This window comes from Amborella trichopoda, chromosome 7 (genome assembly GCF_054954075.1).
Source record: "Amborella trichopoda isolate Santa Cruz 75 chromosome 7, AtrichopodaSantaCruz75HAP2 v2.0, whole genome shotgun sequence".
Classification (NCBI taxonomy): domain Eukaryota; kingdom Viridiplantae; phylum Streptophyta; class Magnoliopsida; order Amborellales; family Amborellaceae; genus Amborella; species Amborella trichopoda.
This window is the reverse complement of record NC_142342.1, coordinates 27,533,510-27,605,598: the sequence shown is the minus strand read 5'-3', so window position 1 is coordinate 27,605,598 and position 72,089 is coordinate 27,533,510. Positions and strand designations below refer to the sequence as shown.

The 72,089-nt window shown below is 39.3% G+C and overlaps 1 protein-coding gene across 8 annotated transcripts; it reads right to left on the bottom strand.

Moving 5' to 3' along the window:
- Window positions 1–44,052: 44,052 nt before the first annotated feature.
- LOC18432827 (uncharacterized) lies at window positions 44,053–54,606 on the bottom strand. 8 transcript variants are annotated; one of them, XM_020666379.2, is made up of 8 exons: window positions 54,126–54,606; window positions 52,813–53,504; window positions 51,849–51,963; window positions 48,481–49,046; window positions 48,109–48,301; window positions 47,142–47,206; window positions 46,764–46,974; window positions 44,053–44,677 (listed from the first exon to the last, which is right to left on the bottom strand). In XM_020666379.2, the coding sequence occupies exons 2-8, from the start codon at window positions 52,836–52,838 to the stop codon at window positions 44,321–44,323; spliced, it is 1,533 nt and encodes a 510-aa protein (XP_020522038.1). In that variant the 5' UTR covers window positions 52,839–53,504; window positions 54,126–54,606; the 3' UTR covers window positions 44,053–44,320. The 8 variants fall into 8 exon arrangements, with proteins under 8 accessions (XP_020522038.1, XP_088727844.1, XP_020522037.1 ...); XM_088871718.1 differs by having other exon boundaries at window positions 48,414–49,046; window positions 52,813–53,501; XM_020666378.2 differs by having other exon boundaries at window positions 52,813–53,501.
- Window positions 54,607–72,089: the final 17,483 nt, after the last annotated feature.

The following is a 72,089-nucleotide window of genomic DNA, read 5'->3' as shown; positions in this document are numbered from 1 at the left end:
GAGAGGGCTCAATGTTACTGAAAGGGAGGGCATTTTGCAAAGAGAGAGAGCTCAATGCTTGGTTTAATTGACTGGAATTTCATGGGCTTTTAACCGAGAGAGAGAGAGAGATCAGTATTTACCAGAGAGAGAGCATGAGAGAACGTCTTGCAGGGAGAGAGAGTCCCAGCCCCTTTTAAAACCCACATCGTACTCTTTTACACTTTAAAAAAATATTATTGTAAAAGGATTTTACGTGAGGTGTAAGGAGGGTGTTTAATTGCTAACTTCAAACGTCCACATACTACATGATGTGTAAGATGGTGTTAAAATGTTAACTCGGAAAGTCCACGCAACTAGAAGATCGTGGCACATGTAAAGAGAAAATGAAAATGAGGTACAAAAAGGAAGCAAAAGTGGTGATGGTCCCTAAGGACCAAATTACTCATATAGACCATCACACTATAAAGAGTTATTTAAACCTTTTTTTTTTTTTATTTCAAAAGTTTAGGATTGTTACAATCACAATCCTAGAAGGATGAATATACAGATAAAACAAAAATACATCAATACTATAGGCATATGGGCCCATGTACCTGAACTACTCACAGGGGCTACTACCAGTGGTCTGCTCCTCCTTCGAATTGGGCTTCAAGTGAATATAAATCAATAGTTTTCTCTGTCTCTCCATCAAATTACTGCACCATGGATCGGAGAATGGCAATATTGAAAACCTATCTCTTAGCCAACAATGGATAAATACAGTCAACTCTCTCGTCTCTCTTTATCACATGCAAATTGAAGAAATGACTCATATCCAACCGATTTCCACTCTATCTGTCTATTTGTGTCCTCCTTTCTCACTGAGGAGTGGGAATAGGCTTCATGAAGTGATAAGGATGAATATCTATAAGCTTCATCCATTCGTTGACCATTTGTCTTTATCTCTCATGATTTGGCTGAAGATGATTAGTGTGTATCTTCGTTTAAATTTAAATGCACTTGTAGGTGGCCTTGATAATGAACATGTTATTGGTTGGTCTCTATCTTGCATGATATTTGAATTTGAACATGCAACTAGTAGGATTTACCACATCATTACATGAGAAAATTACGGGATTCGGTTATTCCTAATCAGTCGTTGGTTAATCTGCTGCGACACGTCATCGTCATGTCTATGTATTCCTTCTGTCACTTCTTGATGACGATTCCATTTTTCATGAAATTTGAAGAGATTATAGAGGACGTAGAGACGAACACAATTGTCCAAACCTGACTTCAAATGGATCACGGATGAGAGAGATATGCTCCATCAAAGTTAACCCGTCTCTATTAGAAATTACAGCAGGAAATCAGAGGGTTGCGGGTACAACCGCTTCTATCTCAAGGGATTATAAACCTTGAGGATATAATAATCTTGTGGAAGGGACTATGGCATACCTATCTACAAAATTTGGGCTCAAGATTCTCCATATATTAGGAGATATCATTTATCGTTAGTCAAGCTTTTGCATAGTTTATATGACTACTGTTATAGAGTTTGTTGCTTTCTTATAATAGAATGGTATGACGCCGCACTTTTAAGGGTGATAAGGCATTGAGTCAGGAATTTAATGGTCCAGGTCCCATGAAAAAATTCCTGATAAATTTAGAGAAATCTCAAATTTGGTGACCGAGGGTCATCCTAACTATTATTTGGTAGACGATGCATAAGAACCTGGCTGCCGATAAAAACAGATGATGGGTTAAGCCAATTCCGAATGACGTGCAACTTTGGGATGAGGGATATAATGCCTCAAATATGATCTCCCGAGAGTTTCAGACCACTCCGCAAAATATAAAGTTTTGGGATTGTCGATCAAGGCATATCTTGACCGCTAATGAATACGAATGTTGGGTTAAACCACCTCCGAATAATGCCCAATTTATATGATTCTTGGACTAAAGGCATATGAAGCCTCATGGAATATATATGCAAGGATACACCTCATTGTGATATCATATGGTGATGTCTTCTTATCCTCCATCTGTAAAACACTTTATCCTTGGTAGACGACGGATTCAAAAAGTGTATCATACCACATTAAACTCTTTTGATATCATGTGGAGAGGTGTATATTGGCCTTAGGAGTATATGTATCCCGAAACTTGTCTCAAACTGAGATGGTTTGATGGTCTCTTATGATCGGTAGTTAGCCAATATGCATATACTAAACTGACGACAGGTTGGAAAGTATGTCGTACCGCATCAAATTTCTCCAATATCATATGGAGTAGAATCTATTAGCCTTAGGACTATATGTATCATAAAATTTGTCTCACATTGAAATGGTTTGATACCTGCTGCTATCATTAGTCATTAACCAAGACATACATGGGTTAACTGACGACCAGGACTCTCAAGGCATATTAGGGCCTTCATATAATGAGTCCGAAACATATCATATCTTCATATCACATTAGGAGTATATCTTTGCATGTATTTTCAAGAATCGATACCCATTGGGTGTGCTTGATTTATCCATCGTATGCCCGGTTATCAATTTGGTGCTCATTCAATATCTATCTCATGATCACATCTTCAAATTCATTAGCATATCTCTCGAAGTGTACGTAGTCTCATATAATGACTAAAAATACTCCCAATATAAATTAAAGCTCCTATTCTCAAATTAGCATGATCTTGCACAACTTTTGCTGGTACAGTGGGATCCATAAATCACAGAGCCAAATAAGGGCCAGATGGATCGGGATGAGAGGGAAGCTACCACTAATTCCTTACGCTCTGCAATGTTTAATACCTCTATTGTTTTCGATAACATTGTGGAGCACTACATGCCAGAGCGAGTGATTCGACAATTTAAGTGCAAGCAAGAAATTCCTCTCAATCTAGAGATGTGGGAGTGAGGAGAGAGGTGGGGTAGGGCACGTGGCTTTGTAGGTGCATGAGCTACCCCACAGATTCAAAGCTAAGAGGACTGATACAATCACTAGATTGGGGTTGAGGATGACACTCAAGGTGGGGTGCCCTCAACAGAGTACCTGTAATGAGCATTTCTTTGGGACTGATAATTTGGGACTCTACATGTATGATGAAGGACATCTTCACCTAGAGGATATGCCAACCAAAAGGTCAAGCATGGTAAGCAATTTTTATTTTATATTTATATCTTTATGGAATGCGTCAACAATAGGTGATTTGGGACTCTTCGCTTGGAAGCATGTAAAGGCTGCCCATTGGGAGCTGACCATGCAGGTAGATGAGTAAGAGGCACATGTAGCTGAGGATGTAGCTAGGGAAGAGGTCCCTTTGTTTGAGCCTATGGAGGAAAACGAGGAGGTCCTCATGCTTGGGTCTATAGGGGAAGTGGGAGAGGAGCCTTGGTCTAATCTACGATCACGACGGGGTCCAGGCATTATGCTAGGGTGATGGGGCGAGGGGTCTAGCCGGCCTGATGATGGGTCCAATCATGAGATTCAGAACGGCTGAGCTAGGAAAAAAGGTTGAGGTGTTTAGCAAAATAGGGGTATTATCTTTTGTGTTAATGTTTTTGGAATGTATGATTGGACGATTCAATTAAACATAAGAAAGCCAAATCTTGCTAAGAATAAGCATTCTTTAATCCTTTTTATTGGCAGGCATTGTCGCTTAGAATGGAACTTAAACATATTCAAATAGGACACATTGTTGCATCCAAGTTTTGATATTGTATTTGTTTACTAGTGGGTTCGTTTACTGCACATTTCTTTTTGTAAGAATTAATACTTATTTGAGAATCTTCATTGTGCTTGAAAATAATTTAGTTGTTTGGTCTCTTTGTTTTAGACAAACCTTATCACATGAATTTGATATTTGAGTCATGATATGTACCACATGTCCATTGTTGTTCAAAAACAAGGTTCATTTGTTGTATATCATTTTTGACATATTTACATCTCCTACACCAACAAGGAGAGAGTCGGTAACAACTTGGTCCTGCCGGCACTCAAAACACTGATAGACTAAAGTTTTTTCGCGAAATAAGTCTCGGACCAGGCAACCTGGGAGGAATGCTATCGTACCAAAGAGAGACCCTACAACTGTAGCCCTATGCTAGCGGGCTTCAGAACGAGACCAGACCACTACCATCGCAGTCAGAATGTCAAAAAACCCTCGAGGACCAAATTAGGCTCAATCAGACCACCCAAAAGGGGTCTATGCCCGTACGGCCTCCAAACAGTTAGGTCTTGCACTGTCGCGGTGCGGCTTCACTGACCCAGTCCCCAAGCATGTAGACTGCAACGCCGCATCTCAAGATGGACTTCCAAGAACCCACGGTACCTTCACCAAGTACCAGAAAAAGTTCAGACTTTGACATATTCTAGATCACATCAGCCCCGTCATTTTGACCTAGGGCATGCACTGTGGCGTGACCCAAAGTCAAACTTCTTCTAGAAAGAAGGTGACCACAAAACAAAAAAATCAGGGTTTTTAAGAAGTAGATATCTCGAACCTCGTGAAGCACAGCTCGCAATCCATGCATGGGATCATCGCGAGGACGATTTCAATGCAACCACCTTGCGAAGAGTTGCAAATTGGTATAACTATTGTACCTCATCTAAGGTTCTATAAGTACAGATCCCCATCTTGCTGAAAAAGCAAACTCGCTTGGTCGCCGGAATCCCTTTTTCTGGTGACCTCCCAAATTAGGAAATGCTGCAAATGAAGACCAAAACAGAGCGAACTTGGGGCAAAACGACTGTGGCATACTCCTCTTTCACATGCAAGTAGGACAAAGACTCAAAGCATCATAGGTTGGAGGGAATTAGAGACTGAAGTTCATGCATCTAATCGGACTTCCACCATGTGGGAAAAAGGGCTGCCTCAGCACGACTAAAGGGCATCAAAATGCTCAGAATCGAACAAGCACTGAGGATATAACAACAAATCGGTTGGACCATCGCTACAAGTCCACAGAAAAGCTTCTTAGATCTGGCAATGACAGAAGGACCCTCAAGCATGGATGGTTTCGTCATTATCATTAAAGGTTTTAGGGGCATTTTGGTCATTGCACCTAATTTAGGGATTTTATTGTAATTTTTTAAATTGAAATTAAGCATTGTTTTTTAACGTTCACCCCTGTTTGGTGAATCCTTTATATAAGCAAGCTTAAGTCACTTGTAAAAGGGCGGAATATTGAGCATCATTCATAGCTAAAATAGACACATAACGCTTGTTTTCACTCATCTCTTTATCACATGAATTTGATATTTGAGTCAGGATTTGTACCATATGATCCATTCTTTCCAGGTTTTCTTTTGGACAACGGACATTTAGAATACTTTGTAGTTTTCGTTGCAAGCATTTTTGTTTTGAGTTTGATTGATTTATGTCTATGTCATAATAGATTTGATTAAGTTATTCATTTGCTTTATTTGTGTAGTAGTATGTTTTTCTGAGTTAGTGGTTTTATTAGGTGATAGACTGTTGTCAAATGTTGATCTTAGCTTTCAAATGATTGTCGATTTAGTTTCTTATGAATTCATTTATTTATTTGTTCGCATTGAAGGTGGTTCGATTTTCAAAACATCAGACCACATCCTTATAAGTTAGTGTTCCGTTAGTTGTTCTAAAAATATGTCCACCTTTTATGCACTAATACGGAGTGCAATTTGATGTTTTAAATATTGGACTGCCTTCTATCACTAAGTGCATTACAAGCGAAGGCGGTCTAGTATTTTAAACATCGGATTGCCTTGTGCTTTGGAGTAATTAAGTTACCATACTCGTCCGATGTTCAGAATCAAGTGATAAAGGGGTCGGACCGCTCACTGTTATGAGACTTACTAATAACATAAAGTGGTTTGATGTTTCAAACATTAGATCAGGTCCTCTAAGTTTGATAAATCTTTGACAATTTTTTGTTGCTAGTATGTTCTAAATTTTTCAGAGTATTATTTTTCTAAGAACTAGGGTCTATAGTAACGAGACAGTAGAAGTTTTTAATAGCTTGCATTACATTATTTTATGGTAGTTGGATTTAGGTTCTTTTTGTTTTTGTTTTGCTTTTTTAATTATGTGATCATTTTTCATGTTATTTTGGAATTTCATCTGCTAATGATTTTGTTTTCATGACCATAGTAGAAATAGATTTTGTTAAAAAATTGATTTAAGGCCTCATGCATTCCACTAATCATTGGGCTCTATCTATATTTATTTGTTGATTGCTGTATTTAAAATCTAGAAACAATAGAGGATGCAACTAGTAGTTGAAGGTTGTCCGGTGTAGATGTTGTGATGATTGTGACTATTGAAGCGCGCAACAGTTGCTTAATATGGACATCTTATGTTAGAGTACTTTGGATTTATATCATTTGGGGGCATTCCATTAATCATTGGGCATATATATATATATTTGTTGATAGTTGTATTTAAAATCTAGACACAGTAGAGGATGCAACTAGTAGCTAAAGGTTGTTCTATTGTAGATGTTGTGATGGTCGTGACAATTGAAAGGGGAAACATTTGCTTAATATTAGCATCTTATATTAGACTACTATGGATTTATATTCGACCACGTTTGAAGACTTCAACCTCATTATATTCATCAATGGAGCAATGAAAATTCGACTTCAAGAGCTTTACTACATTTTAGAAGTAAAACTCTATGAGTACTACAATATGAAGAACAATAATGATGCATATTAATACATAACCAACTTTGAAACTGAAGTCTTATTCTCAGTCTGAAGTACTATGGAATGATTCCTTAAACTCACTTGCTTCGTCAAAAGTATCAAGAAAGTTTTTCTCTTGTTCAAATGTATCAGTCCTAATATCATCAATTAGTTCTCTAAATGTCCTCCTACTATGGCTCTTGGCACCACAAGGCTTGTAAAAGTAAGCCTTGGTGTATTCCTCATATGTCAGTTTTTGCTGCTTCTTTGGTATACCAAGGAGTCACACCATCCATGGGGGAGCACCACCCTATTGAGAACTGTAATTTAAGGAACATCATCCAGTACATGGTTGAAGTCAACTGAATAAGCCGTCTTATAAAATGGTATAGTAATATAGGACAGGCAACAGTCAGTCACTAAAAGGTTCATAGAGGCAATTGCATGATTGCAGTACAAGCCACTATTCTTTAATACTAGACAAGTGCAAGACCACATATTTAGATCTACGACATACCTCCTATATTCAAGGATCTTGTACTTCCATCCTGCCGCCCAAATAACGCCATGTATAAATCGTGACTGCTTCTCTACTTATCTATCTTTTTTTGTGTGGACGATACTAGAATGCCACACTATGTTTCTGCCTTATGCATTATCTTTGCAAACATCTTCACTAGCCTCAGCTTGATGCTTTAATAATATGCGGTAATCAGCTCGTTACAATCAACTACTATCCATTTCTTGAGAAACTTTGCACTATTTGATGTGAGGTGATGGTATCTCGGCCCATGGAAAAAGGAGTTTGCTTAGCATTCACTTGGTTATCTTTTTATCTATTTGTACGCCTCAACATCAACTTCATGGATTCTTGACATCTCTTCCTAGAGATCTATTATCCTCAATGCACAAGCAACTTTCTAGAACATTGCCACTAATGCAAGGTTCCTTTGTCGCCTCTTGAATTTCTCTGTCAAATGGTAAAGGTGGAAATATTGAATGCCATGAAGATTGAGTACACGGGCTCCATTGTCATGGTGGAAGAGGCTATCGGGATTGGGGAGTTGAACTGGAACCCGACACCGATGAGTAAAAGAGCTAGACAAAATGAAGCCCAGAGACTTGTTGCAGACCTACTATTCAATCAACTTGCTACCGGCCTCTTAGGGGTCACCAGGGGTAGAAAAATCTTCCACTCCTAATGAAGATCTTCTTGTGGAACATCATAGGACTTGGAGAGGCAAGGAAAAAAAGAGCTCTAAGACGGTTAGTGTGGACCCACAAGCTACACAATTTGCTGTTGTAAGTGGCTAAGTTGTCTTCATCTGGTGTGTCGGACGTGTGGCGCTTTTGGGGCTTGGGAGCCATGGCCTTATGTTTTGCGCCATCTCCAGGTGCTTCTGGTGGTCTTCTTATTGTTTGGGATCCTTTGGTTCTTGCGGGAACCATTTTGTTTGCTTCTTTTAGAATCCTTTATGCTAGGTCTTCGTGATTGTTGTGTGTTAAATATATATGGCTCTAACTTGGTTGGGGAAAAAACTGCTTTTTTTGTTCTTTTTTTTTTTTCGAATCTTTCTTTGCACTTTTCGGTCTCTAATGGGTTGTGTCGTATAGCCGACGACTTTAATCAAACATGGGCTCCATGTGAATCCAACTATGTTATTGGCTAAAATTCTTATATGTTGATGTTTGATAACTTTATTTCGTCACTTGGCTTGGTTGATTTAAATATTGCGGGTACCATGTTTACCTGGTCAAATAATTATGCAACGATTTATTATCTAAATTGGATAGATTCCTGGTTTTTGGTGATTTGGAAGCTAGTTTTCCTAAGATTTTTGTTAAAGCATTACCACAATGGACTTCTGACCATGTTCCCCTTTTGCTTGACATGGGAGGCGCTCAGTTTGGCCCTCCACCCTTTCGGTTTGAACTATTTTGGATGAGTGAGACCTCATTACGAAATGAAGTCTAGTTTGTATGGACGAACTCGATTATTTCTGGTTGGTCGGGTTCTGGAATTGCAAGAAAAATTAAGATCATGAAACACAGGGCTGTCTAAATTTGGGAACTTGCAGAGCAACATCGACAACATTTTAGTTCAATTAGAAGGTCTTAATCAATTAGAACAATCTCATGGAGGCTTGGATGCTAGTCAATTGGCTATGAGGGATAGTCTTCAGACCCGACTATGTGATCTTTTAAAAGAGGAGAATATTTATTAGTTTCAAAGATCCAGGTTGAAATGAATTAAAGAAGGAGACAATGATTCTAAATATTTCAATGTGATTGTTAATTTGAGGAGGCGATCCAATAACATTTCATCTATTAGTATCCCTGGAGTTGATTATGATGATTCTATTGCCTTGAAAAATGCGATTGTCTCATTTTTTCAATATACGTTCACTTCAAAGCCACATATTCATTGATCGGTTACCTTTTAAGAGATTCTCTTTTGCTCTTGCTTTGGATCTTGTACAACCTTTTTCAGCCGATGAAATTGAGGTAGCTATTTTTGGCCCCCTAAAGACAAGGCTCCAGAACTTGACGGATTCCCCTTGGGCTTCTTCCAAGAATATTGGAGCATCCTTAACGAAGATTTCCTCTTGTTCTTTTAGGAATTTTATGGTGATGGAGTGGTCCCTAAAGCTTTAAACTCAACCTTTATTGCACTAATTCAAAAGAAACAGAATATGGGGTCACTTTAAGGCATCAAACCCATCAGCCTTCTCTCCTCAACCTATAAATTCCTTTCCAAGGTTTTTGCCAATAGACTCAAGAAGGTTACGAGTGAAGTAATCCAAGGGCCCCAGTTCGCTTTTGTTAAGGGTAGACAAATTATGGATGACATCTTAATTACACAAGAGGTCATTCATTCATGTCGTAGTCAAGGTAGAAAGGTAGTATTGCTTAAAATTGACTTTGAGAAAGCTTGCAATAGGGTGGAATGAGACTATTTGGACAAGGTTATAGACCTTTTGGGGTTTCCCCCTAAATAGAGAATATGGATTAAAGGATGTCTATCCTCTACACATTTTAAGTCTTAATAAATGGTGAGGCTTGTGGTTATTTTAAAGCTAGTAGAGGCCTAAGGCAAGGGGATCCACTATGGCCTTTCTGTTACACACTTGTAGCTGACTCTTTTAGCCTCATGTTAGCTAGAGTGGTGAAAAGTCATTTGATTTCTAGACTTCCTGTGGTTGAGGGTGGGCCTTGCATCACCTCCTTTAGTATGTTGATGATACTGGGTTGCTGAAGGACCCTTTGCTCAGATCAGATCACTATGGCTCTTTCTTAAATGTTATGAAAAGGTGTCTGGAGCTAAAGTCAATTTGCATAAGACTTCATTGATGGGTATTAATTGCCCGGAGGAGGAGATTGAGGATTGGGCCAATTGGTTGAATTGTAGAGTTGATGCCTTTCCAGTCAACTACCTTGGATTCCAATAGCAAATGGTCGTCTGACTTTGGCTCAAATGGAATCCGGTCATTCAAAGATTCCGGAGTAAACTTGATGGTTGGAAATGCAGAATCTTATCTTTTGGAGGGCATGTTACCCTCATCAATGCCACTATGTTGAATCTACCGATTTACTACTCATTATTTCGTACTCCACAGTCTGTGATTAAAATCCTTGAGAGAATGATGACGAATATTATGTGAAGTGGGACCCAAGACAGAAAGAAGTTCCATCTTATCAGATGGAAGGTGTTTAAAAAACAAGGTTGGTTGGGGATCAGAAGACTCAGGACAGTTAATGACGATTTACTCACGAAATGGTGGTGGAGGGCCTCTTCCTCACAGGGACAATTATAGTTGTAGGTCATTATCTCTAAATATGGTGAGATCCTTGTCATCTCATCCCAATAAAAATGTTTATCGCGACTCCTATATCTGCTGTTTGGAGGGATATTCATTTTGTAAGGCTTTTATTGTTGGCTTATAGTATAATTCTATTTGGTAATGGTTTAGACACACAGTTTTGGTACTCCAAGTGGTCTGGGGTATCATTTTAAAGCTTCAGTTTCCTGAGCTTTTCCTCAAATGCACCATTAAAAATATGAAAATTTGTGTTATAACACAAATACAAGGGAACACGGTAATTTGGAATCTAACTTTGAAAACCAGGAGAGTGAATTTTGTTGTCCAAACTCTATAATTCATGCCTTGCTCTCTCTAGGGGAGATAAGGTGATCAGGGAATTGGAGTCCTCTGGGGTCTTTTCGGTTAAGTCAATCTATAATACCTTGTTAGTGGATAGATATATCCCAACCAGTTCACTCTCTTGTAAAGTCTAGAAGTGCAAGGCCTCTCTCATAGTGAGAGCCTTCCTGTGGCTTTTGAGTTGGGGATATATCTTAACCATCCACCAGCTTCGCCTAAGAAGAGTTCATATTGTTGATGTTTGCATTCTTTGTAAGTAGGATGCTAAGATTGCTGAGCATATTTTCCTTACTTGCCCCTTACTCAGCATATTTGGGAGTAGGTTTTGTATAAATGCATATGGCATTGGGTGATGTCGTGTCGTATTACAGGTATCCTGCGACATGGTTGGCCCCCCCTTTCTTTTCGTCGAGTCTAGAATTATGGCGTTAGTGTGGACTTATGGTGTTTATATGTGGCGGCTGTCATTTGGATTATCCGGAAGGAGAAGAAGGCTAAATGTTTTGAAGGAAAAAGGAGAAATATGGAGACCTTTTTATCGTTCATCTTAAAGACGATTATTGATTAGGCCCATGCTTAGCCTGCCTTCAATCACATTAAAAAAGAGTTCTTTCATAATAAGACCTTGAAAAAGAGAGAGTTCATAAAGGATGATCATTGGTTCCCACTACCCTTTGCTTGGGTTAAGCTTAACTTTGATGGCAGTGTGATGAAAGATGGTCAGGTGGCCAGCTTTGGGGGCCTGCTTAGCGATAATTTGGGTGGTACGATTTGGTCTTACCATGGTGATTTACAGTCATGTACTACCAACGAAGAGGAGCTTTGGGCTCTCTTTCATGGGTCAGTAGGTTGGACGACTCTAACCCTCGGGTGGTCATTGAAAGAAATTCTCATAATGTTATCTAGTGGTGTAGACAACCTTCTTCTACCCCTTGGCAGTGGGTTCATATCATGGAACGAATAGAAGTTTGCCTTCGTGGTATGGAGGTACATAGCATAGGGAGAGGAATGCAAGTGTTGATGCTTTGGCCAGGCGTATTGCGGTGTGACCTTCCTCGGACTTCTCCTTCTGCTCCTCTCTCTTTCTTGTTGTTGATTTTTTTTGTTTTTTCCTTTTTGTAATTTTTCATTTCATTAATGAAAAGCTACAGTTAATTGTTCCAAAAAAAAAAAAAAGGCAGGGGTGGCAATGGCACGTTCAGACCAAGGACCCGAAGGGTAGACTGACCCCAAGTTCGGGTATGGGTCCAAATTTTGGACCCAAAAATTCGGGTCGGGATCCAAATCCTACCCAAAAAATATGATATTTAAGTAATAGTTAATAATAGAGATTGTATATAATGAAACCATTGACCTTTCGTACAAGGGGACTGCAATTATCCATAATCTTCTGATGTAAAATCTGATAGCTTAGGTGTGTCACAAAGTTCGAGAAAATTCCTTTTGAATATTGAGCTTGGTTAATATATTAAATGTAGTCACTCAATTTCACATATGATGGTTAAGATTAATTGTGACCACTCTATACCAAAGATAAATTGTCTTATTGTATATTTTTTCTTAATAATATTATTTAAAGTTTCGCCCAAATAAGGTTTTTTTTTTTAATTAATAATTATTTATTTAATTACATACCACTTGCTCTGTTACCACCGTAACTAGGCCCATTGTTGTTTGACGTGGTACCTCCCACCCTTTTGTGTGCAACTTTCTCTCTCTTCTAACTTTTTCTCTCTTCTTTCCTTCCATCTTTCTTCTTAATGGTGGAGTTAATTGTTTAAACTAATAGCCAATGATACCCAATGATGGTTAAAAAGGGCCACAAAAAGAAAGAAAAAAAAGTAGCTCATAGTAGTCACAGCCCATGTGTCTCACATAAACTAAAAAGACATACAATAATTTAAAGGAATTCAAAGCCTCTACTCACCCAATAAAAAAATTCATTTATTTAGCACACATTTATTTCCCCTTTCAAGGGTCGCATGCCCAAAATGCACTTGTAACATATGTGTTCTCTCTCTCACTTGGTTTGGGTACTTTGATTCTGGATCCGGTCGGATCGGATCCGGATCCGGGTCCCATAATGTATATTTGACCCGTTGCCGCCCCTATCAATAGATGTATACAGTGTTTAAAAAAACGCCGAGTCGCCATGGACGGATCGAATCGGCGAAAAAAACGGGAATCGTCCGGTTCTAGAGAGAACCGGACGATTCTGTACAGTGACTCGCCGATTCACTGTACGGAATTGGTGAGTCCCGTACAGTGAATCGGCGAGTCCCGTACGGAATTTTTTTATTTTTTATTTTTTTTTTGTAATCCATGATAGATTTTTTTGTAATACTTGATCGATTTTTTTGTAATCCATGATCGAATTGTTTTTTTTGTTTTTTTGTAATCCATGATCGAATTTTTTGTTTTTTTGTTTTTTTTGTAACCCATGATAGAATTTTTGTTATCCATTATCGAATTTTTTGTAATCCATGTTCGAAATGTTTGTTTTTTTTTCTTGTAATCCATGATCGAATTTTTTTGTTTTTTTTTTTTTTTTTTTGTAACCCATGATAGAATTTTTTGTAATCCATGATTGAATGTTTTGTAATCGATGATCGAAATGTTTGTTTTTTTTTTGTAATCCATGATCGAAATGTTTGTTTTTTTTTTTGTAATCCATGATCGAATTTTTTTTTTAGAGTTTTTTGTAATCCATGATTGAATTTTTTGTAATCCATGATCGAATCGTTTTTTTCTTTTTTTGTAATCCACGATCGATTTTTTTTTTTTTTGTTTGTTTGTTTTGTTTTTGTAATCCATGACCGAATTTTATGTAATCCATGATCGAATTTTATGTAATCCATGATCAAATTTTTTGTAATCCATGATAGAATTTTTTGTAATCCATGATCGAATTTTTTGTAATCCATGATCGAAATGTTTGTTTTTTTTCTTGTAATCCATGATCGAATTTTTTGTTTTTTTTGTAACCCATGATAGAATTTTTTGTAATCCATGATTGAATTTTTTGTAATCCATGATCGAATTGTTTTTTTCTTTTTTTTGTAATCCACGATGGAATTTTATGTTTTTTTATGTTTTTTTTTTTTTTTGTTATCCATGATCGAATTTTATGTAATCCATGATCGAATTTTATGTAATCCATGATCGAATTTTTTGTAATCTATGATCGAATTTTTTGTAATCCATGATTGAATTTTTTGAAAATTTGTGATGTTTTTTTTTAATCCATGATCGATTTTTTTTTTGTAATCCATGATAGAATTTTTTGAAAATTTGTGATTTTTTTATTTTAATCCATGATCGAATTTTTTTTGTAATTCATGATAGAATTTTTTGAAAATTTGTGATTTTTTTTTTTTAATCCATGATCGATTTTTTTGAAAATTTGTTAATTTCTTTTTTGATCCATATTATTCAAAGAGAAAATGAGAGAGATGATGATTCTGAGGCCACCCTATCCCAGCCATATTATTCACATATCGAGTCCCAACAACAACAGTGTAGGGATGAGTACGACAGTGCAGGTGAGCATGAAGGATGGACAAGCTTCGGGGATTTTAGATTGGGAACACAGCAAAACACTAACACTCAGGGATTTGGGAATAGTCAGATGCTTGCTAATATCGATGATTCGTTTTTCGATCGAATCAATGAATTGTTAAACGAATTCAATCAATGGCACCAGCGTGACCAAGAAGAACAATAATGTCGTCTATCATTTTATTTTTAGATCATATGTTACTAATTTTATGCTTTATTGTAGTCCATGTATGTTGATATACTTATTCCATGATAATTCTATGTTTATCTTTTTGTGTGATGTAAATTAAATGCTGAATGACGGTTCATGCAGGGAAAGAACATATCAATATTCGCATATTCATTCAAAAACATGAAAATTCTTAATGGAGTACCCTCATTTCTTATTGAATTCCTAAAAAACAATATTTATAATAAATTTTAATAATTTTTTCGGATTTTTTTTAAGCTTTATTATGACCGATTCACCCTATTCCCGATCCGGATTGCCGATTCGCTGATCCGAATCGGTTTTTTGGGTGCCCGATCCGGGTCACCGATCCGTTTTTTAAACCATTGGGTGCATATAATACCCAGATAACAATTTCGGACTATGCACAACCCTTCTTGACTATTTGAAATAATTGTCCGGTGACGTAGGTCTTGCCATTCATCAAACAACACCTACAAGCAACCTACGTATTTATATGTGCCCTCTTTCTTCACCACAATGATCGCAATTGAAAATATGGCACCATTAGAATTTACCATGTATGTATTAAGATTGGCTTGAATCCCATGGATTTATAGGATTATTTTCTCATTCTTACGAGATCTTCTATTTTTTTGGATTTTTCCATTATTTTGATTCTTATTTAGTTATTATTATTAAGAGCTTATATTGAGTTCACATGAATAAAGCATAAATTTACTTTTTCATATGGTTAGGAAAAGAATTGGCCATTACATGAGTCTTCTTAGGGACTTTCTTTTCTCTACATATTTGGTGTTTTGTAGAGAGAAAGTGCTAGAAAATTAAAACAAACCTTTGGTTTTTAGAGAGAGAAAATTGTAGAGAGAAGAAGGCTTGATGGGAAATTGAGTTTTGTTTATCTAATCCTCTCAAACAAATGTCTTGTAATATTTTTTTCTTTGATTTAGTGGAAAATATCGATCGTCTTTGCTTGTGGATATAGTCAGATCAGTGATGATCTACATAAATTACGGTGTTCTCTTTTTATGTTATTTCTTTCTTTTTTTATTTTTTTCTTGCTTGTTGCCTGTTCTATTTTTCTCGTATTTTATTTGTCACAAATTAACTCATTGGGTTTAGAGCTTTCGCACATAACAATATGCACCCTTAAAAAATGTCTCCTCTTGACAAAAATAAGGCATACAACCATACCTAAATCCCAATGGAGGAAGGATGAAAGCGTAGAAATGAACACTTGAATCCAGACTTGGAGTTTGTCTATGTATACTCTACTGTCCGGTTAGTGACTCGTAGCTTCTCCACGTACATATATATGGCTACTTATATGAGCCATATATCATTTCCATCGCAACTTCTTTGCCATGCCATACTTGCATGTATGATAATAAGATATAATATTCATATTGAACATCATTTGCAACTATTGGACTTGGAGTTTGCCTCTTTGTGGGCTACAACCAACCAAAAGCTCCCCCCCTCTCTCTCTCTCTCTATCTCTCTTAGTATTCTCTCTTCTGAAGTCCTAGATTGAAAACCCCATAGGTGATTCAAGAGTTCTCGAACCTTCTACCAAAGATTCAGAATTCACGTTGTGTATATTAGACTGCTAGTTCTAGTAATCGGTTGCCAGCTTTAGGATGCAAGCATCGAACTCTCAAACCAGAAGACGCACACGCAAAAGAGAACTAGAAGATCACATCAACCACATGAAAAAAATCGAATATGACAAAAAAAAAGGTACGTGATTTCTATCCGATCTGTTTATTTTTGTATTTCTCTTGCATTTGGGATTCCCTTAGATTCCCTACAACAATGTCTTTGAGAGTGAAATTCATTTGGTCAGTCAAAAGAGCTTTAGCTTTTCTGGCAACCCACTGGCTTCATGTTAAGGGTTGATGAGCCCTTCCCATTAGTTTTATATGTGTGGTCATTTACTTACTCTCTCACCTTAAAATACTTTATGGGAGTAACCCTAGAGCAACACACTTTCGATACCCCAATCTAACATAGATTGCAATTACACACTCTTAATCATTTATTAGTTACTTCATGAAAAAATTAATAAATAGGATAATCTACCAAGTGGTCACGGAGTAGCCTGGCATCATTGAAATATTCACTTACGAGCAGACTGAACTGCATGGACTTTCCAATAGAGACTGTCATCGAGTTCACATCTAATCTTCATATCATTCTTGGAGTTTGGCTTGTATGCACGTCCTTCATTTTGGACGATGGGGATGGGCATTATTTTAATGGGGTGGCAGGGAGATGATGTCCAAAAGATTTAATAAGCATTAAATACTAATAATACAATACAAAGATAAACATTCAAGTCAGAATTATTATCTAATCCTAGTTGATAGACCAGATCACGGACCTATGCCAGCCACACTTGGTAGATGTTCCCCATCCGTTGGTTCAGAAGGTTGGTTTGCAACACGTACGTGTACATGCATACACGTCACATCACTGCATTATTCAGTTCTACTAAATCATTCTTTCCTGATACATATTTGTCATATTACATGGGTCACAACGCATGATGGATTCCCATATATACCTTGAATTAATCCAATGACTTACTTCTATTAAATGTGGTTTTCGTATTTCCGCCCTTGCTATTAATTCGTCCAATATTTAGACTTCTCTTGAAAGAACCATATCACATAGTAGCTTCACTCCACCCGTGACCAATCTATGACTCAAATAAGGGCCTTGTAGAGCCGGTACGAGTTAGCCCTGGGCAAAGACACCCTAAAACCTAAACTAGAGTATAGCCCAAAAATTTATTGCACTTACAATTATTGCACAAAAGTAAACACGACTCACATCATGGCACATGAATATTGTACTCAAAATCAAATAACTCTCATGAAATGAAAAAAGAATGACATGCAATTCACCAGATGTCGAATAAATGACAGAAGTAAAAGAATGAAAACAACCCAATTACATATATATTGAAAAACTTAATCCAGAAATTGAGGCATTCAATTGGATCAATCCTTTTGATAGGAAGGATAAATTGAATGTATGATGGTTCAAAAAATAGGGACAAAGACCAACAACGCCTAGTCCTCTTGACAGAAAGGATAAAATGAATGTATAATGGTTCAAAAAAAAGGGGCAAAGGCCAACAACGCCAAACGAGTATGTCTCTCTAGAATTAAGTGAGCCACGGATAATTACTACAAATTGAAATAAATTCGTATACAGAGCAACCAATTGTAATAGTGTCAAAGAAACATCAAAATATTGAATATGCATCCCGATATTTCAAAATGGAACTATTCTTTGGAGATCTATTTGGGTTAGCCTTCTTTAAAGTATGTAGAAGGAAAGAAATAGAAGAGCCTTTGATAGTATAAGTATAGATCTGTCTACATTAAAATCGAATATTTTAGCAGTTTTAGTTGATTGGTTCCTTACATATAAGGATAATGGTTTTCTTCCTAAAAGTCTTATCATTAGTAATCCCTTGGCAGTGGCGACTCTGGGTGTTACCACCAATACTCGTAGCGAAGTTGTTTGGATACCACTACCAATGAATTCATTCAAACTTAATTTTAGTGGAAGTTCGCTTGGCAACCCAGGACCAGCTGGCTATGTTGGTCTCATCAGAAATACTTTGGGGCACATTATATTTTTTTTACTGGGGTTATTGTGGTATCACAACAGCAAATGAGGTGGAAGCACGAGATTCACTAGAAGGTTTGAAATTACTATGCACTTTGAAAGGGGGCATGATTATCGAAAGAGACTCAACAAATGTCATTGCCTGGAGTAAGAGAAAGGCCCACAACAGTCCAACATTGTTATAAAGAGGCGAATGAAGATGCCGATGTTCTTGCCAAAGGAGAATCCATACTCCCTCTTTGTTGGTTACTTCATTTCTATAATCTTGTGTTTTTGCTTGAACATCTTGTATTTTACATTTGAATCAATGATAAGTCATACATTACCGTTAAAAAAAAAAAAACATTGAATATGAATCCAAAGAACAAAATAAAATACATAAAATGTACTATCTCGTAATTAATGCACTCTACAAACAATAAAGCAAAAATTACAAATTGAATAAAAAATTAAATGCAAATAGGAAACCCTCGGTGTCTAGTTTTCCTGAATTGATAGATTGATATATGAAATTCAAATTCATTTTGCGTATGTTAGAGCTTTGGTTTCCCGACTTCGCTGCATTTGCTCTGTCAGAACACCCTAATACTAATCCTTGAGCGATGAAATGATGACAACCAAAACCCCAACAGAAATAAAGGGAAAATGAAAATAGAAGGCTCGTAGAGATAACAGAGTTGAGAGAGTAAGAGGGTGCGTTGAGAGAGAGAGGGTGCGGTGAGAGAGAGAGGATGCAGCCAGAGAGAGACAGGGGGGCAAAGAATACCATTCAAACATTGATTTTAAGCCGCAATTTATAACACGGCTTGGTGTTTCGAACATCGAACTACTAAAAAGTGGTCTGATCTTACAAACAGCGGACCACATTTTGAAAAATAAAATTTTCTCTAAGTGATGAGGGGGCCGATGTTTCAAATACTAGATCATTCTATTATGAGACTTATAATGGAAAGCAGTCCAAAATATAAAACATTATACTAATTAAAGAAAAAATTGTGCTAAACTGTCCGATGTTTAATTTCCATGACAAGCAGTCTGATGTACAAAACATCAAGCACTTCGAAAAATTTCAAACATCGGATTGGTCATTGTTCTCAGGCTTTATACATGTTCATCGAATTGGTCATTGTTCTCAGGCTTTATACATGTTCATCGGATTGGTCATTGTTCTCAGGCTTTATACATGTTCATCGAATTGGTCATTGTGCTCAGGCTTTATACATGTTTGGGACATTAGACCAATCGAATATCGAAATTTTGTATAAGATGTGATTGGTCCGATGTTATAGACAGGGAACCGCATGATGGCAAAGGCAGGGTTTAAAGTTTTTAAAATGTATAGCCCTACAAATGGGTATACATTTTAAAACATTGGGCATCCAATGTCTTAAACGTGGAACAACCCTACAAATGGGTATGCTCAAAGTTTTTAAAATGTATAGCTCTATGAATATAAAAAAAAAACAAATAAAATTTAATTTTTGATCTAATGTTTGAAACATAGGAACTCGGGTAAAGTTGGAAAAAATTGAAAAAAAATCTGACAAACAAGACCTTTGCATAAATGAAACAAATTTATGGACCTCTCCAATAAAATGAAAATTTTAATTAGTGCAAACATAATTCTTGTGGTGAGGGACAAAGCTGACAATGTTTTGCACAATGCCAATTGTCACGAAAGTTTAGTATGCTCCCACATGAACATTCCCTCCGTGGGAAAACCCAATCCACAAATATCAAATACCATTGGGAAATTCATAAAAACAATGGGAAATTTAGGCAAATACACGTTAAAGGTAACTCTTTAATGTTCTACTCATATGCTTTATTTAATTTCAAAATTCTCATCAAAATCTATATGATCATGAGTTGGAATAGTTAAAAATGCTAAAATGTTGAATAGTCCATCTCTTCCTAGAAATAAGTAGTGACCTCACCAAAAAATGCCAACCATTGCGAAATCAATAGAGTACTGTTAGTCTATCACTTCACAATGACCAAAAAAAGGAGGATCTCAAATTCCAATTCCTATCCATACCCTTATGCACAATGCGGTCGTCAAGACCGGACTGGCCCGTGAAATTACCAATTCGTATCTTGGTCAATCTAATTCAAAGCAAAAATTGAGTTTTGTCAAAATCAATTTGTAGCTAGTTTTGGTAGATTCAACTGGCCAATTTTTATCGATTAAAGTGGCTAATCGAAGTTGTATTATACTTCTAACGTCATTTTTATTTTTTGTTTTTTAAATCTTATCGAATTAGTTCAAGGGATGATCAGACATCTTTTGTCTGGTGTTTTAAGATACGAATCAATGATTAAAGTGACTAAACAAAGTTGGATTATATTTCTAACGTGATTTTCATTTTTTAAAATATTATCGAATTGGTTCAAGGGATGGTCAGACATCTTTTGTCTAGTGTTCTAAGGCACGAATTAGTACGGTGGATCATCCACCCCACTTATATGTGTAGGATCACCGGATCTCCAATCCGATCGGTCCGAATTGATAATTGGGAAATATTAAAAAAATTAAAATAGGGGCTTATAGTAGGGGTCTCTTTTCTTTTCTTTTTGTGTGTGTGTGTGTTTAGGGGTGGGGTGGGGTGGGGTGGGGGGGGGGGGGGGTTTGGATTTAGGGGACCTAAGAAAACATGAGATAAGCTTAAGAAAAACAAGAAAAAAAAGACGGAAGGAGGTGTTTCAGGAGTGTTCAAGACTGGTATTCATATCTTCTCAAAATCAATTCACTCTTAGCCTATTCTCAATCTGAATCCACAAATCCTTATCGAAATTGAAAGGTCTTCAAACACAAGATTAGAACAACCTTTCACCAATCTGGTGGATAAAACACTTATACCGATTTACAAAGCACAACAATTGGAAAAGAACTGGTAATAAGAAACACTTTAATCACCTGAACATCTCTTGTTTTTTTCTTTTTCTTTGTTTGAGTGCTTAACATCGATTTCATTAAGAAAATGAGTAGTTACAATAGGTAGTAACAAAGAAAGCAAAAGAAATAAGAGGGTGGGAGGGGAGAAAAGAAAAAGAGGGAGGGGAGGGAGAAGCAACGAGGTTTAAGAGGAAGCTAGCTTCACAAGACTGTCAGCATCTCCATTCATTTCTCTATTGATGTGCCAGAACATGACCTCTTTGCCAATGACGACTGATGGGTAGAGAAATTTCATCCATTATAGTGGTCCATTGCCAGGGAGCCAGATGAGGATGGGTGTACCATTTGATAATATTAGCAGAATCACCTTTTTAATGATACGGGCATGGCTTTAAAACTCCTTCTTTAACTGTCGTAAGCTCTGCCTTGTTGACATCACCAAAGGTAAGCTGGTCATTGTAGGTGAAAATGACATTCATTTAAGTATTCCTAAGAATGCCACCAAAGCTCGCTTTTTGAGTCTTTGATCGTATACTACCATCAAAATTCAACTTAAGCCAACCATCAGGGGGATGTATCTACTACATTGATTTAACAACTTTTTTCGGCTGAATGAGTAGGAGATCAACAAAATTGGTGGAAAGAAAATTCTTTGGGATAATTAGGAAGCTTGGGCCCACTAAACCACCAATCACATTTACCCCTCGGGAGATATCTGAGAGATCGAGGGAGATCCCCACAAAGATTCTGGAATTACGTTATTTCCAAAGGGACCACAGCTTACCAGCAATCATAATTCGCCAAATGTGAGTTCCAATCTTGAGAAAGGGGGCTTTAGGATGAAGAGATGATTGCTATTTTTTGCATCTTGTTTGCATAGGATGCAAACATTCACCAAGATCTTCCCCTCTATCTCAATTGCTCCCCTGTTTGTTCTAAAAGCCAAACAAACGCTCTAAACCTTTTGGGTACGATAACTGCCCAAAATTTAGTGTTCCTGTTGCTCGTCTCGATCACTCTATCATAGCTAATCTCCTAGTACAAAGACTTTATCGAGAAGGAGCTGCTAGGTGTGATCTTCCAAATTATGGGGCCCTGTCTACTTGGGAAGTATACAAATGAATGGAGTTGTTGCAACAGGGACAAATACTGATGTTCAATGGTTGTGTCTATCCATCTCACCCTTAGGTCCATATTCCGAATGTAATTATATCCTTGTCCTTTGACCACTTTAGAGAGATAAGGCCTATTTGGATGACGCCCGTCAATATACTTCTAAGTATTGCCTCATGAGGGGGGAATTGCCCAATCATTTCTCCAACCAAACTTGGTCCTATCACTATTACCACTTTCATTCTACTATATACCAGAAAGAGGTTCCTAACATAATCAATATATTTCGAAGATGAATGGTCACTTGTGAGCTTTTTGGGGTAGATACCACTTTAATTTATGCCATATTTAGAGATTATCACCTTTTGCCATTCCAGTTGGGGCTCTTGACTGACTCTCCACCACCACTTGGTAAGTAGTGCATCATTCATGTGCTTCAATCTGCGAATGCCCAAGCCTCCCATCTCGTTTGGCTGACATACGTTTTCCCATATAACCAGGCAATACTTTTGTGGTGTGGTTGAGCAACTCCATAAGAAGTTTCGAATCAAACTCTCCAACTTTTCAAGGACTGAGATAGGCGCTCGGTAAGCGAATAGAAAATAAACAGGGGTGTTGGCCAAAGTTGAGTTAATCAAAGTAATTATGCCCCTAAACGATATGTATCTCCCCCCCATCATGTTTATACTCAAAGCGCTCGACAATAGGGTCCCACGCCGACTTAGGAAGTCTTCCATCTGCTAGAGGCACTCCTAAATATTTGAAAGGGACATCTTCAACTCCATGTGTGTGTATGTGTATGTGTGTGTGTGTATGTGTGTGTGTGTGTGTATATATATAAAAGTCTTACAAACGCCTATAGGCGAATTGCTACAGTATTTCGCCCCATCACGGATATGCTATGTCCGTAACGGTTTTGCCCAAAAACCGTTGCAGACCTATGAAAGCTGTGGCGGTCCCCTTATATTTTTTGCTTCAATTTTGCATAAAATAATCCCATCACGGACATGCTATATCCGTGACGGACCGCCATGGACATGTAACGCTCGTGACGGTCTTTAATCCATGTTGTCTGACAAAATCCGACAGTGCCGAGCCTATGGGCGAAAATACTGTTCATTTTCGCCCATAGTTATTTTGTAGTCTCTTCATATATATATATATATATATATATATATATATATATATATATATATATATATATATATATATATATATATATATATATATATATATATATATATATATATATATATAAGGAAGATGCTACGGTACGTCGATTCGTGTACCATTACAGTAAACACCGAACGACCCAGATCGAATCTGGGACCGATCTGACGATCACAGATGTCTGATAGTGTTCTATTTTTCATTTTTTTTCTACAAATTAAAATGATCTGAATTTGGAGTGTGTATTCATAAAAAATAGGCGAATCTATGAAAAAATATCAAAAAAAATATTTCACATGAAATAAATTGACCAAATACCCCTGAAAAATTTCATAGGTATTTTGGTCAATTTATTTATACGAATTATTTTTTTTATATTTTTATTAAGTGTGCCTCACTAAGATGTACGCACATTCCAAATTTTAGATCATTCAGATTTGTAGAAAAAAATTTAACTTCAAACACTCTTGGACAACTATGACCGTTAGAACGGCCCAGATTCGATCTGGGCCGTTGGGCGTTCGCTGTAGCGGTACATACATGGGCTTACATGAAATTTTTCCTATGCGATTCCCTGCTTTGGGGAGAAGACTTATCCGTCGATTCCCTGCTTTGGGGAGTACCGCTCCTTACTGAAAGGGCGCACCCTAGCCGCACACTTCCCCTGCGACACCAACCTATGGACCTCCCTCAAGGGCCAGCCCGCCAGGTATGGTGCCTTAAGGCCTTTCTCTCCTTAGTTGTGGTAAGAATTTTGCTCTCACTATCTCTTCCAAGAAGCAGTTCGATTCTAAACTTAATACACATGTCTCCTTCAGGAGTACGCTGCTTGCAACTCTCACTCCAAAGCCAGGCCCCCCACTTCTAAGCTAGAATAAGTAGGAAAATATAACACGTTAACTAAACCGCTCGAAACTCCCTTTTTTTTATGAGGTTTCTGTGGCCATAACCTTAAATGCATCCCAAGCTGAAATATCACAAGTACCGCCTCGTCCTGAACCATCGCAAGGGAAACTATAACCAAAATCTTTCTTATTTGGCATGTACTTGGAACCACGTGCATCTAAAGCACCTTTTACTAAGATCAATGTAGCTGTATGCAAACCTAGAGAAATAACATGATGAACCAAGAAGTCTCCAGGACTTATTGTTAGGAATAGTGAATTACCATTCTCATTAATAACATTCAACCAGCTAGGTAACCATAAGCTTTGACCTGCATTGAATGCTGGGCCATTTGTTGAAGATAAGAGTACATCGAATCCATATGAAGTGTTACCATGAGCGGATTGTATCCATTGGGCAAATATAGGTTCGATCAAGATTTGTTTTTCTGGAGTACCAAAAGTAAGCATGACGTTGTTATGAATATAGAGTCCCAAAATATGGAAACCCAGGAACAAGCTGGCCCAACTTCAAATAGATTTTATAGCTTCTTCATGGTCTAACATTCTTGCTAATACATTATCCTCGTTCTGTTCCGGATTGTAATCTCTAATGAAGTATATAGCTCCATGAGCAAAGGCCCCTGTCATGATGAAGCCTGCGATGTATTGGTGATGAGTATATAACGCAGCTTAAGTCGTAAAGTCTTATGCTATGAATGCATAAGGAGGTAAAGAATACATGTGTTGAGCTACCAAGGAAGTAAGAACCCCCAAAGAGGCTAGAGCAAGACCTAATTGAAAATGAATGAAATTATTGATTGTGTCATAAAGACCTTTATGTGCCCGTCCCAATCGACCCCTCGGAGGAGTATGTGCTTCTAAAAGATCTTTTATACTATGACCGATCTCGAAGTTAGTTCTATACATACGATCAGCAACGAGAGAAACAAATGCAATAGCTAAATGATGATGAGCAATATCGGTTAGCCATAAGCTTTGAGTTTGAGGATGGAATCTCCCGAGAAGGGTTAGAATAGCAGTTCCCGCTCCTTGGGAGGTACCGAATAAATGACCACTGGAATCGGGGTTTTGGGCATAAAGATTCCACTGCCCTGTCAAAAGTGGCCCCAAGCCTTGAGGAGATGGTAATACATCTAGGACATCCATCTGACGTATTCCCCCCTGGATCCAGAAATAGCGACATGAACTAAATGTCTTGTCCAAGCCAAGGAACTTACTACGAACAGTCTTGACAAATGATTATTAAGACGAGATTCAGCATTTTTGAACCACAAAACACTTGGCTTCCATTTGGGTTGTAGATGTAACCAACCCACTATTAAAGATATCACAAAAAGAAATACTAGAAAAAGAGCTCCAGTATAAATATCGAAATAAGCGATATTCACTGGACCGAGAGCACACCCTCGAGTAAAAGCTTCTACAGCTGGTTGACTAAAATGAAGATTCCAAATTGCATGAGCAATAGGTCTTACATGTAAAGGGTCCTATACCCATGACTCAAAATTTCCTTGCCAAGCCACATGAAATAGATTCCCGGAAGTCCACAGAAAGATTATTGCTAACTGCCCGAAGTGAGAAGCAAAAAGGTTCTGATAAAGACCTTCCTCAGTGATATCATCATGACTCTCGAAGTCATCTGCGGTGGCAATACCAAACCAAATACGACAAGTAGTGCGGTCCTGAGCTAAGCCTTGGCTAAACCTTAGAAATCTTAGTGCCATAATGCTTTTCAAATCCTCCTAGCCATTATGCCACTGCAATAATTCTTGCTAAGAAGAGTGCCCATGTTGGGGCAATTCCACCCAGAAGGTAATGGCTTACTCCTACAGCACGTCCTTGGACGATGCTCAAGGCTCTAAGCTGAGTAGTAGAAGCAACTTTGAATTTGTTATGAGCCCAAATGATGGATTCAATAAGTTATTGCCAATAACCACGGCCACTGAATAGAAACATTAAACTGAATGCCCAAACAAAATGAGAAACTAGGAAAAAAATGGCATATGGGGATAATGAAGAACCATAAGATCAGATCATTTGAGAGGCTTGTGCCCATAGAAAATCCTAGAGCCATCCGTTAATAGTAATGGAACTCTGTGCAAAGTTTCCTCCCGTGATATGAGTTACCACCCCTTGATTGCTTATACTACCCCAAACATCCGACTGTGTTTTCCAACTGAAATGAAATATTACTACCGAAATCGCATTGTACATCCAGAATAGACCTAAGAAGACATGATCCCAGATGGATACTTGACATGTTCCCCCTCTTCCGGGTCAGTCACAAGGGAAACAAAAACCCAAATTTGCTTTATTAGGTATCAAATGGGAGCTACGAGCAAATAGAACACCTTTCAATAGTATCAATACGGTCACGTGGATCGTAAATGTATGAATGTGGTGTACCAAAAAATCTGCGGTTCCTAGTGGATAGGTAACAAAGCTACTTTTCCACCTAGTGCTACTAAATCACCACCTCCTCAAGTCAAACTGGTGCTTGTTGTTGCACCAGGAACTGCTGCACCAGGTGCTAAAGCATGAGTGTTTTGTATCCATTGAGCAAAGATGGGTTGTAATTGTATAGCGGTATCTGAAAACATATCTTGAGGATGCCCCAAAGTGCTCATGGTATCATTCTAAATATACAGGCCAAAACTATGAAAGCCTAGAAATATATATGCCCAGTTGAGGTGTGATATGATTGCATCGTGGTGCCTAAGGACACGATTTAAAAGGTCATTATATCGAGTAGTTGGATCATAGTCTATTACCATAAAAATAGCCGCATGTGCAGCAGCGCCAACTATGGGAAATCCATCGATCCACATGTGATGTGTGAACAACGAGAGTTGTGTACCATAGTCAATAGCTAGGTATGGATGAGCTACAATAATGGTTAAAGAGCCTAATATAGCTAGGTTAAGAGCTAATTGAGCATGCCATGACGTTGTTAGGATCTCATAGAGACCTTTATGACCCTCACCTGTAAATAGACCTTTATGAGCCCTCTAAAATCTCTTTTAGGCCATGACCAATTCCCCAGTTGGTCCTATACATGTGACCAGCTATCAGGAAAATAATTGCAATAGCCAAATGATGGTGGGCAATATCGGTCAGCCATAGACCCCCTGTTACTGGATTTCATCCTGCACGAAAAGTAAGAAATTCCACATATTTTGACCAATTCAAGGTAAAATATAGGGTTGATCCCTCCGTAAAATTGGGATAAAGTTGAGCCAAAAGATCCCGATTCAAGAGAAATTCATGAGGAAGTGGTATCTCTTTAGGATCCACTCCAGCGTCTAGAAATTGGTTAAGGGGTAAAGATACATGTACTTGGTGTCCCGCTGCCCAAGAAAGAGACCCAAGTCCTAGCAACCCTGCTAAGTGGTGGTTCAACATGGATTCGACATCTTGGAAACAAGCCAATTTTGGAGCAACCTTGTGATAGTGGAACCAACCAGCAAAAAGCATTAACGCTGCAAAGACCAAAGCACCAATTGTGGTACAATAGAGTTGTAATTCACTAGTTATTCCAGATGCTTGCCAAATCTGAAAAAAACCAGAGGTTATTTGTATTCCTCGGAAACCTTCACTTACATCGCCATTCAGGATTTCTTGACCAACTACTGGCCAAACCACCTCGGCACTGCGCCAGTGTATAAAATATATTTGATAGTTCTGAGGAGAGCTTATGGACTATAAATGAGGATTCCATAGGCTTTTGCCACTTATGATCAGTGTTCACAAGAAATAGATGGTTCCATGTCTTACAATGTTCAAGTAGCATTCTTGTCGGAAGGATTCTTTAGGAGGCCCGGACACCTACCGAACAACCCTGAAGGATGGAACAACATGATGACAGAGGCAGCGAAGGTATGGAGGAAAATAAGGGAAGAGAACAAGGAGTTGGAGGCAAGGAAGTAGGAGACATTAAGAAGAGGAGACAACCCACCCGCTCTTGGACTGATGATTATGCGCGCCGCGCGCTCGATCTAGCAATCTTGGACAATTGTTTTGATGAACTGTCAAATAAAAAAGAAAGAAGAGAAAGAAATGAGTTGGGAGTTCGCGCAGGTTGCTTGCTTACCAAGCCATCATGGCAACTCCAGTTCTATTTATTTTTCATCTGGACTTCTTATTATAAAAACTACAAACTATCGAAATGAAAGATGATTGATTATCTGTAAGATACCACCTATATTATTAAGGCGAGCACTCTAGTCTAGTATAGTACGGTGGGCATGGCATAGAACAATCAAAGTCAGTTTTTATCTCACCCTGTTATGTTTTGCATAATATCCCTTACCTCATGCATAGGACGACAAATTCAATGCACGGGACATGCCCTTCGCTCTGATAGAAACATCTACTTGATATTTCTATTTCTTTCTATATAAACAAGATCTAGACCCTATCTTTATCTCTGTCCACGGAGATACCTATATGGTATGGATGGAAAGAGTCTATGAACTAGACTATCCTCTATCCGGATGTTGAGCGACTCCGCCGATCATTTCTTCAAAGTTTTGGCCACGTCCGTTTCTGCTCCGAAGAGGAAGGTTTGGATCTTTCAATCTTATGTCGTGAGGGATGTGACCTATGTTAGGTCCATAAGATACCACAGCTTTTGGTGTTCTATGATTAACCTCCGAATAATGAGTAGGTAGTTCGATCCTTTTGATTCTTCTCTTCCTAGTAAACCGATGGGGGGATCTGGTGCAATAGGTCGAATTACTATATAAATTACCATTATTAACAATAGGACTTCTTGTTCAAGTAGGAATCTCTCGATTTTTCTCCTTCCTTCTCTTCGATAGGAATAGGGATTTGAAATGATACGAATTCCTCTTCGTTCTGTTGTGCTCAGCGAAGGAACTGCCTAAGCATACTCCAAAAGGATTTGTTCTTTCTAAGTCTTCTCTTGCATAGAAGAATGCAACTGTTGCAAAAAACCAGGATTTTAGTAGGAGGCGGCACCCCCTCTTAGTTTTGAGTAAGCGAAACCATTGTTCGTCTCCACATTCTTACCAGGTGATCCAGGAATTTGCCTATCATTTTTTCAACTGATATTTCGATATAGAAAGATCTCCTTCTTTCTTCATCCCTGGTTCTAGCGTAATTTTCTTGAAAAGATATTAGATCACTGTGGCACACTTTCAAACGAGTAATGCTTACCATTCCATTATTCACACAAAGCCTTTAATGACTTATCTGCTGCCTTCCTTGAGGAAGAGTTTCACGAAAATGGAGACGAACCGGAATAACGTCCGATTTTGTTTCTGGATTGAGTGGAAAAGGGATATATGAAGTTCATTCTGTACCTCTGTGCATCTCTGTGATGGGTAAATCCCCATGAAAAAGGGACAACTTTCGTGTAGTTTGTAATTTGATGTAATTGTTAAGATTTTTTCTCGGATAAATCTTTCTCTTAATAGATATCTTCTTGATTCCTCAATCTTCGGAGAATGCAGCATTGTATTATTGTAAGTTCTTTGTTCTGAACATTTCATGGAAGTGGACGACAAGTTTTAAATCTTAATGCAGGTATGTTGAATAAGTCTTTTCGCCAAATCGCGTATAACGGGAATCGAACCCCCTCTGCTGCTGGCAGGCGGTTCCTACGATCCATACCCACCGGGTCTAATGAATAAAGAATCACTCTCCCGCCAGCAGTGTCTTCCTATCACTTCACTTCGTTCAGTTGATCTCTTCGGACCTCATTGGGCCAGGAGAAGGGGAAGGAAGGGGTGGGTGGTCCGGGAACAGCAATGGGAGAGGGCTCGTTGCCCCCCCTCTCCCTCTTCCCCATGCCTATTTCGGTCTTCCCCTGGCCCCAGAGAGATGCAAAACTCTTTAGAAGAAAAAGATGAATAGATAGGGCCGTGATACATTAAGGAATATTGTCAAAAGGTAAATAGACTCTTTTCATCCCTCACTTTCCTCCCACCTGAGGACCTATGTGAATGTTTTGGAATGGGAACGTTCACCTTTTGTAACAAGTAGACCCACGATACGGACTAATAGATGTTCCTACTCTTACCCCATCAAGTAAGATCTATTTATAGAAAGTCAGTCCCCGGCTTCTCACTTTTCATGAATTTGTCTCCCCCTCTGCTTATTAGAGTTTGATCCAGTTAGGCCTTTGACTCTGTTTGCTTCTGACTCCCTATGAGCCGTTTTACGACTTGACTCTTTCGGATTCGAATGGTCGGCGGGACATGGGAGCCTCAGCTCATGGATCGGTTTACCGAAATCACTCATGCTATCCCACTTCCTTCTATTCAAAAGGCGAGCAAGCAGCCCTTAAACCAAAAGGCCCTTAGAGGGTTGTTCGCCTTTATACATAAGAAGCCCTAAAAAAGCCCCTTTCGCTTAACTTGACTTTCAGAGTAGTCGAGGTTGACAACGGAAAAGGTAGATGGGCAGCGGAGGGAACGAGGAAAAGTTGTTATTTTATAGTTTGGAACAGAGATGCGAACGGTGGAAAGGCCCGCCTCCACTCCCCTTTATCCTCCAACCCACTTCTAAAGAGGCCTATACCTAGCCTAGAGCTGGGGTGGGGGGCCTTGAATGAGATCCAGCGGAAGTCTCAGTCAGAATCACTCTACTGTACTGTGCCGTCGATGTTATAAAGAACTCCCTCCATTCATTACAAAAAACAAGGTGGCTTGCTTTCTTTCAAGCCACACTGGAGATAAGGGAGGGAGGTCACGTCCTCTCTTAAGGTGTTTGGGTCGATTGACTTTGACCGTCGCTACGGTAGCCAAAGAATCCTACGCAATCCTAGAGCATTCTATATATATCGCAAAGGAGGTCCTCACTTCTTTCTATCTTTCTATGTAGATCGTGTATAAAGGAAAGATCGTCCCTGTCCCCTTTGTTACCACAAAGGGTGTTCATTTTGATTAATGAAAAGCAGACCCTCCAAGACGCTCTAACTAGCATAAGTAAGAGTTTAACCTACTAACTTAGCTTGTCTAGCTGCCCTCCCCACTGAGTCTTTGCCTTTTACTGCCGTTGTGGTTTCGGGGGCGGCGATAAAGGTACCACTAGAATCATACATACCCTATTTAGTTCTGGCGATCGCGTATATAGTGTCGTACATGATCCTTTTTAGTAAAAAAGGATCTTCCATTATCGCCGAAGGGAATTCTATTTTTGCTTTTTGATTCTTCTGGCATAGTGCCGTTTGATTCTTTGGAAGGTTTCTTCTTTAGTTCTCTTTGGTCGTTCAGCAGGTGTTTGAACCATTCCTCCAAGGGAAGGGGGTGAATTCGTGCACTGCTATCATTGCCGCGTTTCAATTTAAGAATTTTGTGGTGGCCGGGTTCATTTTCGCCACGGTTGTGGCAGTTGGTCCCCACTTTCTTTGGGGATTTGGCCTTCAGAGGTCATCTGGATCTGGCTCTAGTAATTCGTAAGCTGGTTGGTTCCTCTTCACAGGAGGCTTCTTCCACTTCCGTCAGGGCCACCGGATCACTTAGAGAAATAAGGTAGCTCGAAAGCAGTGCGTGGGATTGCCGTAGGAGCCGCCCCGGCAGGAGTGGTTTCCTGAGCCGAGGGGGGGGGGGGGGGGGGGGGGGGGGTGGGGGGCTAGCACTCACCTCCATGGAATTTCGTTCGTCCTCATTTCAGAATGAGCCAAGAAGGACTTGTAGCCCCTAAGAGTCACCCGAGGAGACCATGAACTAGGCCTCCTGATAGATGGATGATGTATAAGAAAAGAAGAAGAACTAAAGTCTGCCATCAAGGCAGCTATGCCATAAGATAATAAGAATGGAGTCTCTTTATGCTCAATCAATCTCTCTTTTGTTCTTCATTCTCAACAATAAAGCATCAACAAAACTGCCCTTCCATATAGATCGTCGTGGCATGAACTTTGTCCGTTCGACCAATTTAGCCTACTTACTCCTCTTCCTATTTCTATTTCTCAGTCCCAGCTTTGTTGAGAGTTATCTTTCTAGACCTCGTCTCCTGAAAGACCTGCTTCTCTTGTTGGGCTCCTGCTCATTCAATCACTTGCTTGACTGCCTTGCTCCCCGAAAAGGCAAAGACGAGGAATCGTCCGCTCTCGTTCATGTATCGAACCTAAAAAGAAAGAAGAGAAGGAAACAAACTGGGAGTTGGCACATGTTGCTTGCTTACCAAGCCATCCTGGCAACTCCAGTTCTATTTATTTTTCATCTGGACTTCTTATTATAAAAACTACAAACTATCGAAATGAAAGACGATCGATTATCTACCCAAGAAGATAGAGAATCCCACATATGAGAAAAGGTCACAAATGGAGTTGGACCAAGTAACATTGCAAAGGCATAATGATAGTAGGGTCGGGATATCTTGCCCTCCGAACCAGACGTGAAGGTCTCCCCTCATCCGACTCTCTGCAAGGGAATCTCCACTCACTGCTTCCCCTAATATCCTCTCTTTTACCACATCATGGGGGGTTTACAGGAGATCCCAGAGGCTTGCTCGGAAAGGCTGCTTGCTAGACTATATTTATTATACTCTAGTAGACTAGATTAGACTATACTATACTAGACTCTAATAGTCACTAGACTCACTCACTATAGTAGTCCGTCCGGTTGCTCTTGCTGAAATCATTACTCTTCATTCTCCTGTGCTCTAGCAATTGTGCTCCCTATACCACTACCAGGTAGCGACAATCAATCTGTAGTGACGGGAATCTAGGAATGAATGAGGATCCCTATGTATATTATCTTAGAAAGAAGTTTTCATATTCAATTTCTCTCTTTCTCTCAATAGATGTCTCTGGGGTACAGTACAATACGATATGATGGAATGCAATGGGATATATGGTAGAGGGCTGCTTGCACCCAAAAGCGATGATTTATCCCATTGTCCATAGGGACCTCGTGGCATACTACCGCCGCGACTTCTGCTAGATAGCTGCCCCTTTCTCTCTTTTTATAGCCTCGTGGATAGACGAAAAAAGGGAACTCCTTGTACCGGGGCGGGGGATTCATTCACTTACATTCTTGCTAGCACTACTAAAGTGCTCCAGTCTTAACGCCCCTATTACTGCTGTGCTGCCCTTCCTAGGGTTCATAGAGTCAGGTTTCCTATTTACCCACAATGGAGGAGCCGCCCTCCCACCAGGCAGGCGGCCACAGGTCATAAAGCATTCTTCATACAAAGATCCACTTTGAAGTTGACTTATTCGCTCGGCCAATCGTCGGAATGTGTACGATATGCCATAAGGGCCCAATATCTCAATAGCACCTTTGTCTAAAGCTTCGAGTGAGACTTCATATCCAAAACACAAGAACGATCTGACTAGAAAGTAATTATAAACTTGATCGAAGAACCAACGTTTATTGAAGAAGCAATAAAGTCGATTACAAAAAGTGCTAGTTTGAAAGGTTCGTTGGAATTGATCCACTACGGGATTTACATTATATGCTACAGAAGCACCTGAAGTACTAAATGAATTAGGTATTACTTCGATAATGGTTGGAGCAACAAACTCGAATTTGGCAAAAATCTCATTTTTTGGTAGTACGAAGGGGGAATTGGCCCAAAAATTGGATAAGGGTCAAGATACAGCCGGGCACTGGCGGCTGACTCAAGTGCCCCCTGAACCACACGAAATGGTCACCTATTACATGGCTCACTAACTCTGCTTGGGGTGGGGGTACGTAGAACCTATTATTCGTCGGCGGTCCGGCGCATGCAAGGCCTCGGTTTGCTGCGTGGACTTCCTATGCATTTCCTACAGAGTGGGACCCAGCTCCATCGAACCAAAAAGGAGGAACCGCCAGAGGCGGACAGGCCAAGAAAGAGGCTTTCTTGTTCATAGAGGACCTAACAGAAGACCGTGCTCTGAAGCTATTGCACTGAGCTGAGAGTCTTGTTTTAAGAAGACTTTACCCTTCTATTGAGCCATAGCTAGGTTCAATCGACAAGATTGAACCGGGGCTCGCCCGGCCACCGCCAGGGGGACAACCAAACCTATAGGGTTTCTTTCCGACCTCCCAATGAATCGATTGGGGCCCTTAATCATTGAATTCATAGGGCGTCCCGAGCAGTGGCCCAATGAAAGAAAGGAGGGCAGGTGGATTCGTCGTGGTCGGGTGAATTCATTCTGGGAAAAAAAAGGAACGGAGTCACTTGAGCTACGTGAAGGGAAGGAAGTCGTGGGCAGAGCCAGAGGTCACTTTTCCCAATCCAACCCGAAGGTTTCATTCCCTCTCTTGTCCATCATTGTACCCAGCCTAGCTATCGGCTCAGCCTAATCTACTCATCTCTTTTTTCAAAAAGGACATTGAGGGATCTCTCTTTTTCATTTTTTTTTAAACCAGATCAATATCCATCCATTTATCAATAGATCTATCTATCTATTGATAGAAAGATATGGATCTCTATCAGGTCTCCATATGTATATAGAAAAAGAGAAAGATGGAAGAACCTTAAAGGGTGTAACCAACGGTCTCCCCCTGTCCTCAGGGCGAAAGGAGCCACCATTCTCTTTCTTTCCTCGTTCCAATCAGGACAGACGGACAAGTGGGTTGGTTCGTTTTATCCTCCTATCTACACAATTTTCCGTGTTCGTTCGTGATCATGTTGGGCGAAAGGTATAAGACTAAGACTAAGTAGCTCAAAGTAAAGGGGCGGCTGTGAAACGGCAATTCCCCCTTTTCCATTGAAATAGGGAGGGCCTCCTTCCCCACCATTCCAACCTAGTCGCTAAAAGGAGGAAGCGAACCTGTCTACGAAGCTTTTCTTCCCCCCCCCACTCCTTGTTAGCCAAACCCCACCCATGCGCTCCTTACTTTGTCCGGTTCGGTTATTTTCTTGAATGTGGAATCATATGGTTTAGATAGTAGCGTGGCCTGCCGGCCCAGACAAGACAATTTCTTGCATTAACTCATACAAATGAAACTTCCAACGGAAATTTTTGTAGGAGTTCATGCAAGAAATGTTCTGCCATTTCGCCCCTCCATGAAACAGGTCTACTCCGATTTGCATCGGTGAGGAACCGTAGCAAATTCGAAAGAATTTTCACGGTGGTTTCGGGGGACTCGTAGTGAAAATCTGCTCGGTTTTGTGACCGGCCTTACGAAGGTTTGGCCTATGCTGCGAGCAGAATCTACCATAGCGACCCTTCCCTCCAAAAAATTTCAAGCAATACATGTAAAGGAGTCGTGCAAGGGCCGCTCGAATCCTTTGACAAAGTCTTTCTTTTTCGTAGTCGTAGGGGGGGGGGGGGGGGGGGAATTCAATCAGAGGAATAAAGGCTTAGGTCTCGAATAACACCGGACTATCTCGATAAAAAGGTCTGACAAGGGAAGGCCTCAGAAGCCACTATTTCGTCGTGTCCCTTAGTCCTGTCAGTCAAAAGTTTCTAATTGATTCTGGCCCGAAGTCCCTTAGTTGAGTGTCGTCAGTCAGTGGGAATCCTGAACCCTTCGTTCAGTCTGCATACAAATTTTTTGGTCTTTAGTATTGTAGCTGCCTCCCCGCTTTTTGTTCGTTCAGTCGCCTCACTAATTGTACACCGTTTAGTTGGACAATCCCTCCTTCACTCGTTCACTTCGTGAACTGCTAACGGAATACCGACTAATGGACGAATGACCTATAGCTAATTAGGATTAGACCACACAGCTTGCTGTCAGACGAGACCGAGACTAGAGGTTCCAACTCGAAACCCTAAGAGAAGAGCCCCTAACTATAATCTCCCCGACAGTACTAAAAAAGAAAAAAAGAAAAGGAGGAGTTCTTATGGATAGTTGCAACTCCGTATAATTGAATCTAGAAAATCTCTTCTTACATAAAGTCATATAGATATCTATGATTTTATTTTACCATTGAATTTGATTCTTTTGTTGCTCGAGCCGGATGATGAAAAATTCTCATGTCCAGTTCTTTCGGGGGATGGATACATAAGAATTCACCTATCCTAATAACAAAGAAACCTGACTTGAATGATCATGTATTAAGAGCTAAATTGGCTAATGGGATGGGACATAATTATTACGGAGAACCCGCATGGCCTAATGGTCTTTTATAGATCTTTCCAATGGTAATTTTAGGTACTATTGCATGTAACATGGGTCTAGCTGTTCTAAAACCTTCAATTATTGGTGAACCAGTCAATCCCTTTGCAACTCCTTTGGAAATATTACCCGAATGGTACTTTTTTCCATTATTTCAAATTCTCCGTACAGTACCTAATAAGTTATTGGGTGTCCTTTTAATGGTTTTGGTACCAACGGGATTATTGACAGTACCTTTTTTGGAGAATGTTAATAAATTCCAAAATCCATTTCGTCGTCCAGTAGCTACAACAGTCTTTTTGTTCGGTACCGCAGTAAGTCTTTGGTTAGGTATTGAAGCAACATTACCTAATAAGAAATCCCTAACTTTAGGTCTTTTCTAAATTGATTCAACCGTGAAAAACCAAGGTATTACGTATGTATCTAGGGAATAGTCGCTTAAAAGCAGATCCTTCCTAGATACATCTACTTCAATTATGGTACGGATTCATTGCGAATAGCTCATGAAGTACAGTCCGTGTTGAAGATTCAAAACGGATTTTTTTTCTTTATTTTACAAAGAAAAGAAAGAATTACAATGGATTGAAAACTTATTCTTAGGTACTAGGTAAATATGACATCCTCTACACGAAAATGTTTAATTTTCCTAAGATCTTCTTGGCTCTTATTCAAAAGGTCCAATAATGTATGGATATTGGACCTTTTGAGGCAGTTATAGGTCCTGGGAGATAATTAGAATTGGTCAATAAAAATACGTTTCAATGCAAATCTTTTTTTGCTTTCCCCTATATCAGTCGACCCCTCATGAAAGGGGAAAAAGGGCACAGTAAATATATTTTGATCGTCATCTAAATTGATGTCCCGCTCCACCGCATGTAGAAAAGGAATAAAGAAATCGATCAAATTACGAGAAGCTTTGTAAAGTGCCTCTTTAGGAGTTAAACTTCCATTTGTCCATATCTCTAGAAAAAGTCTCTCTCGTTTTTCATTCTCATTTCCATAACATTGAATACTAGAATTTGCATTTCGAATAGGCATGGATACAACATCTAAAGGATAACTTGCATCTTGATTGGGTGTACTCGTATGATATCCGCATGTCCTCTCGATTTCTAATCCAATACAAAAATTATTTGGTTCTGTGATACTAACTATATGCTGTGTAGTATAAACTATTTTCACAGAAGGTGGTGAGATTATATCTTGACCAATTACATATTTAGGACCCCTAACACAGACAAATGCATCACGAGTTCCGTACAGATCTCTTCTAAATATAATTTCTTTCAAATTCATTAAAATTTCATGTATTGATTCCTCAATACCTACTATTGTAGAATATTCATGTGGTACCCTCTCAGATTTTGCACATGTGATACATGTTCCTTCTATTTCTCCAAGTCAAGACCTTCGCATCGCATACCTATCGTATCAGCTTGACCTTTCATAAGCGGAGATAGAACGGAACGACCATAATAAAGATGCTTACTGTTTGCTTTTGATTCAACACACTTCCACTGTAGTGTCCGATTGGATACTGGTACTTCCTTTCGAACCATACTAATCGAAATTTATGGGGTCATTAGATCTTTTATTTTTCTTCGAATCTTTTCCATTTTGATTTCTACACGTGTCTTTTTTAAGGGGGTCTACATCCATTATGTGGCATGGGAGTTATGTCACGTACGAAACTTAATAGTACACCACTTCTGGGAATGGCTCATAATGTTGCATCTCTTCCGAGACCAGGGCTCTTTATCATAACTTTTGCTCGTTGCATACCCTGATCCTCTACCGTACGAAGAGCATTTATTGCTATGGTTTGAGCAACAAATGGTGTTCCTCTTCTTGTGCCTCTGAATCCATAGGTACCCGCGGAGCACCAAGAAACCACCCGCCCTCGTACATTTGTAACAGTCACAACGATATTATTGAAACTCGCTTGAACATGAATAGCTCCTTTGGGTCTTCTACGTCCATTCTTACGTGAACCAATACGTCCATTCCTACGTGAACCAATACGTCCATTCCTACGTGAACCAATTCTTATTATAGGTTTTTTCCTCTTTTATTATCTAATAAATATGAGTCAAAGATATACGGATATATCCATTTCATGTCAAAAATAGATCCTTTATTTGTTGGGCACCCTGTGAAGTCCCCTTTTAGAAATAGAAAAATCACCCCTATCTCTGTTTATGTCTCGGATTGGAACAAATTACTATAATTCGTCCTCGCCTACGAATCAGTCGACATTTTTCACAAATCTTACGTACAGAGGCCCTTCTTTTCATATTTGTCGCTCCTTACTTAATTGAATTATGAATTTCTTTCAAGGAAGAAAAAATGAAGTTTCTTGAACTTTGGAATCTCGATATCCTTATGGAAGAAATGAAAGGAATTTTTCAGAAGCCGTCTAATCAGTCGAATCTTTGTTGCGAAGCCTATAAATAATACGTCCCCTGGTTGAATCATAATGACTTACTTCAATTTTCACTCTATCACCTGGTACTATCCGTATAAAACTACGTCGGATCCTTCTTGAAACATAACATATAACTAGGTCTCCATTATCTAAGAGAACTTGGAACATGCCATTAGGAAGTGATTCAGTAATTAAACCTTCATGAATGAATTTTTGTTCTTTCATTCCAGGTAATCCCCTTCCTTGAAGTATCCACTAATAGAAGATAAGTGGTATTAGCCAACTTGTCTCTCCTCTCTTTTTTCATAAAAGAAATAGGAACTTACGGATAAAATTCGTATATCAGAAGGATCACCATAGAGAACATAAAATCTCTCCTGCAATTCCTTCTTGTCGAGCCTCTCGATCTGTCATTATACCTCGAGAAGTAGAAATAATTACAACCCCCATTCCACCTGAAATCGGAATTCGTTGATACTTAGAATAGATTCGTGGACCGGATCTGCTTATACGTTTTAAAGTCTTTCTATATGTCCCTTTCCTATTCCTTCTATGTCGTAGGGTTAAAACCATGAAAGATTTGTTGTTTTCCCGATGTTTCTTAACGTTTTTAGTAAAACCTTATTGTAGAATTATTTTAACAATGTTTTCAGTTATATTGGTAGATACTTTTCGAACCCTTTTTTTTTTATCCATGTCGGCATTTTTTATACAAGTTATTCTATTAGCAATAGTGTCCCTACCCATGACAAACTATAATTATTAGTATCTCCTGACCTTGATATAATCAACATGTTCCTTATTTCTTTATTTCTTTTTTTTTTATGAAATGGAAATGAAAGGCATATGCGTGAGACACAATCCGCTAATTAATTGATCCATTTTAAATACTATACCATTGTCTCATCTACTATCATTAGAATACCTCGTGAGCTAATGTATAGTAGCATTAGAATACTTCGGGAGCTAATGTATAGTAGCATAAGAATACTTTGGGAGCTAACGAGACTACCTTAGTTCAATTCAAATGTCTCAATTCGCCAGCGATCGAACCAAAGGCTCGAGTTCCTTTTGGATTTTCCTCTTGATCAATAACAATTGCTGCATTGATGAATATATATATATATATATATATATATATATATATATATATATATATATATATATATATATATATATATATACCTCGAGAAGTAGAAAGAATTACAACCCCCATTCCACTTGAAATCCTAGGAATTCGTTGATAGTTGGAATAAATTCGTAGACCGGATTTGCTTATATGTTTTAAAGTCTTTCTATATGTTCCTTTCCTATTCCTTCTATGTCGTAGGGTTAAAACCGTGAAAGATTTATTGTTTTCCCGATGTTTCCTAACGTTTTCAGTAAAACCTTCTTGTAGAATTATTTTAACAATGTTTTCGGTTATATTGGTAGATACTTTTCGAACCCTTCTTTTTTTATCCATGTCGGCATTTTTTATACAAGTTATTCTATGGGCAATAGTATCCCTACCCATGACGAACTATAATTATTAGTATCTCCTAACTTTGATATCTCCTAACTTTGATACGATCAACATGTTCCTTATTTCATTATTTCTTTCTTTCTTATGAAATGGAAATGAAAGGCATATGCGTGAGACACAATCCGCTAATTAATTGATCCATTTTAGATACTATACCATTGTCTCATCTACTATCATTAGAATACCTTGGGAGCTAATGTATAGTAGCATTAGAATACTTCGAGAGCTAATGTATAGTAGCATAAGAATACTTTGGGTGCTAACGAGACTACCTTAGTTCAATTCAAATGTCTCAATTCGCCAGCGATTGAACCAAAGGCTCGAGTTCCTTTTGGATTTTCCTCTTGATCAATAACAATTGCTACATTGACGAATATATATATATATATATATATATATATATATATATATACTTCGAGAAGTAGAAAGAATTACAACCCCCATTCCACTTGAATCCTAGGAATTCGTTGATAGTTGGAATAAATTCATAGACCGGATCTGCTTATATGTTTTAAAGTCTTTCTATATGTCCCTTTCCTATTCCTTCTATGTCGTAGGGTTAAAACCGTGAAAGATTTGTTATTTTCCCGATGTTTTCTAACGTTTTCAGTAAAACCTTCTTGTAGAATTATTTTAACAATGTTTTCGGTTATATTGGTAGATACTTTTCGTACCCTTCTTTTTTTATCCATGTCGGCATTTTTTATACAAGTTATTCTATTGGCAATAGTGTCCCTACCCATGACGAACTATAATTATTAGTATCTTCTGACTTTGATATGATCAACGTGTTCCTTATTTCTTTATTTCTTTCTTTTTTATGAAATGGAAATGAAAGGCATATGCGTGAGACACAGTCCGCTAATTAATTGATCCATTTTAGATACTATACCATTGTCTCATCTACTATCATTAGAATACCTCGGGAGCTAATGTATAGTAGCATTAGAATACTTCGGGAGCTAATGTATAGTAGCATAAGAATACTTTGGGAGCTAACGAGACTACCTTAGTTCAATTCAAATGTCTCAATTCCCCAGCGATCGAACCAAAGGCTCGAGTTCCTTTTGGATTTTCCTCTTGATTAATAACAATTGCTGCATTGATGAATATATATATATATATACCTCGAGAAGTAGAAAGAATTACAACCCCCATTCCACTTGAAATCCTAGGAATTCGTTGATAGTTGGAATAGATTCGTAGACTGGATCTGCTTATATGTTTTAAAGTCTTTCTATATATCCCTTTCCTATTCCTTCTATATCGCAGGGTTAAAACAGTGAAAGATTTGTTGTTTTCTCGATGTTTCCTAACGTTTTCAGTAAAACCTTCTTGTAGAATTATTTTAACAATGTTTTCGGTTATGTTGGTAGATACTTTTCGAACCCTTCTTTTTTTTATCCATATCGGCATTTTTTATACAAGTGATTCTATTAGCAATAGTGTCCCTACCCATGACGAACTATAATTATTAGTATCTCTTGACTTTGATATGATCAACATGTTCCTTATTTCTTTATTTCTTTCTTTTTTATGAAATGAACATGAAAGGTATATGTGTGAGACACAATCAGCTAATTAATTAATCTATTTTAGATACTATACCATTGTCTCATCTACTATCATTAGAATACCTCGGGAGCTAATGTATAGTAGCATTAGAATACTTCGGGAGCTAATGTATAGTAGCATAAGAATACTTTGGGAGCTAATGAGACTACCTTAGTTCAATTCAAATGTCTCAATTCGCCAGCGATCAAACCAAAGGCTCGAGTTCCTTTTGGATTTTCCTTTTGATCAATAACAATTGCTGAATTGATGAATATAGATATATATATATATATATATATATATATATATGTAGTCAGTTCTTCATTTAAACAATGAATCCCAATAATTTTAGACTTGGAAAGATTGATCTTTTCCCCTAAGATAAGTTTGCATTTGAGAAACAACCAAATATAGTAAACTTGTTATAAGGAGGCTGAGGTGAGAAGCAAGGTATCGCCTGCTTACTGTAAATGTGAAATAGGACTCTCACAACCTTGAATCTAGAGGCCTTCAATAAAATTTAACCTTATCGCCAATCTCATCATTAGGCTAAAAGATTGCCCCACCAAGGTAATAAGGAATGGGGACAGATGATCCCTATGTCTTAAGCCTCTGGTTGCTTGAAAGGAACCACAAGCCTTGCCATTGATGGGAATGAATAGATGAGCAGATGAAAGGCAGCCTTTGATCCATCTCCTCCAGGTCAACCCGAAGCCCATGACCCTTAAAATGTCATCTAGGAAAACCCACCCCACCCTATCATAAGGTTTTTCGAAATCTAATTTGCACAAGATGCCTTTGGAAGCCTCAGCTTTGGTGGAATGAATTACTTCTTGAGCCACTAAAATTCCATTGGTAATTTGTCTGCCTTTGATAGACGCATATTGAGTTTGCTTCGCAACACTACCGACATCCTCTTTAGAATAAAAAATAATGGGCAACCTGTTCCTAGGGATAGTCCTACTCACAACATTGCATCCCCACTCTTTGAAAGCCCATTCTTGAAACTGGCTGACATCAAGAATTGGAGGGTGGAATAGATCCCACCATGGCCAGTTTCAATTTGGCAGCCCAATGAACCGAAGCTGCAAGGGCAATAGAGATAACTTTGGGATGCTTAGCTTCCTCCTACGATACTTGCCCCCATTGCCGAGAAACTTGAGGGCCAAACCTCCATGCCTTACTCGTTCTGACCTCCATTATCCTTACATACATGAAGGGCTGAACTCGATCCTTACCATTCCTTCTCAAAGTAAAGCTCCGAATGTCCCCACCGAAGCGAGGGAGAGAGAAGATGCGACCTAGCTCCAAGATCCAAGAGCTATGTACCTCATCTCTCTCTCTCTCGCAATCTCTCTCTGATATACTTCCCTTCCATTTCTCTATCAGTCTAGCTAGAAGCAATTAACAATCCTCACCCACACTTATACTATTCCCACCCAAAATGTGTGGAAATACTTGTTTTTCAGTGCATATAACCAAATGTGGGGGAGAAGTAAATAGTGCCTAATAACTTGTTTATCAATGAATACGGTATACTGCGCATGTGTTATAGGGTACAAAAGAAGAGCATTCTCCATCCATTTTCATTATTCGGCAGCGGTGGAGATTTAAGTATCCACAATCACGAGACACACCACTATCTAGTATCGTAACATATAGTAAAATGACGCATCTCGTATAACAGTCATCCTGGTATCCATTCTTATTGCTGACACCCCCAATTAACACCTTCAAAATGTCACTCCCCGATTTATTGAAAAAAAAAGTAGGGGCCTGTCTTCTCCACTAAATTACCTAAAAAATATATATTAAAAAAGCGTTTAAATAGGCCATCAACCTTTTTCTAAAAAAGTAACTTGAACTTAAAAAAATTATTGGATAAGGTTGCTTTGATGCTAAAAAAATCCTCAAATCAATCATCTCAACATTGAAAATACCAATTTTTGCCCAAGGCGCAATAGCAATGCCTTTTTATGAAACTTGAAGTGGAAATTGATACAAATACGTGCCACAGGTAGACAAACAGTTAGTATGAGGCTGGTCATTCACAAGTCCAAAACTGTAATCTCATCATATATAAAAAGTAACACGATACTACTATTTTAAGGCATCTCAGTGAAAGGTTATTTAGTTTCACTAGATTAGAAATGTTGGAAATTTTAATCGAATTCAAGTCTAAGTTATGTAATTTCCATAAAGGATGTGAGATAATTTAGTTAATGCAAGCTAGCATAGAGAAACTGTTACAATTTTACAATCCGTATTTCTTTTTATCTATAAGCGAAATAATGTAATAAAAATTACAAATGTTACAGAGGATACGGCCCAGGGCCATAGCTAAGAGACCAAGTACAAAAATACATATACAAGGATTAAAAAAGCCTCACCTTTCCATGGAAAACCATTATGAAAATAATTCAGTTAAATAATTTAGACATAGTGGGAGACAATAATACAAAGGTCTGAGGCTAGCACTAGGATCTGGGTTGCATCTGGCAAAGAGAGAAATCTAACCACTCACAGTTTGGTTTTTTTCCTCGAATTCTGCTCCCAAGTTTCCACTTGCTTAATGGCATTAGCTTTCCTCCTCAGGAGTAACTGCAAGGCCGGGGGCTCAAAGGGAGGAGGAAGAATGCATGGCTCTGAATCACTTGGAACCTTTACAAATGACTCCTTCATGAACTTCTCATAATTTCCTTTTGCTGGGCAAGCCATGGACTCTGAGCAATATTGCACAGCTTTTTCAGGCACCGTTGGCTTGTATCTCAAGAGCTTTGAATACTCTGATAACAAGTGAAACATGTAATCATAGACATAAGCCATCTTCACATCCTCTAGTATGAAGCTGCTTGCTGTCTTCCCAATAGCTTGCGCCTGCAGCATAAAGAGTAAACAAAAATCATAAGACAGCAATCTCTCTCTTTCTCTCTCTCAGACTGACACACATTTACATGCACAAGTGCAAAGTAAAATTGTTGACCGTGGATTTCAGAAACTAATAAAAGAGAGGACCACTTGTGAAGACAATTTTCCAATGTGTAGCTTCTGGAAATTTGGCAGTCATAGAAAATACACAAAACCTACAGAAACTTTGACTTTTGGTGTTTGATTGAGAGAGAGAGAACACTCGGAATATCATATTACCAGCTGTGGCAATTAGAGAGTGGCCAACTTCGAGATTTATGGTGGCCTAGAACAACGGGGAAGTGGGATTAGGAATGTTTTGAGTTTCACGGCTTCTGTTGTATTTGCAAAAAAAATTATGGCCAAGGGGTTCTTGTCCTTTGCTAGGATTGCAGATGACAAAGAAAAAATAAATAAATAAATAAATAAATAAATAAATATATATATATATATATATATATATATATATATATATATGAAAAGTACGGTTTGTATAGAGCCTAGGCTCTAAACCAATGGTTTAAAAAACAGATCGGTGGCCCGCATTGAGCACCCCAAAAACCCATCCAGATCGGGGGATCGGCGATCTGGATCGGGAATCGGCCGAATCGGTCGGATTAAGCTATAAAAAAAATATAAAAAAATCATTCAAATTTATTATAAATATTGTTTTTTAATAATCCAATAAAAAAAGAAATTTGATAAAACAAGAAAGAACCTTTCATTTTTTTTTTATAAGAAAATTTTTTTTTTTATTGATAAGAAAAAAATTTGACAAAATGCGAAATTGATAAAAAAAACTTTCATTTTTTTTATAATAAAAAAATTTGACAAAAAGTGAAATTGATAAAAAAACCTTTCGTTTTTTTTATAAGAAATAAATTTGACCTCAAAAAAAAAAAATTGACAAAAAAAATATTTATAAGAAAAAAATTTGCCCCTACATGTAGAAAGAAAGTTATAACCAGTAAGCTACATGTTACTTAATAGTATTAGAAAGGCAAACAAAATATATAATATATTAATGTTTCAAGTTAATACCTTCACATTATCCCACATCGAAGAGGTAAAAGGACGTTGTAATGGATAAATATCTCTTTGCAGTTAACAAGGATAACGCGTGCGAAGTGAGGAGAGTCACATGATGAGGTGTGCGGACCTAAAAGTTAATATACTTTTTAAAATTTACAAAAATGCCCATTGACGAATCGGCGCGCCATGACGTCATGAATCGAAGAATAGGGAGAATCATGACGTCACATGACGATTTACGGTATGGAATCACCGGTTCTTCTCTAGAACCGGACGATTTCTGATATTGTAGTGGAACCGGTACGGGGTCTGCCGATTCTCGAGTCGAACTAGGTCCGGTTCGACTCGTCAAGTTTTCAAACCCTGCTCTAAACAATCAAATTAGAGCCTACCTTCAAATAGTATCAAGAAATGTTGTTTCAACACTAGAAAGCTTTGTGATAGCCTTAAAATATATTTTCATCTTTATTTATAAAGTTTAAAAGCTTCAAAAATAGCGTAGATCTATAGATCTATGAAAACTAGAAAATCTTGAAACTTGACGTTCCAAAAATGCATTACAAAATACACTATTTTCTCAAAACTTGAAATCCATTTTTTTCTCATGTCCATGCATCTTGATGTCGAGATAAATTTTTGAGGTAGGCTCTAATTTGATTGTTTAGAGCCTCGGCTCTATATAAACTTTTCGCATATATCAATGATCACTTTAATCATATTTCTTTTTTGGCAAACGGTAAACAACATTTCTAATTTTTCTACATGGAAAAATCCAAAACAAGCTCAAGGATCTTAAATGTTTTGAAGCCAGGTAACAGCAGTAATTTGAGTCAACCAATCTGAAGCGCCTACGATGGGGAACAGACAAGGAGACATTCATCAAACATAACAGAACCAAATCTCATAAACAACTTAAATACACTTCAAATCATACTTGAAAATATAAGAAAAGTAACAAACCAAGGGGGAAAAGAGTTTTAGATATGGGGATATATACATAGAGAGAGAGAGAGAGAGTTCCAACCTTTTGCTTGTGGGAGTTGCCCCAGTCCACAGCATACTTAATGGATCTGCATTTATCATCTCCTTTAATTGGCCAATAATGATGTGTGGGCATGAGAGCCCTGGTGACGAAGTCATAGTAGTGAGGTGTCACCAAAAGAGTTGGAGAATCACAAGCCAGAATATATTTCTCACTAACAGACCACGCTGACCCTTCGATGTATATTTTATATCTGAAAAAACTTGCAATTATAGTTAGAAATACACTCCATTTATTGATAGAATAATGCATAAAGAACAAGAGAACAAAGCAATTACAATTAGAAATACACTCCATTTATTGATAAAATAATGCATAAAGAACAAGAGAACAAATCAAGCTACAAAAATTATTATCCACCTGTGAGTGCACTGGTTTGCTAAGTTGGACTCCTTGTATCCCTGCTGGGACTCTTTTATCCAGTCCTATAAGCCATTAACAAAGTTGATACAGATATTTCAGGAAAAACATCAACACAAAGTAGAATATTGTCAATAAGAGAAACCTTAATATTGGTGAACAGGGACTAGTTATAAAACCATACAGAACATTTCATAGGCATTAAATGATAAAAGGATAGGTCCAGAGAGTAATTGTTACCTTTCCAAACAAAGGAACGATGTTGAAGGGGTAATAGTTGTTGAATCTGATAATAGTAGCTACTCTAGAATTCATGGAAACGACACAGTTTCCATAGTCATTTGCCAATGAGAAGGCTATTCCGGCATTAAAGGCTGGAGACACTTATAGTCATTTTCTTTTCATAGGTAGGTATTATTCAAGGATTGCCATAAGAAAAGTGGATGTTTGGTTTAGCAGATCATCAAAGCCACTTTAATGAACCACTAGTCCAATACTTGTAGAACCGGACATGATGCCAAATCAATGAGGCTGTTGGGCTCTTGAAACAGTTAAGGCTAGTTTGGATTGGGCTCCATTTATTTTTAGGAACAATTTATTTGGTATATATAATATATAGTTTGCTTGATCCCTGTCTTTGGCCATGTGGTCGTACAGGAATAATAGAAGGTGTTGTGAACAGTGACCAGCACATGTACACCATAATGGAATGTTCATTTGGTTTGTAAAAGAAGGTGACCCCTAGTCTCAGTCGTTTTGTCATCACTTCTGTCTCTCTGTACTTGTGCCATCTATTGACTTAATGAGAATGCTCATGTCACAATTCTAACTGAGATGACAGAATTCAAAAGTCAATTGGGAAAAAAAAGAAAAACCCAAGTCTTAGAATTCCCCAACAAGGTCAAAGAAAAATTCAAGTAGGATGTGATTTGTAAAAGGAAACGATATTATTGTAGCTCGTGGATACCTGCACATAGACACGAGCATTCCAATCTTGAGTCTCTGTAACATTGCATTTGAGAAGGTCCTTCCTGGTATCAGCTACATATGGGTTCCCTTTCCAGTAAGCAGTTGGATCCCTGTTCATCCATTTGATCTTTTTGTTGCCATCATCCAAGTCCTTCAATAAGGCCTCCCATGGCTCAATGTTTATCTCAGGCCTGAAAATTGACACTACCATTAAATTTCACAGCCTATTGGAATATTAGAAGAAAATAAACACCAAGAATAAAAATCTGAGGAACAAAAGAGTCTGCATCTCAATATGGGTACTTGTCTTTTCGATTGAGAGCATTCATAAGAAGTGAGAATGCCAAGATAAAGAGAGCAAGACAGATACCAGCCCCAAAATGACCAGTCGGGGAAGACGATATCCAGTGAGTCCTTATCCCCGCAATAGCGGAACAAGGGTGGTGGCACTACACGGCCCCTGTAATCCCACCTCTTCACCACGGGCCAATCCACACAGTCAAACATCAAATCTAAATCAGGCACCCTCCCTGAATATCTCCTAAATAGCTGAAGCATACCCCATATCGTAAAATCATCTCTACATTGATATGCCTTGGCATATCTCTCCACATAAACTTTCCCATCAATAACGAGAAGCCTAAAAGTTGCCGTTCTCCTTGCTCTTTCTACCATCTCTTGTGTGATGCCTGTGCCTTTCCATGGCTTGAGGTCTTCGTGGATCCATCGAAAATAGTCCGGACAAGTGGAGGTTGGTGGGTCCAGGTTTTGAATGGAAGGAAACGGAGGCCATGGGAGAGATGAACAGTTTGTGTTGATGGGCGTGCAGTTTAGGGGTCTTTCAGGAAGAGGAGGTCTGGGTTTTTGGGGGGATTTGTATACCGATGGTTTGGATCTTGCTGCTAGTTCTTTGGCGCCCTTTGCGCTTAAAGTAGACTGCAAAACCATAAATAAGGGTGAGGTTTGTATAAGGTGCCACCCTTTTACCATTGATGTAAGTCGCACATCAAAACTATGTTGAAAATGCAGATTTGGTGTCAAGGCGTTGGAATGATATGAAAATTTAATGTTATGGCAATTATAAATTTAAAGTTTCAATGATGATCAAGTAGATCTATAAACACTTAAAAATCTTAAAAAATGGACGGTTGAGATAATGTGTTAGAAGATAAACTATTTATAGCACTAAAAATCCCTTTGTTTTTTCATGCCTATGGATCTCGAAGTCAAGTGCACCTTATCCCTACATAAGGTTGAGACCTTAAACAAGCATTTTCCTAAATAAAATGAATCAAAAAATTAAATATAGACCTCTAAGTTGTACAAACATATGATCAATAAATAAATCAAAAGAGTTTTGGACGATTTTCACTTTTTTTTCATTCTTTAATAGGAATTTGGAAGTTAATTGCCGATTAGCACACGAGACTTCAAAAAATTTGTAAGAGTGAAAACCGCCTAATCTATATTACTCAAAACATAAAAAGCTCTACATCTCTCATATATTAGTAGGACAATCTCTTGTAGAGTTTAGAACTCATTTTTGACCTTTCAGGGAGATTTTAATATAGAAACCAAAAGATTAGAAATTGAAAATTATTTTTCATTTAATTCATAGGCCATCTTATCCGAATTTAATGCATTTGGAATAATATCATTTAATTATATAACTTTTTTTAACAATTTGTAGTTATTTATAAATAAAATTGTCTAAAAATTTATTAAAAGATAACTTTATAATGATAGGAAAAAAAATAAAATAAAATAAAAAAACAAAAACAAATAATAATAAGCTATAATGAGTAAATCAAAACATGCTATTTGCAGGCTGTCATATGAATCACTAGTGTCTCTCCGTCAAAGGCCAAGATCACCTTTGGCTGTCATTATATTTGAAACACCATTTTCCCATCTCTATCCCGGGTCGTATAAAGAAAGGCAGTGCATTGCCTAATAAAGTAATAAGAAAAGTCATTTGGGATATATTCTTCTTTCCATGTAACAAGGAGCAATGTTTGGTTTAGGTTAGGCCATACAAAAAACTTCGTCAAAAAAGCCAATAGTCGAATGACTACATAACCTTTCTCTTTATAGAATGAAGTACTTGGGTCGTGGTGGTAGCACCCGACACTCTAGTCATCATGTAGTTTTTTTTCTCACTACTAATACTACCCCACTAATACTTTCAAAAAATAAATTTCAAAAAAATGAGTAAGGCCTGTCTTCCTCACTGAATTGCTCAAAAAAAAAAATAATAAAAGATAACCCAACAGAAAGAGGAAAATTAGTAATTGTTGTTCTTTTATGCGACATTTTCCATTTGGTGAACTTTAGTTTAATAAATCAAACTAAAATACTAAATGCTTTTCTTAAAAGAGTTAAATATATAAGTGTGATGACCAAAAAATTAAACATTACATTTTTTTTTTTTTTTGTAGTTCAGTATTAGGAATCAAACTTGAGAAATAGCACAACTAAGTTTCAGCTGCGAACCACTCGAACCCAAGCCCGATTTCTAGGGTGGGCAATCCATTTAGCTTCTAATCCTATAGAAGGTAAGATGAAAACTGATGGATAACTTTATGATGGAAGAAGGAAAAATTAGCCCCTCCCTTTTTAGTTTAAAGATATTCTACTCCTTCAAGAGTATATTGTCCATTACTCCCTCGATAAAACCCCACCTAGGATTAATTTTAGGACCCCAATTTTTTGGGGATATAACCTTTTTAATGCACAAATTAACTTCAATAAAAAAAATTTAATTGCACCCTCTAAACACTTGAAAAAAAATAATGTCGAAGATGAGATTTAGAAAATAAGATTTAAGTATTCAAAAACTTAAATTCTTTTTTTTTTTTCTTTCGAGAATAATCAACCGGTGATTCTTAGGTAACTCCTAAAATTTCGGACTGAAAAAATCCTCCTAATTGTGTCATCTAACCTTGTAGAGATAAACTATGCTCCCAAGGCACAAAGAACATAGTGTATACATGCTCTTTATTGCTTTTGTCTTTTCAAAAAAAGTAAGTGGCCTGGAGCCCAAAACCGCTCGATTCTGTTTATACACGAGTCGCGATCCTTCCTCTCCCCGTCTCTCTCTTCCTCCTTTGCTTATTACATATTTTTTATGGTTGCCCTAGCAAAGAAATTTTAGGCTCTTCTTCCAAAACCCGTACAGATTCATAAATTCCCATCGGAGCAAACATGCGGCGTCTTTTACGGAGTTGTATTCAAGTTCTAACATCAAACCCTAAGAAGAAAAATAAAGAAAATAAAGGATAAGGTTGCTACAAGGCCTAGGTTTTTATGGAAACAAAATAAGCTCACCTCAAATTCTCATTTGGAAAGCACTTTTGGCATAGAAATCTTCATGATAGTTCTAAATCAATTTTCAACACTGACAAAAAAAAATTTGAAAACTCAAAAAAATGACACAGATTATATGAACGCTTATTTTTAGGGCAAGGTAGATGGTCTATACTCTTTGTTATAATATACACTACTTTTACAACTTGAAATTCTAAATTTTTTACAGCCATAATGTTTACGTCGAGATGATCGATGTAAAGGTTTTTCGACGCTTAAATTGCAATTTACAATTTGACATGAGGCTTTCCTCAAACTGCTTTCCAAAAAGAATGCTGAACTATGCGACGTGTATTACACAAACAGCCATGATACACCATCTGCACTACTCATACGCAACAACGGATGGTGGATATGAGTTGGGGAACTTACAACATCGATCCAGCGAGCGGAGATGATGGCCCCAATAAATAACGCGAGTAGGAAGAGGAGCGAGGTCCTGCTTGCGGTGCCATTCAATGCCCGCGCCATCTTCCCTGCAACTCTCCTGCCATCACACTTCGACTTTTGAGAGAGAAACAGATCCTGCCTACTTAAATCCTTACATTACAGAGAGACTTCCCAATCAGTTTCTTACATTCAAGAGAGAGAAAGAGTTCCTACCCAATATAATGAAATGCCTTTTAGAGAGAGACTTAAAAGTGAAAAGAGAATTCAGAATGAAGAGCCTTAAGAAAGAGGAGTTCCTCTTTCTAAAAATTTCAATATAGTTTCTCTATTTATAAATTAGGTGCCCTTTGTGTAGAGCTTAGGCTCTAAAGAATCAAATTAGAGCCTACTTTCCAACAGTATTAGAGCCTACTTTCAAACTGTATGGAGAAATGTGGTTTTAATATTGGAATCTTTGTGATATAATTAAAATATATTTTTATCTTTATTAATAAAGTTTAAAACTTAAAAAATAATGCAAAAGATTGATAGATATATAGAAAATTTGAAAATCTTTAAATTTGATGGCTAAAAAATGCTACAAAATACACTATTTTCAAAACTTGAAATCTAGTTTTTCTCATGTCCATGCATCTTGATGTCCATGCATCTTGACATCGAGACGATCAATTTGAGAATATTAAGCATCAAAACAACCTCTTCTAGTAAAATTCTTTATGTATGCTCTAATTTGATTATTTAGAGCCTTGGCTCTATATAAACTTTTCCCTTAAAAATTTTAAAATAGGTGTGATAAAAAAATGTGCTGGACGAATTGGAGTGAAAATATGTACCAAGACCAATGGAGTGAAAAAACTTCCACCTACCTAATCACGTCAAATCGGTATGGAAAAATATGCTCACATAAAATAAAATAAAATAAAAACCAGCATTTTTTAGATTTTACCTGCACAAAGAAGACTTAACTTCCATCCAGTCTTTCACGAATGGCGATCCCCGGACCAATCTCTTCTGTGCTTCTTGTGCTTATTTTTCCGGCGACTTTTAGCCAGCTGGAACTCAGCGATAATCCAGTCACTGAAACTCCAGACTTTGCAATATCACTACATTTCGGAGCGAATTTCAGCTGGAAATTGGTGATAATAGGAACACAGTTTCCGTTCAGTCATTGGGATCTAATGTAATTAGGGTTTGGAGATATCTGAACTTCTTAGAGATGAGTCGTTCTAAAGAAGAGATTCAAAGAGAGAAAAATGTACAGAGAAATGAAAAGGAAAATAAGCTAGCAGATCTTGAAGAAAGAGAGAAGCTAAGGACAAAACTAGGGAATAAGAGAGAGAAAATCATATAAGATTTTGGAGATAAATAATCGATAGATGAGAGAGAAAGTAGCTAAGTAGAACTTGGAATACAGAGTAGCAAACCTGATCGCACCCTAACTTACGAAGGAGAGTTAGAGAGAGAGAGTACAGCAAGAATTGAGAGTTAGAGAGAGAAAGGACAGCAAGAATTTGAGAGTTAGAGAGAGAAAGGAGAGCTAGAATTCCGTGACAACTTTGAACTTATCTCCTGCAATTCATTTGATCAGTGTTATTCATTTTGCCCTTCCGAAAAAGCCCGTCCTCGATTCATCCGCTGCTATATTTAAATCATTAAATCCATTGGATTTTTCCCATGAATTAAGAAAAGAACTATATAGATTATAAAAGCACTAGCACAAGCTCTCATTAATCACACCAAAAGCAACAAGCTTTGATTTCCCTTTTTCTTCGAAATCTCTCATAAATCATAGCAAATATCCATTAAAAAAATAATTTTTGCATAATTTCTACAAATTTTTACGCAAATCAATTTCCAGTTCTGGCTATATCACGCTATTTTCTCATAATAAATTAAAATTTCAGGCTAGAAAGACTTGTAAATTCCTTTGTTTTTCGCCAAGCTAGCTCGTCCCGGCTCTTGTGAACATTTTTTTATTTTTTCTGCGATTTGTTTTCTGTTTCAGTTGTCTGAAAAAGAACTTCTCTATACTCTATCCGCTATTTTTCTGGAATTTTTTCCTTTCATCGAGAGATCTCTAAATCATCATCGTCATGACTGGTAAATGGAAAAAATTAATCCCAGAAAATAAATTTTCCAGTAAAAAACATGAGATTAAACCTCAAAGATCAGTAAAGTTAAAATGATTAATGGCTTTAAGGCGATTGCTGTTGTTTTAGAGAAGAAAAGTAATTGACGAACTTGGATTGACAGCAGTACCTGTATTTCACCGCTTTCCCTCTCAAAGAGATTTGAGATTGAACCACTACTGCATCAAAAGTTGCGTAGAACCAGAGCTGCTTCCTTTCTCTCTCTAAAAATCAGTCTTATCTATCTAAAAGTCACGATTACAGTCTTCCCTGCTTCTCCCTCTCTCTCACTCTCACAGATACAGAAGCGGCCCTTCTCTCTTTCATCAAACCTCTCTCTTCTCTATCCTCTCCATGTAATCTGAGTTCACCTCCTCGCCCTTTCTAGGTGTCAAGCTTTATGCCTGCATCCTCGTACAATTGTCCAATCCCCTCTCGTCTCTCTCTAAACCCTCCCAACCCCCTGTTCTCTCTCTCTAAAACCTCACAAAGGCATAAACCCACAGTTTCTCTCTCCTCTGTTCCAATTAAAACTTCTCTCTCCCTGTATTAAATTTGTGTCCGCCGTTAAAAATCCTCTCCCTCTTCTTCCCTCCGTCCCTCTGAATTTCATCCCTTGATCTACGCTCTGGTACGTTTACTTTTGTCGCCCCTGTCCACATCAGTTCACAGGATTTCAATGAAATGACAAAGGTATCCACTGTCACTGTGCGTTCACAATCTTTGTACGGCCTGCTAGTTCTCCTATTCATATTCCATTCAATTCCGTTCAATAATGTCCTCGTATTCATCTTGGCAGATTGGGCAACTTAATCAAAGGATCGGTGAGGTTTGTATATGATTTGGTAAAGAAGTTAGGGTACACCCTAGTCATGGCGTTGTGGTTTTTATTCTCACAAGCCCACCTCATTAGCCCACCTCATTAATATTATCCATATGTACCCAGATTTGATACAAAATTTTATTCAGATCTGGATTCAAATTTCATATCCAATTTTTAGATCCATGTTCAGATTCAAAATTGTGGTTTCGGATCTGGATCGAATAAATTTTCAGCCCCATAAGATGTAAACCAGTCTCAAAAAGATCGAACCGGGCTGATCAACTGGTCCTGGGTTGGTTTCGAGTTACAGTTTCGAGTAACTTGGAACAAGGCTCAGGGCTAATTAACGAGTCAAGACGGTCAAGTAAAAAAATATTATTTAAAATGGGTCAAAAAACCCAAAAAGTATGGAAAAAATGTAGATTTTATGTAGATTTTATTATATTAACTTTTTAAAAAATAAAAGTAAAACAATTTTTTATATAAATTAATATATGAAGATTAGGGAGATATTTTGAAATACATTAATTCAATGGAGGGAGTTACAAAGTGCACTTAACATTGGCAAATAGTAATGAGAGTGACGAGGGAGCTCATGGTACTCTAGTGTCTTGCTATCTGGATTCATAGGGTTCACTTTGCCAAAACTTTGAGTAAGCCTTGGTGGAGTTTGTAGTGCGGCAGTTGTGCCCCCTCGCCAGTCGAGAATATTTCTCATGGTACGCCCTTGGCCAAAGTCTCATACGCTCATCCACTTTTCATATTCTCCTCACGCTGGCCTATTTTATAGCCCTCAACAGCTTCAATATTGTTGTCACCCTTAATAACCTGCTTATGGTGTTGACTACTACTATATCTCTCCCTTGCCAAGTAGCTGCTGCACCTCGATTTCTGGATTTCCACCCGAACCAATCTCAGTGCATCATCTACCTCTACATCGGGCTTTGTATCATGTTGTGCCCCTTCACAATCCTCCATGACTGACTCTTACCATTCTTTTCCATTGCCCATATGTCTCCTCATGATCTTGATCTTCATCTTCGTCCTCAATGTACTCCTCACAGTTGGTGTCCATGTCCTCTATCATGTCTCATTCATTAGGTGCTGCAATGTCCCCATTATCATCTATATTGGCAATTACACTCTAAGGAAATCCTTGTCTAATACTACGGTCCTTTGCAATGCCAACTTATCGGTAGGGTCCTTTTAGAAGATATAACGAGGTTGATGGGCATGTAGTCAGTGGAGTCTTCTTTATCTATCTCTCTCTCAATTTCAAGGTATAGTGGATGTGCACTAGGTTATACAACTGGTTGGGTGCCTCGATCTCGCCTCAGGTCTCGATGTGAAGACCCCGACTGCTGAGATTTGGACGCGTAGTGGCCCCGGTCTTGAGATCGCTCTCTCAAAAACCACGACGCGCGTAGGGGATATGTCACGACTCAACCCCTGACCCCTACCGTACCTTACTGGAGGGTGACTGAATGCGGGATCGCGACTGGAAGTCGCGAACGTCACTCAGGTGGGAGTGGATCAGCGCATAAAACAGGCGGAATAAAGAGTAAACCACGAAATAAAACTAAAATTCATCATCAAACATATATTAATTCAAAAAGCAAAGTCATTTTCATTAACTATCATGCTCCAAACTCCCTTTACAAGTAGTTTAAGGCACTAGTGGCCTACAAGGTACAAGGTAAACAAAAACCAAACAGTGCAGTGGCGTAGCCACCAAACACCTACTATAGCAAGCTTCTAAAAATCCCTTCTTCAAACTTTAAGCTTCGAGCGCCCCAACACTCGGACAGTTGCCCTCTCACTTGGGCCATAACTATCACTCTACAAGAATGAAAATGAGCAGAACGAGCTAATAGCCCAGTAAATAGATCTACACCATTGCATTCCAGTCTATAAACGATAACAGTAAGTAACAGTGTTCACCATTCACATAGGTATGACGAAAAATTTCCATTATTCATGCCCTTCAGTACTTTAACCATACAATAATAAATTCAGTTCAATTATCAGAAACATGCAGTGCTTAAGTCATCAATCATTTCATCCTTAGCAGGACAGTAAGGCCAACAATTCACAATTTCACACAATAGAAGCTAGAAGAACCTACTCCTGAAGTAGAAGTTCCATTGATCAGGCTAAGCTAATCTTGTAGCTTGGAACCTCTACTCACGTTCAGGATGGAAGACAATGACAAATGGGTGTCCCACTTCGTAGTGCCCTCACACATACACACACATCCTCAGCGCGCTTTGGGGTTTTGATAGGCAGAAGCCTTGCAAGACACGACCCTCCCATAAGCCCTTTCAGTGAGAGGGTGTTACACTACCATTGGGTGACGCAATGCATAGTATCAATAAAGAGTGCCAATAAAGATTTGAGGGGAGCGACCCACCCTGTTGTTCATTTTCACCACCTACCCTAGTCCTATCATTGGGGTCGGGGCACAATCAGTAATTGCCAACATGACAGTATCACAGTATATCACAGTATAAAGCAATATCATAGTACCCACTACTAATGGGTGTCCCATTGCGTAGTGGTCAGTATTAGTATCAGTTTCACAATCACAGTATAATAGTACCACTACCAATGGATGACCCATTACGTAGCGGTCAGTATCAGTATGGCTTACAATATCAATATCACAGTGTAAAGCAGTATAATAGTACCCACCACCAATGGATGTCCCATTGAGTAGTGGTCAATATAACAGTGTCACAGTTTTAGTGTCACAGTATGACAATATCAGTATCAGTATCACGATATGACAGTTCCAGTATCACAGTATCAATATCATGGTATTAGTATCACAGTATCACATTATCACAGTACCACATTATCACAGTATCGCATTTCCTGTAATTTTAGAAAGTGACGTCCTGCCATAAATCGATATGTAACTTTCAATCAAATTAAAATTCGAAGATAGTTCCAAAACAAATTTTACAATAGACACGCATATATTTCAAATGGGGGTGGTTTGAAAGAGTTTGAACCCCGTTTGACCAATCAAAATCTCAAAATAATAAAGGCATAGCCTCTGAAATCTGCTGTGTTTGAGACAATGATATGTCCTCCATCAAAATGTTATAACTTTTAATCTGTAAGGCATTTCAGGATGTTTTCAAAATCCAAGTTCAAGAGAAAACATTTATCTTCCTAACAGAGGTAATTTGAAAGTATTTGGACTCCATTTGGCTATTCAAAAGTATGTAACAACATAAGTGATAGTTCTGAAATTTGGTAAAACTCTGGCAACGGTAACATATGCTCACAATTTCATGCATAACTTTCAATCTAGGAGGAATTTCGAAATACTTTCAACATGCAACTTTAAGCTTACTTAGAGATCTTTAAAATGGTGGTTTGAGGGTAATTGGACTTCATTTGGTTAGTAAAAACCCATGGTAATTGTAGTAACGATGATGAAACACAGTGCAGTCTATTAACAGTGACATGTCAGCACATATTAGGGCATAACTTCTTACTCATAAGGAATCTTAACATAGTTTGAACATGAATATTGTAGTAGACTCATGCATCTTTCTAATGGCAGTAATTTGAGGTCATTTGGACCTCATTTGGCTATTCAAATGCTTGGTATAAGACATTAATGTTTCAAAAAATTTCACAGTGGCACATGACATGCTTCATTCCTTTCAATTCACAGTGGACAATGTCACAAAATCTATTCCATCTTGATTTAGACATATAAACACTTTTCTACAGATTTTTGTGAGCAATAGATTCATTTTTCCTAAGGTTCATCATGAAATGAGGCATTAAAACTGTGAAAACATTGTACATACTGTCACTTCCTCCTTCCAATTCACTCTTATCATTCCTTTCTAGTTTCATAGTTCAACAAAATTATGGAAGCAATGATGATTAGATCCACTTACCTGGTTCAATAAGGCTTTCTTCCAACAAAACTCCTTCTTACAGTCCCCTTATCCAACCTTTAATAGTGGGGTAACAGTGAGCTCAAGGTAAAAGGCTCTTAGTGTGCTCCAGAGAGAGAGAGAGGGAAGATGAATGGCGTGAGAGAGAGAGGGCTTAAGTACCCTACTGGCTGGTGCAGCAGTCCTAAGGTGGACAAGTGGCTAGCGCCACATATGCACAAGGACAAGTGGGGTGTGTAGCATCATGCATCTGGCAAGTGGCAGTCTAATTCATGCATGGTGGTACCCTTTGACACGCACGGTGCTGCACGCACTGAGGTAGTCCATTTGCTCCATCATATTGCCGCACATTAAAATTTCTTCTTACACTCACGGCGCTGCCTCTCCCTCTTTCATGAGCGGCGTTTCCCCCACGCGACGCTGCTCTTTATCTCTCTTCACTTTCATGCACGGTGCTACCCGCACGCGACGTTGCTCTTTCTCTCTCTTCACTTTCATGCGTGGCGTTACGCTCTGACACGCACGGTGGTAAGCTTGCCCTTACTGTCACGCATACTTCCTCTCTATCCGTCTCCTACTGTCACATGTGTTTCCATGGCTTGGAAATCTTGGTCCTTACAGAATACACGTGTATTGTGCGGGAAGGGTACCAACTAGTGAGAGGGAATTAAGGTCGTGAGGTGAGACTTACCTCACGATGGGTCCCTGACACACTCGGGCTGCTTGCATGGGCGCCCACTTAGATCACGAAGAAAGCCTTCCAAGCCTGAAGTTGGTTCGGACTCGACTCCCTTGACCTCCTTTCTTCCTTCCTGCAGCCACACATACATGCGATGTCCAAACAAGTGGGTCAGAGGACCCCAGCTTGTCATCAGGTGAGTACACATACACTGTTTGAAGACATTTTTTAGCACCTTAGGTCCCTGATGCGGAATAAAAGAGAAACCGGTCAATAAAGCCCTGACTTATAGTGGAATTCCCTACAGTCTCAGAATTGTCCCAAAACGGGTGAAAATGTTTTTAAACACTTCAAAAGGCCACTTGTAAAGTTTCTTCACAATCCGACATATTTAAGGCAGTGCAGACAAATAAACAATTTCGGAAGAATCAACCTCTAACGCCTTGAAACCGACCATATAACTAGAACCCCATCTTCATAGCATCAAATGGCTGTGGAACCATCACCATTAGATCCGACACCGTCGAATACCCCTAGGGGTCAAGTTTCAGCTTAAATAGATGTTTCAAGATAAATTTATGGGTGAAAGACTGAAAAGGGTATGACACACGCTATTCCCATGTTTTGGGTCCAAAACATGGGCAAGGGAAAAATCATCATTTTGCACCCATTTTTAGATTTTATTTTCATTCAAATAAATTTTAATTATCATCAATTAGGTTAGATTTTGGGCATCCACCCATGTTTTGGACCCAAGTCTATATAAACCACGCTATACCCCATTGTAATGGACTTTTCAGTTTGATGAATAAAATTCAGAATTAACTTTGAGATTGAGGGCCACGTCTTGGAGAGAGAGAGAAGAGAGAAGAAAAGTACGGTACCCCTAAGCGAAAGTAATTCTCTCTCCTCCTCTCTTCTCTCTCCTCTTCTTTCTTTCTCTCTTCTTTCTTTTCATCTCCTCTTTTTTCTTCTCTCCGTTCCCTCTCGCAACATGAATGGTGACAAGCATCACCGGGCATGTCTCACTTTCCATTTTTCTCTCTGCTCTTTTTTCCTAATCTTCTTTCTTTCCTTTCTTCCTCTTGTTACTCTCTTTCCTCTTTGCTTCCCCTTTTTTCCTAATCTTTCCTCTCTTTCTTAATCTTCTTTCTCTATCTCTCATTCTCTCTCTATTCTTTCCTTTCTCTCTCCACCCCAGTCATGCACGGCGATGCCCATCGCTGAGCATGACATTCTCCTTCTTTTCTTATCCCTTCAAATATGCACAGTGAGCCGGGCTTTAACCCAAGTGGTGGGCCAGGCCACTGTCTGAGTTCCTCCTCCCTCGTGACGTGCACGACGATGCCTATTGTGGTGTGTGTCTTTTCTTTTCTCTTTCCTGATTCTCTTCCTCTTGTCATGGACGGCAGAACCCATCGTCATCCATGTTTTCTCTTTCTCTCTCTTGTCATAGATTGTGGAACCTATCGCCATCCATGTTTTCTCTTTCTCTTCCTCTCCCATCATGGACGGCAAGACCTATCATCGTTTATGTTTTCTCTTTCTCTCCCTCTTCTCTCTCCTCTATCACGGATGATGAAACCTCATCGCCGTCCATGCTTCTGTTCCTCTTCTCTATCTTTTGTCATGGACGGCAGAACTTCATCGTCGTCTGTGCTTCTTTCTTCTTTCTTTCTTCTCTGACATGGATAACGCAACCCCATCGCTATCCATGTTTCTTTCCCCTTTCCCTCTCTTTTGTGATGGATGGCGAAACACTATCACCACTAGTCATTTTTTCTCTTTTCTTTCTTCTCTTTCATGGACGGCGGAACCCCATCACCATCCATATTTCTTTCCCCTTTCTCTCTCTTCTGTCATGGACGGCGGAACCCTATTGCCATCCATGCTTCTATCTCTTTCCTTTCTCCTTTGTCATGGATGGCGGAACCCCATCGCCGTCCATGTTTCTTTCCCCTTTATCTCTCTTCTGTCATGGACGGCGGAGCTCCGTTGCAGTCCATGCTTCTCTCTCTTCTTTCTTCCATCTTCTCTCTCTTCTTTCTTCTCTCTTCTTTCTTCTCTCTTCTCACTCTTATTTCTCTCTCTTCTTTCTTCTATCTTCTCTCTTCTTTTGTCTCTCTTCTCTCGTCTCTCTTCTTTCTTCTCTCTTCTCTCTATTCTTTCTTATATCTTCTCTCTCTTCTTTCTCCTCTCTTCTCTTCTCCTTTCTTCTCTTCTTCACTTCTTCTCCTCTCTTCTCTTCTCCCTTCTTCTCTTCTTCTTCCTCTATCTTCTTCTCTTTTTTGTCTTCCCTCTTCTCTTCTCCTTCTCTCTTCTTACATCTCTCATCTCCTCTCTCTCATTCTTTCTTTAGTTTTCATCCTTTTTCTCTCCCATTATTCATGTATTATTCCTTCTTCTTTTCTCATCCTTTGACCAAGGGACGTGCTAAGTCTAGCATTATCATGGTAGTCTGGTCGTCGAGCAATATTGCCGCCGTGCTGGTCTGAGTTACCATGCCCATCTTGTTGCCCCGATAGACTGGTCATCGTGCCAAGCTGGTTGGTGCTGGTTCTTTTCACACCCTAAGAATTTACAATACTGATATTCCTGAGATTGGACAGTCAAAACAAACCAAATTTAGATATCTACTATGCATTGAATCAAAATCAAAACCCCCTTTTATTTTTATTTTATTTTTTTTTGAAATTTTGGGATTATTATATAAACTCTGTTCATAACTAATATTAACATAAGGTCTAAACATATATACATCTCTTGAAAAGACAAATTTACAATGGCGAATTCTTACAAAGTAACAAAAGAAAGTTTACGCACAACTACAATATCTTCCAAAGTTGATCCTGACGAGCACTCAAAATTAAACCGCAGTTATCCTGAAAAAAATATTTACCATAGTTTGATGAGTTTGGCTACTCGGTAAGTGATCATCATAATCCTAAAAATAATCATGATTGAAAGATATCAATATTTTCAAAAAGGAGATCTATTAACAGAAATGCATCAACAGTTTCACTTTAAAAAATGCATAATTAATTATAATTCGAATAATTGAAATGCGTATAACATTTTAACGGCAGTGCAAAATTCAAAGGATTTCACAAAATACCCTATTAGCGTCCCAAGTAGGTCACCTATATACCCCATCAGCGTCCTGATGGGTCCACTTAATCCCCATTGGCTTCCCAGATAAGTTCACTTAATCCCTGCAAGTCCACTTATACCTCACCGACGTACCGGATAGGTCCACTTATTCCTCACCGGCGAATCGGATGAGTCCACTTGCATACTTAAAGTATTTCTAAATCTCTTTAAACATTCGAAAGCAGCAAAATCATGTACTCAACATATCACTGCAATTATTAATATGAATTTCACTGAAACCATTAATAACAGTCACTTACAATAACATTTCAAAAATACCCAGTCAAATATTTTGGGCTCAAATTCAGAAAGGCAGCAGTTCGTAAAGATATTCTAGCATAATTTCCATTCTAGTATGTATAGAAAAACTCTTATAGAAATCGAAGAATAAGGAATTATCACAATTTATGGGATGTCAATTCGCAAATAAACATTTCACAGACAATGCTATAATCAAATGCAAAAATATCAGTTTTCAAATAATAAGACAGTCATTTGCACATGAATTTTACAATGTTTAAATATTCAAAAACAGTAGAAAGAAATCTCACAATTTTACTAAAAGCAGAAATATCACGTTTATTATAGGATCTAAAATTCTCTAACAATAGATAAGAAAAATAAATTTATTTCTAAGAATTTACAGCATTCAAAATTTCTAACATAGATAAAATATCACAATTTTATTAAAAAGATTATTTTTCGAGACAATGAGGTCACTTACAGTTACTCATCAGATTTGATTCATCGGAACCATATATAGGTCTGGACCTTCAAAATGGTCTAAGAGATTCAAGGTTTAGAGTCCCTAAGCTTTACTTTATACGGTTAATGCTCTCGCCTTTTGATTTTCTTTGGAGGAACTAACCCCTGTCGGATGGTCAAGCCCCTTGAAATTGCCGACTACATGGCAAAAGTAAAAATTATATAAGCGAAGGAAGACCTCATTACTAGGCTGTTAAAAAGGGATGGTCGGAGAAGGACTACTCCAAGAGAAACATCAAAGCGTGCTTTCCTGTTATCCTTAGAACTCATACGTATATAAGGGATATAAGGGAGAACACTTTTTTTTTTCTAACGATTTACAATATTTAAAATTCCTATCAGCAAATAAAATTTCACAATTTTACTAAAAGTTTATTTTATTTTATTTTATTTTTTATTTTTTTATTTTTTATTTCCAAAATAATGAGGTCTCTTGCGCATAAAATTTATCGCGCCTAAAATTCATGATAATAAGCAAAAGTAATTATTTAAAAAAAAAACAGATTATTTTTAAAGATCATGAAGTCACTTACCTAAAATATTTGCGAGGAGCTCATTGTGTTTGTAAGAGGGAGAGCGAGAGTGGAGTCCTGTAAGGCGACGCCTTACCCTTCACCCTATTTAAATGTTTTAAAACACCTCCACCTCATGTATGAGGTGTAGCGTAAATGTCCGCCTTTAATACATGAAAACCACGTCCATTAAAGGATGTGGCAATGCAACAAAGCTTAAACCAAATGAAGGTAAAAGCTTTTGAAAGTAGTGATGGTCCCTAAGGACCATCATGCTCATATGGACCATCACTTATTAAAAGTTTCTTTTTTTTTTCTTTTTTTCTTTTTTTTGAAATTTTAGGATTATTACAGTTCTATCATTGAGTAGTATTGCCGCCGTGCCGGTCTGAGTTACCGTGCCCGTCTTGCTATCACACAAAATCAATCACTGTACTGGTCTAATCCCTCTGTCAAGCTAGCCATCCTGTTAAACTTTTTTTCTTCTTCTCTTTTTCCTCTATTATATTCCTTTCTTCTTCACCCCAATCTCTATCCTCTTATTCTTCCCTTCCTTCTTTTGAATGCGCACGCTCGTGTGCATTTGCCCAAAAACAAGGTGAGGTCTCTTGGCCCACTTGTCTTGTAAATTAACCATGTGTGTGAATGCAGAAGCAAGAGCGTACAGGTCAAGGGAGGAGATTTCGAACCAGTTGTAGGACTGGGAGGCTTTCCGTCGTAATCTAAGAGGGTGCTCATGCGAGTTAGCCCGAGTGAGTTACAGATCCAAGTGAGGTGTGTCCCACCTCACACAAAATTCATCTCTCACCAGTTGGTGTACCTGCCCTTGTTTCTTAACAAGGTTCCTGAGAGAGCAGTCTCAAGTCTCGGGTTTTCTTTGAAACCTGAGACACATGCCACCAGGTCATCCCGACCCAGGGGTGAGATCAAGGAATCTAACCTGCTTAGCGACTCCACTTGGGACACACTGCCCTTCGTCGGATCATTCTTGTTTTGCCAGTTTCTCCTTGGTTTTTCTACATTGCATTCACATGGCTTTAGGGTTCTCTAACCCCGTTTATCCAAATCAGGGACTTTCTGATCCCTGCATTTGCGAGTTCCCCTCGAGAACAAGCTTCTCCAGCTTCGTTCTCGACCTTCCTGTTGAGTGAAAACCTAGTGTCTAGCTCCCAAGTCTTGACCTGGATAGGTGTGAGAAGGGACTTAAAGGTCCTTAACTCCCCATGTGGAACCCCCACCAAAGAACTCTGCATGGTTGGTTCATCTACCCCCACTCACAACTTGTACCTTGTTACCAGCAAGTCACTTGCCTGTCGTATTGCCGAGGTACGCCGAAAGGCTGCTTAGTCCTTAACTGCAAAAGGCAAACAAGTTGTCGTTACTCCTGTGGGTCACCGCAAGGCTACCCCCCACATTCCTCCACCACTTTGAGTCTCTATGTTCAGAGACTCAACACATCGAGGAGGAGACCTTGGAGCCTCCACCTCTCGCATACACCCTAAGGCTCGTGGGTCATCCACTCGAGCCACACCTCGGGGTAACCCTTGTGTTACCTCGAGGAGGAGACCTTGGGGCCTCCACCTCTCGCATACACCCTAAGGCTCGTGGGTCATCCACTCGAGCCACACATTGGGGTAACCCTTGTGTTACCTCGAGTAGGCGTCCAGGATCAAGCATCCTTGGGTCGAAACCTGTACGCATGCATGTGCATCCCACCACTTGCGACGACGCCGTTGCTGCGCCAACCCGAGTATACGGGAGACGACCCCCTCGTCCTCCCTCTCGGCACACACTAGCGTTGTAAGAGACAGGCACCCTCCTGTTCCCTCACAGACACGTGCTCGCGATTCTCGGCCTCTTAAGGCTAGAACGACTGTTCGAGCCCAAGTTGACTCCCATGTCACCCATGATCCTTCTTCAAGAGGTGCACACGCACCGCCTTCCCAAACTACCACTCTCTCTCGACTGAGACACCATCATGAGCTGATCCCTCTCCTGTTTGCCCTTTCTCTTTCGGCGAGCTCCTTGAGCCATGGTACTTAAAGACTTTCCCCAAGAGTACCATCTTGAGCCAGCCCCATCAGCTCGATCATGTCTATGGATCCTATAAGAGAGCTCGGGGTAAAGACCTGATGGAAGATCAAGTCCTTCGTCCTCCCTGGCCCAGGCTGACCCCAGTGCCTGGTCGTGCCTGGTCCGCATCCATTGCTTCATCTGATGGAGACGAGTCTATCTTGCGCAAGAAAAGCTGGCCAGTTGCAGTCTCGATCACAGTTCTGGCGTGAGGTCCACCAAAGCCTCAAGGCCAAGCACAACAGGGCTCTGCAAATCTTGACCAGAGAAGCCACTCAAGTAATCAGGGTAGACAACTCTGATGACCCTCTTCATGAGAACCCCTTCTACTCTCTTTAAATCACAGAGTTCGAAGAGGAGGTTCGAGAATCCTGCACAGTGGTCAGCGTTGTAAAGATGACCCGACCACCCAGTAACCATGGTCCCAAGACCGTCGAGAACCGGTCCTGACACCGTCAACGTACAAGACTCGAGTTCAGTCAGGGCATGTTGAGCCCTTGCTAACTTATCTGCCTCACACGACCTGCCATGCTAGGAAGCCTTCAACTGCACCTGAGGTTGACCTCCCTGAAGAAACAGTCAGCGTTATGATCGTGAGGAAACTTAACGATGACCAAGAAGAACGCATGGATAGGTTCGAACACATGGTGCGTGCCATGATCAAGAAGATAGATTGCATGGAGCTGATTCATTCCACCATGAGTCCTATTCCCATCCTCCGGAAGACACAGCTCTAAAGCAGACTCCCCCGCCGGCCTCGCATGACAGTTCTGTCCCTCGAACGGTTTCATAGGCAAACATCGATGCCATGGTAACCCACAGCTTGAAGGACAGACAGATCTCGGGAATGCAGAGGACTACGCTTTACCAAAAGTCCTACCCCTCCTACATTGATCAGGTTTCATTTCCCTCGGATTACAAAAAGGGGAAGCTTCCCCTGTTCAATGGTACAACATCCCTGCACCGGCATCTCACGCATTTCCAAGTGGCATGATAGCGGCTGATGGGAGACTTCTCCTCCATCAGTTCGTTGAAACTCTTGATGGCCCGGCCTTTCAGTGGTATGCTCGACTTACCCCAAATTCAGTACACACTTAGGAAGAGATGGAACAACTGTTCTACTAGTGCTTCTATGAGGTTCAGAGAGAGGTCCAAACCATTGAGCTTCTCACTTTGACCTAAGAGCCAGACGAGCTCTGTGGACCAATTCATAGCTAGATGGAGGGATTTGGCTGCTTACCACGCCAATCTTATGTCAGAGAAAGAAGCAGTCCAGACATGTGTGTGAAACATGCGATCTGAGATTGCCTTACATGTTGAGGCCGCCAATCCTACTTCCATGTCAGAGCCGATCTCTAAGTCAATTTGCATAGAGAGCTTATCACGCCACCATGGTGGGTCACATCAACAGTCTTTGAGCTCAGGAAACAACTGGAATAATAGTAATTCTCGAACCAACGCCCGGTGCAATCAGCAGAAAGGGTAATCAGTGCGACTGTCATCGTTAATGATTCGTAGAAGGCTACCTATCAAACTTTGGATCTCTCCAAAGGGGTAGGTACAAAGATGCAGACAACACCTCAGGCAGACAAGCAGCAGCAGTCATACCCCCACCTGCAAACCTTAATCAAGGTGATTATTGGGCCAAGCATCAGAACAAGGTCTATCCTTTCGAAAGAGAATGGGTTCCCGCACTACTCCAACTATTGCTGGAGCAGAATATGATTGAGCGGCCTGAGATCAAGTTTCATGATCAAGCTGGTCTCCACACGCATGCAAAATATTGCGCTTATCATCGGAGGGTAAGCCACCCTACAGAAGAATGCTACACACTTAAAGACCTTCTCGAGACTCTGATCTAGAAGGGTCAGATAAAGCTCGAAGAACTCAAGGAAGCATTCGGGGAAGCTGAGGCCTCTCATGCGGTGACAGTACAAGAGGAAGATGAAGGCTTGCGCTCTTCAGATGAGCTGCCATCATATCTCCTTCAGTCTCTGTTCAGTATGATGCTCCAACAAGGACTTGTCACACCAAATCCGACAAGGTAGCCCTGACACCTTGCTAAGGGAACTGAGAACCACTGGTGCCCGTACCATCAAATATGAGCCCACAAGCTGAGCGAATGCTATGGATTCGAAGCTGTGGTTGCGAAGAAAGTGCTGAGAGGTCACGTTGCTTACGCTGTTATAGAAGAGCACCCTCAAGGCACTACTCCCATCCAAGAAGACACCTCAGTATAGGTCCCCCATGACCATACTTTTGATCCCTCCGAGCCCTCGACTTCCCATCTATGGAAAATCTATCATGGGCAGAGCAGACTCAAGTCCTTAAGGTGTGAGGCAATTCGTAAAGCTAGGGCTGCTCACAAACCTAGCAAGACAGATCAAACACGTCCAAATGGAACTAGGAGGAGACAGGTCCCAAGGGCTGCTTGTTGGAAGAACAAGATTCCTCAACCACCGGTCGAGCAAGAATTTCTCAAGCCTCTTCCTCCGTTGCCAACCTTACAGGACTTCATCCCTGGCGCGATCATCCTTGCTTCCTCGTCTCATCAAGAGGACATCCCTGGCTCATCTCTTACTCGGGGCACGTCCAATAAGTGTGACGACACTAAAAGCACCCCTCAACGGTCTAAGCAGGGAGAAGACTTAAAAGATCCCCTGCACACGTCCAACTCTAGTGATGACATAAAAAGCTGTCCAAATTGGTCCAATAAGGGGGATGACCTTAAAAGTCCCTCACCTACTAACTCCTCTTCTTCTTCTTCTCCTTTCTCCACTATATCTGTTGCAGGTACAATCTGAGAGTGTCTAAACTTCGAGGCCCTTGACAGAGAACTCGAGGGAACCAATATAAACAAATCACAACAGAAGCGGCTGAGAAAAACGCTAGCCCAGGCTGTTGGGTTCTTGACAGTCACTGATGCCCTACCAGCTCGAGCCAAGTCAGAGCCATCCTCATCAATAAAAGCCACTGGAAGTCAAAGCCAAAGAAACCCTAGTGGCCTCCTGAGCCTGATTTTGAACAGAGGTTGAGAGAATCAAGAAAACAGAGATTCTATTCTTAAGAAGCCTGCCATATAGTGCAGATCTTAGAATTGTCACCCAGCATGGGACAAATGAGCCTGAGATAGGGGAAAACGCTGCAACCTCCACCTCAGAAGCCAAAGGTCATGAAGTTTCCTGGTCCACCACTCCTTCCTCGCCCAAATACCCCAGACAATCCACCCAGCCTCAAGTCCCCTGGGGTGCTTCCTTGCCCAAATATCCCAGACAATCCACCTATCCTTAAGTTCCATGGGATGCCTCTAGTCTCATACACCCAACCACCTCCTAAGCTTCAACCTCAAACCTCCTCTCCACTAAAACAAATCCCTGTCACTCAATCCACCAAAACCTCCCAAACCAAACCGACTGCGCAACCAAGTCAACCAGAACCCTAAAATAAACCTCTTCCATCTGAACCTACTCCTCAATCTACTATACCACCCAAGCCAGTGGCAGGATCGGGAGCACAAAAGGCCGATGAGGAAAAGGTGAAATATGATGTAATTGGGCACCTGAGGAAGCTTTCAGCCCTTCTCAGCATCTATGATGCTCTTATGCTCTCAAGGGACTACCATATGACTCTGGTTCAAGCTCTTTCTAAACTAGAAGTGTACGAGACCTAGGTACAACCCATTGAGGTGGACCCGACAATCTTGAGTGGATGTATGGTGATCACTTTCTTAGAGGATGATCTTTAATTGGGAGAAAAATTTCACAAACGCCCTCTCTTCGTGACTGGTGAGCTACATGCATACCCCATCAACCGAATTATGATGGAGGGTCAGTAACCAACCTTATCCCAAGGAGAATTCTCACTCGATTGGGGTTAGGGTCTGAAGATCTCACTTCGACTCACATCACAGTCCAGGGGTTCAACCAGTCAGGAGAGAAGCCGGCTGGTGCGATTCGCCTTCGTCTCAAGATCGGTCAATTAAACGATTATGCTCAATTTCATGTAATCGACACTGACACCTCCTACAACGTCCTTCGGCCACCCTTGGCTCCATAACCAGGGAGTGGTTCTGTCCACATTGCATCAGTGCTTCAAGTATAGTCAAGATGGGAGACAGTATACAGTCTATGATGATAAAAGACCATTTCTAGTAGCCAAAACTCATTATGCTGATGCCAAGTATTACTTCACAGATTCGGTGTCATCCCAAAAACCAAATGATGGTGACTGAAAGTCTGCGAGGAAGACAAAATCGCCTCATGAAGAAGTTGAGGACATTGGGCGAACACTCGTGAACATATTTTAAAAGGAGGAAAGACAAGGAAAAATCCTCCCTCTGACTCCCATACATCCCAGTATGCCATCCACCATCTCTGAAGAAACTCCATCTTCCCCTGAAGTTGAGGTTTCCCCTTTTGCTTCAAGTCCTAAGTCACCTTTGCAAGAAGATGAACCAGAAGTCATTACTAAGACTGAGGAAGTCATGGGGATAGATCTCCCAGCCCCAAAGGTCACCTACACGTCGGACCATCGAAAGGTCCTGCATGTCCCCATTGCACTCTTGGAAGCATAATTGGCACACCAGCCACCGTAGAAGGTCTTACGCTTCCCTGATTCTACGGGAGGAGAGCAGTCGAAAAAAGGACATCCCTCTCACCCTCAAGAGCAGGATCCCCTGGCAAAGTTAAAAAGCGAGGTTCGCAGTCTCCAGAACCAATTGGAGGTTATGAGTATCGCCTCAAAACATCTAAAGGAGTTCGTGCCTGAGACCAAGAGCTAAGACGAGCTGAAAGTGAATGCTCCTCAAATAGAAGCCAAAGCCCCTCCTGATTGGACTATTTATAGTGAGCAGGCTCATCAAATAATGAGAAAAATGAATTATGAGCCCCTGTCCAACCAGATGTTAAGAGGGGAGGAGGCAACCACTCTCCCATTCGAGGCCATTGAAACCACTGCAGCTGGTCACAAGACGAAGCAAGGCATAGGTTTTTCCTTCGCAAAAGGGCAGAAACAGTGAATGCCCTGAAACATGGCCTACCCAAGCGTAAGAGATGAAGTGCAGAGAAACAAAAAGAAAGAATAAAGTCACACATTAGACTGAGACAGAGGAGAAAAAGAAGTATTTCATTCATAAATTCAGAGATCGTTACAAGTATCATTATACAAAGAAGCTAAAGAAAAAGGAAAAGGAAAAAATGACACTTTAAAAAATGATCAATGATCTCATCAATCTTTGCACTGAAAGCTACAGAAGAAGCCTTGGCATGTTGAATGCATCCCTTCAAATCAATTACCAATTGAGCCTCTTGTTCCAAAGAAGCGGTTTCCTCCCCCAGGCTGTAGTCAAGGGCTGATATTCCCTTGGCTAGGTCCTCATGTTCCACTTCTTAGGCTTTTCCCTCCTTCTCGAGCCTATCAAACTCCTCCCTCATCCTTTGTATCTTTGCCTTCAGGGCCGTCATTCAGGTGAAGCGAGCGATTGCCCCTTCATTGATGTCAGATCTCCGAGAAGCTGCAGCATCCCTCTTCTGTGTATGGTACTCAATTGATTCACAACGACGCATGAGAGAGGCTTCCAAAGAGGCCAAGTGAGAATCCTCTAATTGTCGTGCTACTGTTTCCTGTTCAAGCACCTTTATTCGCCATCCCTCCAGCTTGTTTGTGACACCATCAAAGTATGAGAGGACCTCTTGTGCATGCCCTAGAACGGCAATATGCCTTAACTTTTGGATTGCATCATCGAGATCGTCAAAGGGTAGTTCCTTTAATTTTCGAATGCCCACATGAAGCATATCCATGATAATGCCAGACACCCCGTTGAAATTAGGCCTGAACGGTGCTGCTGAGGCCTCCACTATGGAAAGAGCTTCAGTTTCAAGAGCTGAGCTCGAAGGGATGATAGCCATATGAGTCACTGACTCTTCTGGAGCAATCATGAAGCTCAAAGCCTCGGGCTCGTTAGATGTAAAGGGAACCCAAGTCTTAGGCTGCCTGGACTCCTCAGCGTTAGCCTCCTCACCTGGGCCTTCACTTGCGGTCCTATTCTCATCAGGATCAACACGCTCAGAACCAGATTCTACTCTTAAGCCCTCAATCACTGTCCCACCCTTAGTAGGTTCGGCCCCATTAGGGCCAACTTCTTCTCCTTTCTGGTCAGGAACAACCTCCTCAC

Coding starts and splice junctions, on each gene's coding strand:
- LOC18432827 (XM_020666379.2), bottom strand. CDS start 52,838: ATGGAAGTTAAGTCTTCTTTGTGCAG. Junction 49,047..51,848: donor CCGCTCGCTGGATCGATGTT/GTAAGTTCCCCA, acceptor ATGGTTTTGCAG/TCTACTTTAAGCGCAAAGGG. Junction 44,678..46,763: donor GCAACTCCCACAAGCAAAAG/GTTGGAACTCTC, acceptor TTTATGCTGCAG/GCGCAAGCTATTGGGAAGAC.